The sequence below is a fragment of the Dioscorea cayenensis genome, chromosome 20 (assembly GCF_009730915.1).
Source record: "Dioscorea cayenensis subsp. rotundata cultivar TDr96_F1 chromosome 20, TDr96_F1_v2_PseudoChromosome.rev07_lg8_w22 25.fasta, whole genome shotgun sequence".
Lineage (NCBI taxonomy): Eukaryota > Viridiplantae > Streptophyta > Magnoliopsida > Dioscoreales > Dioscoreaceae > Dioscorea > Dioscorea cayenensis.
Window position 1 is genome coordinate 32940579 of NC_052490.1, and position 72089 is coordinate 33012667.

Here is a 72089-nt window from a genome sequence, read left to right on the forward strand (position 1 = left end):
TACTTTATTTCTTTGGATTATTTTTTAGGTTGTTAAACCAGACATTATTTCATTATCCTTCTAATGTTTGTTGTGACAGGTGACCATGGTTCCATATGAAGTTCTCAGGTTATACCCTCTTGGGGCTTTCTTACTAAGAAAAGCTTGCAAAACAATGGAAGTTGGTGGGATTACTTACCCTCCAGGCATGATATTCTTACTACCTATACTCTTAATCCAAAGTGACCATGAATTCTGGGGAGAAGATGCAAAAGAGTTGAAATACTACAAGAAAATATACCTATAGTGGCAGATAAATCCGCCGCTACAGGTCCTAAATCCACCGCTATAGCCCATAGCGGCTGATATTAAATTTGCCATTAAATCCTCCGTCGTAATAGCAGTTGCGGCGGAAGTGTACAGCGGATGTTAGAGCTGCTATATATGCTTTTAGCGGCGGAAAAAAAAATCCGCCGCTATATGATTTTCCCGCCGCTATAGGCATATTTCGTTTAAACCAAAGAGGTTTGCAGAAGGAATATGAAAAGCATCCAAAGCTGCAGGTGCTTTCTTACCATTTAGTGTTGGCCCCGTGTATGCATTGGGTAGAGCTTTGCACTGATTGAAACTAAGATAGGACTTAGCATGATACTCCAGCGCTTCTCATTTGAGCTTTCACCTTATTACATCCATGCACCGTACAATCTTCTTATTGTTCAACCACAACATGGTGCTCAACTCAAGCTGAATAAACTCTGATGTAAGTGATATTATCATGCATGTGTGCGGGTCTTGTATATTTCTTATTATGTGATGAAGTCGTTGGTGAATATATCAGTAGTTATTGTGTTTGCATGTCCCTGTTGGTTCCAGTAGGTCTGCTCCAATACCTAATGTTGCTCCTCACTGCTCAATTCCATCTTCTTCAGCTGGTTCAAATCATAATGAAGGTGATCCAAACCAAAATAATAGCACCAGCTTAGAGAATGTTCCCCCAGTCAATGAAGCAATAAATTTAAATGCAGGTTAATTTCAAATATTCAATTTTAGTCATAAGTTATTGTGTTTGCATTAATGTTCTAATGTTATGTTGAGATATAAATTATTGTAGTTGATAGGAATGGACAACAAAAGAAAAGAGGTCGGACTACTTTGAAGGAATTGTGGGCATTACCACCAGAAGAGAGGATTTTGGTGAATGCAAATCATTTGGGACAACCAATTGGGCCTGAAGCACAAATATTGGCTGGATTTCTTGGCATGCTTGCTCGAACTGGTCAACAAATTGGGCTCCATTATGAGAGTTGGCATAAAGTTCCAAAAACATTGAAGGATGAATTGTTCAAATTTATTGGGGTAAATCCATATAATTTAATTGTTCAAATAGTATAGCTATAAATATAGAAACATTATTAAGTTATATTAATAAACTAAATTGATTGTAATGTTTTCAAATAGTTACGATTTGCTCTTGAAATTTCGAGAGAGTATGTGCTAAAGTCCTTGGGGAAGAAATGGAGAGATTACAAGTATGATTTAAAAAAACGTCATTTCAAACGAGAAGATAGTTTGCAAGCAAACAAGGACAGACATCCTGATGCAACCATTCGATGGCAATGGGAACAATTAGTTGATTTTTGGTATTCAAGGAAAGGAGAGGTATGAATAGTTATTTTACATACTCTTATAAAATTATCATATCTGTATTATTTATAATTTAATATACGTGACATTATGTAGGATTCTGAAAAGCTTGGGGTTGCAAGTAGAAAGCAACAAAAATATACTCATACCTCTGGGTCAAAGTGTTTTGCAAGAAAGGAAAAGGAAATGGTAAGTAATTATATATTAAGCATTAAATTGTTAGTACGAGTTCTAAATGTTGTTTTTAGTTTTTTTTTCTTTGTGTTTCAATGATGTGTTAAAGTTAATCTCTTGATGTTTGTTTTATAAACAAATTTTTGTTTAATTACTTATAGGAGGTTAGCAGTGGAAGAAAAGTAGGATGGCTTGAATTTTTTAAAGCAACTCATAGCAAAAAGGATGGTTCTCACATGAATGTGGAAACTGAACAGATTATGGTAATAATTATGATTATAGTATTGCATACTTTGTAATTTGTTTTGAAATATATTACTTCTCTAAAAATGTTTATTTGAATATATGTAGGATAAGGCAAATGAGAAGTTAGCTGAATGTGAAACAATAGATGAGGATATGCAAATAGTTGAAACTGAAATTTTGACAGAAATTATTGGAAAAGAAAGATGTGGCCGAGTGAGAGGTGTTGGTTTAGGTCCAACACCAAAAAGTTATTATGGACGTAGAAGTAATAGAAATTCTACTAGCTCAAGTAATCAATCAAATGAATTCGTTGAGCGATTTCGTCAAATGGAACAAGAAATGCAACAAATGAAAGAGGAGCGTGATCAAGAACGTGCTCAACGGGACCAAGAACGTGCTCAATATAATGCTCTTCTTGGGTTTTTACAAAACCAGTTTCCTGGAGTTACTATCCCTGGAGTTAATGAAGCTGGCTCAACTTCTCAGTCACAGGTATTTAGAAAGTACCAATATTACTATGTTTGTATCTATTTTGTTATAATTTTATTTGCATTGTGAAAATCAATTTCTCATAACTTCTTTTTTCATTGCAGAATCAGTTTTCGGGAGATCAATAGTGGTGTTGATGATGCTTTGGAGCTCTTTTATTTAACCTATGCTTTGTTTTGTTATGGTTTAATTTGGTGCAAGACAAGAATATATCACAAACCTAAATATTTACTAATTTTGGTTATTATGTATTTTTTTTATTATCGTTGGAATGTCAACAAAGTTCGACTTTAAAGGTTTAAATTACTGAATATCAACAATTGTTTATGTTTGTGTACAGAAATAATGTGATTGTTCTAGTTTTCAAGGCTTATTCCAGGTGTTGTAGTTGTATTATTGTTTGAAAATGTAACAAAAATAAAATGGCAAAATTCAGGAAAAATGGCATAGTAAATTTTTTATTAGCGGCGTTTTTGACTTAAACGCCGGCATGTACACCCTAATTTATACATAACAATGGCCAAACATAGTGGCGTTTGTTAGGGAAAACGCCACTAATTTAGTGGCGTTTATTCATAAAAACGCCACCAAATTCCGGCATGTTTCATCAAAAGGCCACTAAGTTGGGTGGCGTTTTTGAAAATAAACGCCACACTAATACCGGCGTTTATTCACAAAAACGCCACCAATGTGGTGGCGTTTTTTGTGAATAAACGCCACCAAAATAGCGGCGTTCATTCACAAACACGCCACCAACTTAGTGGCGTTTTCAAAATAAACGCCACCATATTTGTGGCGTTTATTTTGAAAACGCCACTAAATTGATGCCGTATTCAAGAATTTGTAAACAAGCTTAGGGCGGCGTTTTGCTTATAAATCGCCATTAATTTGGCGTCGTTTTTATGTTTAAACGCAGCTAATTTACCGACGTTCACTTCAGCGGCATGTTCCTCGGCGTTTTCTAGATTCGCCGGGGGGTATTGTGGCGGCGTTTATAAACGCCGCAAAATCCATTAAAAAACGCCGCCAAAAGCCCCCTCTGGTGTAGTGATCTTGTGAATTATGTGATGAGTCGTTGGTGGATATATATATCAGTGTCTTGTGAATTGAATAAACACTGGAATAAAGCTGTTTATGTGTTTGGATGATTGTTAACTTTGCAGCTGTTGAGATTACTGATTAAACAAATACTCACAGGTTATTTTTCTAGAGGAAGTGAGCAAGAAGAGGAAGGAGTGATCAGTTTTTCTTCACTATTTTTTTCATTCATCCAAAAGGTTTTCATCATAACATGCAGGGTCCCGACTCCGAGTGTAATGAATGAATTCCAATCTTTCCACTGAATTAGCAATCAATGAACTAAACTATTCAATGGAATTCAGAATCCAATAAGAACTTTCACAGATTGCATTCATTCACTACTGAAATGAGAATCAATCAACAACTAAGCATTCAGATCTAATTGTAAATCCAAATCACTCCAAGGAATTCCTCAGATCAAGCAAGTTCTTCATCAACAAACAATTCCAGCAACATGGAAACAGAATTACTGTTCTTCAACTAGAATCTACCTGATCGATCAATCCTACTCAAACAACTGGAAAACAGAAAGATAGAATGGAAGGAAAACCTTCCTCCTGGTTTTGATCGCCGGAGAACTCGCCGGAGCTTCCCTGCTTCTCAGATCCAAGCCCAAAACCTTCTTCTCAATTCTCTGCCTTGTTCTGCAATCCTCTTGTCTTTTATATGATCACCAGCTCAGCATAACCAACTTCTAGTTACTTAGCCGTACCCTTAACTGCTCCTTGATTGGCCAGCGTGGCATCCATATTGGCCTTTCTCTCTCTCATACTACTATGCCCAATCGCAGCCTTCTTAACCACGTCAGCAGCTGAATCGGCTTTTAAATTCTTCGCTGACCCACCAGACGACCTCCCGTGCACGTGAACTGTGTTTAAATCTTCTCTCCTTTTACTTGGCGCCATTAACTTCTCTCCCGCCAATTCAATCAGAACACCTAGACCCATTAACTTTTCTCCATAACCTCGTACATGAAGGCAGATATTCTGGCACATTAAAAACATCGGTCAAAACATAATAAATGAAAGGTAAATCACAGGCTTAGCTTTAAAGTAACAAGATCTTAGTGGGAGGTTAGCTCTTTCATTGCTGTTGAATAGTCAGCAATGCCTTTTTGAATCCTTGACCTTCGTTGACCAACCTTTTCTCCAGAATTAGATTTTCAATCAACTTGCAACAATTAATGTAACATGCCAGAAGATGGGACTTTTTTTTAATATTGCGAAAAAAAAACGTAATTATGCATTTTAGAAATTATTTACCAAAAATGCGAACTTTGGAGAAACTCTGCATTATTTATTTATTTTTTATTAAAAAAGGTGAAACTCCCTTTTTCATTTTTATTTTATTTTTTGTAATAAATAAAATTTGAAACTTTAAAAAAAATGCCTAATGGCAACCAAGCATGGCTATCGTTAAGAATTTGTAAATTTTTTTAAAAAAATTTATATTAGAAAATAATAGTCCAGTTATATATTTTTTTTATATTTTATTTTTTTTAAAAAAATACAAATTTTAAAAATATTAGAAAATAGAATGGTCAATCCTACATTGGTGTAAATTTGACCGTCCTATTTTATACTAATTACTGACCAGTGCAAATTAGACCATCTAATCGATGCAGTTTGATCGCCTTAGTTCGTAATAATTACTGACAGGTGCATGTTGAACTAACTAATTTTGTAATAATTTTCAATCGGTGTAGGTTTGATCATCCTATTTTCTAATATTTTTGAGATTTTTATTTTTTTTAAATAAAACGTAAAAAAATTATAGCTGGACTATTATTTTCTAATATAAATATTTTTAAAAAATTACAAATTCTTAAGGCAGGCATGCTTGGCTGCGGTTAAGAATTTTTTTTTAAAAAAAAACGGGAGGGACCCATTTGAAAAATTTTTTATTAAAAAAATAAAAAACATGAAAATGGCGAAAAAAAGAAAGGGTTGAAAACCCGGGGGAGAGTTTCCCGTTTTCGCCCAACTTGCCTAATTTCATAAATATATATTTTTTTGTAATATTAAACGCAAGAAGGTGGAATATGGTGGAATATATTATTCTAGAAAGAAAAAAAAGCCTCCTTTCATACATGAGGCTACTAGCTCAGGTAGACTTTCACAGCTCTTGCTCTACGTAGCAATCTTGGCCGTGCTTAGAAAAAGATCCAAATCGTGTACTCCTGGGAGCTCGCTAAAAAACAAAAGTAATTCTACCGAGGTTCCTTTGGTCTAATGGTACTGGTCATTGAGAGAAGTGCTTTACGAGAATTTTCATTACTCCAAATGGTGGATGCAGTGGTGCCAAAAATAATTTTCTGCTATGGGATCATGCTTGCAATCCAATATATACTCATGTTTACCGAGTATACACGAGTTGGACAATCAATTCTTGTTGGTGAACACATGGCTTGCCTCAACTTCATAAGCGCTAAGGTTTCTAACTAAACCGGCGATTCAGATCAAAATCTTGCTCTATAGTAGGTTATTCCTCCTATCAGCCTGAGTAGGCCTGTGCTCCCAGGCTTACTCTTATTTGTTTGTTTAAACTGTCTCTTTTTTAATAAATTTATGATTTATCTATTTTTTAATTAAAAATTATTAATCATAGCTTATATAATTTTTTTTCCCATCCCCATACTTATTCTAAACCAAGCGCCACATTAAAGGCTTGGAATTAGAATAGGCTTCTTGATCAATTATTAGAAGTACAATATGAAAAAGTACAACTGAGGAGGTGATTGAAGAGTGCAAGTATTTCTTTTTTTAGGGGAAGCGACAACAACATGCACTTGCGTTCACATGGACAATAATTTTGTTGGCAATTAATGATGTATCCAAATGAGCAGGCATTAGCAAAGGCAAGAAAAGAAGCTCTTCAAGCCTTTGGGAAGAACACATCTGACATGGATGGGTATTGAGCCCCTTGAACATTGTAATCACTAAACTTCTTGCTTTGAATTACGTACGTTTGAAGTTGTTCAACCAGGCATTTCATGATTCTTGTGATGCATCGGTCTGCTCAGATGCACTATGTTTTATTTATTTATTTATTTATTTTTATAATGCATGGGTTTCCATAGAAGTCATAGGCTCTAAACTAATTCGGGACAAAGTATTAATGGGAGTTATATAAAAAAGTAAATCTCTTTGGTAAATTGGTAATGATTTTGTTGAGCATGAACATTAAGCAGCGAGGCTAAGGCAAGAGAAGCGGATCATTAAGTCTATATATGGAAAGACCACACCTCACAAGGAAGGATTGAGCTGTTGAAAGGGAAGGCAAGTTGTCAAGAGAAACTGAATCAAAGAACAAAGAAAGGAAGACGAAAGGAAATAGTTTGCTAAGCAACACTTCTCTTCATAATAATTTTCATGAAACAAAACCAACCTTACATAGAGTGGTGCTGCCCAAAACATAACAGCCAGCTAAGATAGAGACAAGATATGACATAAAGCTTAATAAAGCAAACACTCAAAGCAGTAAGATAACATAATATGCTGCATGGACGATCAAGCCATGCACACAACGACAACCAAACACAGTCAAGGTGAACATGCACCAACAGTCACAAACTGAACTTCTGAGTATCATCCAACACACCCCCATACTCAGAACTCCTTCACCCCCATCATCTCTCTTAACTGAACATGTTTTCGAACACACAAAGCTTTTGTGAGGATATCTGCCGTCTGAACCTCAGTGCGACAATGAGTCAATGTGATTGCACCTTCATTAATCAGACCACGGATGAAATGATAACGAGTGTCGATATGTTTAGTTCTTCCATGATGAGCTGGGTTTTTTGCTATTGCAATGGCAGATTTGTTGTCGCAGTAGATGACCGTAGGCTCATGCTGCTTCACCCCCATGTCTTCAAGTAACCTTCGCATCCAAATCGCTTGACACGCTGCCGAGGTTGCTGAAATGTATTCCGCTTCAGTACTAGATAGTGCCGTAATCTCCTGTTTCTTTGAGCTCCAAGCCACAGCAGCGGATCCAAGACTAAACACCCACCCTGAAGTACTTCTTCTATCATCTAACGAACCACCCCAATCGCTATCAGAGTAGCCCGTCAATTTAAACTAATCTGAATACTCATAAAGCAGTCCAAATTTTAATGTACCAGCAAGATGATGCATGATACGTTTGACTGCACCAAAGTGGTGCATTGTTGGGCTATGCATATACCTGGAGACAAGAGACACAACATGCATTAAATCTGGTCTAGTGTGGGATAGATATAGCAATCCCCCTACTAGCCTTCTGTACAACTCCCCACAAGCTGCACCTGAGCCATCATTAAGGCTAAGCTTTTCATTAGTGTTCATTGGATTTGATTCAACCTTGCAGTGTAACATTCCAGCTTTAGTCAAGAGATCCATGGCATATTTCTTTTGTGACACAAAGATGAAGCCATCACCTTGTTGCACTTCTAGTCCAAGAAAGTACCTGAGTAATCCTAGATCTGACATCTCGAATCTTTTCATCATGTTCTCTTTGAATTCCCAAAGCATCTCTTGTGATGAGCTTAAGTAGATGATATCATCTACATATATGCACAATAATAATACATCAATGCTTCCTTGAGTTTTTGTATATAAGGTCAGTTCGTTGGCACTGCGTATGAAGCCAATATTGGTGAAGTACTGATCCACCTTACTGTACCAAGCTCTGGGAGCTTGTCGCAATCCATATAAAGCTTTACGAAGTTTATATACCATTTTCTCTTGACCGTTGATGATGAAACCTTCCGGCTGTGATACATAGACATCTTCCTTGAGTTCTCCATTCAAGAAGGCAGATTTCACGTCCAGCTGGTAGATGGGCCATCGTCTTTGAGCTCCTAATGCAAGAAGAATGCGAACTGTCTCCATGCGCGCAACCGGAGAGAAGACTTCATCAAAGTCAATTCCTTCTCTTTGTAAGTATCCCTTTGCGACAATCCGAGCCTTCTTTCTAAGTAGTGAACCATCTGGATTGTATTTTGATTTATAAATCCATTTCAATCCAACCATTTTCTTCCCATCAGGCAAAGATGTGCGTTCCCAAGTGTGATTACGATGAATAGAGCTCATTTCTTCATCCATAGCAGCCTTCCAACCATCATCCTTTGCAGCTTCTTTGAATGATGCAGGGTCTGCAACAGTGAGTGCGAAGGAACATGTATTATAGATATCATTAAGAGTTCTATACCTCATCGGAGAGCTAGTGTCAGGGGTTGATGCTTGTTCATTGTTTTCTGGTGGTGATGTATGGTTGCTTGGTTGTGTGTGTGTTTCATCATGCTTAGATATTGACCCACCAATGTGAGAGTCAACGGTCACAAAGTCAGGTGTAGCTTTGTGTGCTTCAGACCACTCCCATGCCATGTCTTCAAAGAATGTAACATTCCTGCTGACTTTAACCTGCTTAGTCTCTGGGTCAAACAACTTGTATCCCTTCGTTTCTTCACAGTAACCTATGAACACATATCTTTGTGTTTTGAAATCCAACTTCGTTCGAAACTTTGGTTCTATTAAGACATGGGTGACACAACCAAACACCCGTAAGTGCTGCACAAGTGGTTTCTCACCTTTCAAAGCTTCATACGGTGTTTGAAGTTCAACTCGCATCTGGGTGATCGGTTGAGAATATACACCGCAGCTTGCAATTGCTTCGCCCACAAAGAAGTGGGTACATGCATCTCCTTGAGCATTGAATGTGCCATCTCCATGACTGTGCGGTTTTTTCGCTCCGCAACGCCGTTTTGCTGAGGGGAGTAGGGTGCCGATAGTTGTCTTTGTATTCCATTGAGATTACGAGTAATTCCGAAATCTTTAGAGATGAACTCGCCTCCTCTCGTCCGTCCCCGAGCGTCTTGAGAGGATGATTAAATTGCTTTTTCAGCTAACCTTTTTGAATGTCTTGAATCGCTCCAAAGCATCACCTTTGTTGGAGAGGAAATATACCCAACTATAACGAGAGAAATCGTCAAGAAGAAGAAAAAAACGTACTTGTTACCTCCTAGTGAAGGTGTATGCATTGGACCCATTAGATCTGCATGAATGAGCTCGAGAATGGTCTCCACACGACGTGCTTGTCCTTTGGGAAAAACAGGTTTTGTTTGTTTACCAGAAGAACATGCTTCACATGGCTTTTATTGAGGTAATATGTGGCATCCCTTCCACAAGGTGTTTATCCATTAACTCGCTGCATCCTACCAATGCTCGGATGTCCATATCGACGATGCCGAGCTTTGTTTCTTCATTAGGACCCAGACAGAGCATGAGCGGAACCAAAGTCTTTAGTCTCTAGTGGAAACAGGTCTTGAGTGTCATTTTCGCACAAGCAACTATCGTGTCTCGCATTCATGCTTTTTGATCTTACATTCTCCATCGAGAAAGACTACGAGAGTAAACGGATGCCATTAATTGGCCCACACCGAGGAGATTGTGGGCAAGATGAGGAACATATCTGTACATTGTGAAGCAAATTGTGCTTCCTGAATTTGAGTGAAGTGAAACAGAGCCAACACCAGAGAACGTCTAGTACCTTGCCATCCCCAAGTCTCACAGTTTGATGAGCCACATCCTCCAGTGCTATGGAATAGATCTTTGTTACCGTGACATGTGGTTAGAACAACCACTCGCCGATAAGCCAAGTTGTATCAGTTTCACCGGTGAAGTTCTTAGTCACCATGAACAGGCAACCTTCTTCTTCTTCTTCTTTGGTTTCCTCAACCACATTTACTTCTTTTGTCAACATTGTACCAACATCGTGCCTTTGTGTGTCCAAATTTTTTACACACGTAGCATTGTATACCTTGTCTTGACGAATGCTCGCCACTCCTTCCTCTCCCTCGTCCTCGACCACGGAAACGCGCTGGGAATGAGCCTCGTCCTCGACCTCTTCCTTCTCTATTTGCAGTTGTAGCTTGAAACGCGGTTGCTTCATCTTGCTCGGAGGAAAGAAGTATGATCGCCTCATGCCCTTTCAATGAACCTCCCAGCTCCTCCACCGTGAGAGTACTCAAGTCTTTTGCCTCAACTATGGAAGACACAACATGCTTGAAGTCAGGTGTGAGGCTTCTTAAGATTTTTCCAACAACCGCATGTCCAGGTACCTTTTCTCCAAGTGCTCGAATCTTGTAGACAATGTCAAGAACTCGACTAATGAATTCTTGTATCTTCTCACCATTTTTTTCATTTTTCATTGTCTCCAACTCTTGTCTCGTGAGAATAAAGTTTCACGAGATAATGTTTTTGGTATTCCCTTTGTGCTCGGGCTTTGCAATATATCCCATGCACACTTTGCAAAGAGGGAGCTTCACTATCCTAATGAGCATTCTTTCATCTAATCCTTGTTGGATCAAGTATAAGGCGCTAGCATCTTTCATCCTCAATTCTTCAACAACCTCTTCCTCTCCTTCTTCTGAGAAACCTTTCTCAACAATATCCCATAGTCCTTTAGACCTGAACATAGTTTTTCATTTTGAGACACCAAAGATTGAAGTTCTCACCCTTAAAGAGAGGGACATGGGTCTGAGATGAGGTACCGGACTCCGTCATGGCGTCAAGAACCAAGCTCCGATACCACTGTTGAAAGGGAAGGCAAGTCGTCAAGAGAAACCGAATCAAAGAACAAAGAAAGGAAGACGAAAGGAAATAGTTTGCTAAGCAACACTTCTCTTCATAATAATTTTTCATGAAACAAAAACCAGCCCTTTACATAGAGTGCTGCTGCCCCAAAAACATAACAGACCCAACTAAGATAGAGACAAGATATGACATAAAAGCTTAATAAAGCAAACACTCAAAGCAAGTAAGATAACATAATATGCTCGCATGGACGATCAAGCCATGCACACAACGACAACCAAACACAGTCAAGGTGAACATGCACCAACAGTCACAAACTGAACTTCTGAGTATCATCCAACATGAGCCACTTGAAGATTGCAACTACTTTCTTGCTTGCTTTGATCGAGTTACGTCTCCATTTGTTCAAATGATGACTATATTACATGTTGTTAATCGCATAATGTATGCTATGTATACTGCAGCACCTCTCGTTTGAGTTGTCGCCTTCTTAAGTACCATTCATCATCCAATTTTCGTACTCTTCAAACCAACCACAGCATGAGGCTCAAGTGATCATGTTAAAGAATACTCAGAATACATGCTGGTCTATTGGAGAATACTCAGAGTGCATGCTGGTCACGTAAAGGTGTGGGTATTAGAATGCTACGTACTTATGTTGCATGAGAATAGAAGCTGGTCAAGTCTTTGGTAAATTGGTAATGATTTTGTTGAGTATGAACATTAAGCAACTACTTTCTTGCTTGCTTTGAGTTACGTCTCAATTTGTTCAAGTGATGACGATATTACATGTTGTTAATTAATTGCATAACGTGTGCTATGTTTGCTACAGATGGTGACCATGATGAGAGCTAGAATGATACTGCAGCACGTCTTGTTTGAGCTGCCGCCTTCTTACGTACCATTCATCATTATCCAATTTTAGTACCCTTCAACCTGTTAAACCCGAGAACAACTGGATAGGAGATGAAGAAGAAGAAGAGTAACAGGGATGTGAAACTCTAAAAAATTCAAATCGATCAGTTCATTCAAAGTAAAAGAACTCATACTTAAAACTATTACAACACTAAAGACAAAAACATTAAAGGCATAAAAAAAAACATAGTACTATGAATTCAAAATAAACAAACAAACAAACAAACATATAGAGTAAAAGTAAGTTGACTACCCAACCATATGCATTGAGTGCCAGCAGCTAGAGACACATTAACAACACTTTCCAGTTTCTCTGATAACCTTAACCAATGCATGCGCGTTGTGTTCCACGCCTTTACTTTTCAGTTTCCTCAAACTATGCGCCATCCCAACTCCTTGCAAGCCTCGTTAAATCAATGTTTTCAACACAACCAACCACAGCATGAGGCTCAAGTGATCAGGCTGTTTAAAAATTATTACAAGCCAGAGAGTACTATTCATGTTAGAATTGATTGAAGTTGAGTGAATTTCAGAAATGATGAAGAATAAAAAATAAAATAAAATAAATAATAATAATAAATAAATAAAAATAAAGGAAGAATAAGAAGAATGGTGAGGAGTTCCTATTTTGTACTGTATTTTTCTATTTAATAAATTTGTGATTTATTCACATTTATTTCAAAAAAAAGAAAAAAAAAGTGGTATGGATACAGTAGTACTTCTCAAGCTTCTCAAGCGTGCATCTAAGTTATTAGCCACAAGGGAAGTGTGTGCCGCTGAATGATCATCCTAAATTAATTAGCAACATAGAACTTAATTTGAAATTAGCATGTCATATGTTATATAATCTTTGATATATTAATTTGTACATTGAAACTTAGGTAAAATATGTTTCACTTGGTATGGAACTTCTCCAAGAGTGAGTCTAAAGGATCCAGATCTGGTCAGAGAAGTTTTGTCAAAAAAATTTGGCTATTTTGAGAAACCAATATCAACCCCATTTACTAAATATGTATTCCAAGGACTTATTATTCACGAAGGTGAAAAGTGGGCCAAGCATCGAAGAATCATCAACCCAGCTTTCCATTTGGAGAAGTTAAAGGTAATCACTGTATGTTCACTTCTGTCCGCACAAAATGAGTTCATAATTTTCTAGAACTTCAAAATTATTGTCAGCAGCTGATGGAGCCAGCCTTCTCTAGATCTTGCGGTGAACTAATCAAAAGATGGGACAAGATGATACCTGATGAAGGCTACTTGGAATTAGATGTGTTCCCAGAGATTCAAAATGTCACACAAGATGTCATCTCCAGGACTGCATTTGGTAGCAGCTATGAAGAAGGAAGAAGAATATTTCAACTACTAACAGAGAAGCTCCACCTTGTTATGCCAGCTTTCCATAATGTGTATATCCCTGGTTATCAGTATGCCTTCTTCTATATATATATATATATATATATATTTTTTTTTTTTGAAGCCTTCTTCTATTTTTTTTTTTATTTCTTGATAAAAATGAATAAACCATAATTAATTAGAAAAAAAATAGTTCATGGTACAAAAGCAAGACAACAGGTGTAGGAATAAGACTGCAGGTAGAACTAAACTGTTAATTATTTGGTTAGGTTTCTACCCACACCAATGAACAAAAAAGTAAGCCAAATTGAGAAAGAGTTGGAAAGAATACTTAGAGGCATGATTGAGGAAAGAGAGAAGGCCTTGAGAACGGGGGCATTTAGCAAGGATGATCTTCTGGGTATACTATTGGAGTCCAATATGAAAGAGGGTGAAGAAGAGCATGGGAAGTCCAAAAACAGAGTGATGACTACTGAGGATGTGATTGAAGAGTGCAAGATGTTCTACACTGCAGGGCAAGAAACCACTTCGGTTCTGCTCACATGGACAATGATTTTGCTGGCCATGTATCCAAACTGGCAGACTTATAAGAGAAGAGGTTCTCCGAGTGTTTGGGAAGAACACACCGGACATGGATGGATTGAGCCGCTTGAACATTGTGAGTATTTTCTTTCTTTGGATTATTTTTTAAGTTGTTAAACCAGACACATTTCATTATCCTTCTAATGCTTGTTGTGACAGGTGACCATGGTTCTATATGAAGTTCTCAGGTTATACCCTCCTGGGGCTTTCTTATTAAAAAAAGCATGCAAAACAGTGGAAGTTGGTGGGATTACTTACCCTTCAGGCATGATATTCTTACTGCCTATAATATTAATTCACAGTGACCATGAATTCTGGGGAGAAGATGCAAAAGAGTTCAAACCAGAGAGGTTTGCAGAAGGGATATCAAAAGCATCCAAAGTTGCAGGTGCTTTCTTGCCATTTAGTGCTGGCCCTCGTGTATGTTGAAATTGATTGAAGATTAATTACAATTGCAGAGAGGAAGCAGATGAAAGCTGCAACACGATGTGTCCCTCGTGTCTTTTGTTAAGAAGCCGAGGGTAAGTTAGTCTTTTCCAATGTTTGAAAGTCGATTAAATCGCTTGAAGAATCGGTGGGAATGTAATGGATGGTCAGGATTTGAAGATCGAGTAAGTTCATAGTTTGAGGCAAGGAGAATTAATCTCAGCAACAAGATTAGCGAGAGATCGTGTGGCCCAGATCTCATCTATCATGGCAAGGTGCTTAAGTTCGAGGCATTCAAAGAGATGTGGATTGTGTTTGTTACGAAGGGGTCGAGATTTGATGATCAAGGGTTTTTGTATCAAGTTCGAGGCAAGGAATTGACTCAAGCGGTGCAGCTGAGGAACAATTGACGCGTGTGGTGTGATCGAGCGGGTTCGAGTTCAATTCAGTCACTGAACTTTCACAGTGATAGAATATATGGGCTCTTATGTAAGAATGTATGGTTTTTTATGTGAGTTATGATTGATGTTTGAATTTTCCTGCTTCCTTGAGTGTGTTTTGATTCAAAGTTTATATAAGAGAGTTGATGTACTTGATCTTTTGTTTCTATGTATGAAATCTGAGAAGCATCTGAGCTATATACAATCGGGTATCATCTTTTTTCTGACGTGGCTACTGTTTTATTTTTATTCTAGTTTTCTTGAACTTGCATGATTTTTCCTGATCAAGCGTTTGAGATTTTCAAGGTTCTATCTATAAGAAACTTGTTCAGATAGATCTGGTCTATCTATGTGTTGATTATCAGTGGTATCAGAGCTGTATGGTTGGAGATCTGGGTTTCAGTTGGTGATTGGTATTTTGGCTGTGTGTCTGGTGGTGGAGAAGTTGAGGTTGTTGTTTGCTGCTGTTCTTGCTAGCTGCTGGTGATTCTTATTGATTTGTTGAATTGTGTGGCTGTGTGAAGTGATTTGAGAAGGATTGATGAGTAAGGAGGAAGTAAAAACCACTCAGTCAATGGCTTCAAGCTCATCATCTGCACCAACACCTGATATATCTCACACACTTCTACCTATTTTCAGAGGAGATGGGTATGAGCATTGGAGCTATAGAATGAAGACCTTTTTTAGATCCCAAAGGCTTTGGAAGGTGATTGAGGAAGGCATTAGTGCAGACAAGTCAACTGAGAAAGAAAGTGAAGATGATGCTAAGGCTCTATTTCCATTATGACAAGTCGTAGATGAGACAATTTTTGCATAGAATTGTGAGATTTGATTCCGCAAAGGAGGCCCGGGATCATATCAAGAATGAGAATCAAGGGACATCAAGGATGGTGTCGGTTAGGGCAGAGAAACTTTGAGGCAAAGATTTGATCTTTTACAGATGAAAGAAGATGAAACAATTCAGCATTATTTTACAAGAGTATTGGCAGTGGTAAATCAGATTAGAGGCATGGGAAGTGAGTTGAAGGATTCTGAAGTGGTTTTGAAGGTGATGAGAAGCCTATCATCAAGATTTGTACATGTAGTGACTTCAATTGAAGAGGCAAGGGATATGTCAAAGGTGACTCTTGATGAATTAAGTGGCTCTCTTCAAGCTCATGAAGCCAGATTTAATCAGTTTACTGAAAGGCCAGAAAGACATAAAGCCTTTGTGATGCAGGGAGGTTCCAGGAGTGGTGGAGCTAATTGGAGAGGAAGAGGTAGAGTTGGAAGGTTTAGAGGTAGAGGCAGAGCTGGTGAGAGTTCCAGATTTGGGGATCAAAGAGCAAGTATGCAAGCACAACATAATTCAGGAGAATTCAGTAGAGGTGGTACAAGAGCTTTTGGCAGATTTGGAAGAGGTCAAAGGCAGTTTGGAAGGGGATTTAGTAGAGGAGGACTGCAACATATTCAATGCTTTAAATGTAAGAAATATGGGCATTATCAGTCTCATTGCTGGGCTGCACAGAATAGAAATACAAGTGAGGCAGGAAGCTCATCTAATGTAGTAAATGAAGGAGATTATGGGCATTTGTTCATGGTACATGATGGGCAAGGTGTGGAGAATTCCTCCATTTGGCTGTTGGATAGTGGAACATCTAGTCATATGACTGGAAGAAAAGAATTATTTCATAGTCTTGATGAAACACTACAGCACAAGGTCAGACTAGGTGATAATAAAGAATTGAATGTGTGTGGCAGAGGATCAGTTGCAATAAAAATGTTTGATGGGCATTTGAAATTGATTGATGGTGTGCAGTATGTACCTTTGTTGGCACATAATCTACTGAGTGTAGGACAGTTAATTGAAGGAGGTTATGATGTTAATTTCAGCAAAGAAGATGGCTGTGTCATCGAGAGATGGAAGGATCGCGTAATCTTGTTCAAAATCCGTAAGAATACTAACAATTTGTTTCTCGTGGAGTTTTTCAAGTCAAGAGCGGATCAATTTAGCCAAAAAAATGAAGAATTGGCAATGTTGTGGCATAAAAAGGTATGGGCATCCGAATTTTTCGGGGAATGAAGTCGCTTGCACGCAGAGGAGATGGTTCTGGGTTTACTCGAAGTTGAAAAAGAAAAAAATCATTGTGAAGAATGTATATTTGGAAAGCTAACTAGGTGTCCATTTCATCCTGCAAGTCTTGGAGAGCTAGAAGAAGACTTCATCTTGTACATGCTCGATGTGTGTGGTCCCTATGCGATGTAATCTAATGGTGGAGGTAAATATTTTCTGCTTTTTATTGATGATTTTTCAAGGATGAGCTGGGTGTATATTCTGAAATTCAAGTATGAAGTACTCAGTTGTTTTAAAAAATTTGTCACAATGGTGGAAAGACAGTCAGGGAATCAGTTAAGAATTCTCAGAACAGATAGAGGTGGAGAATTTATGTCAAAAGAGTTTCAAGATTTCTATGATCAGAGGGGTATAAAGCATGAATTAACTGCTCCTTATTCTCCTCAGCAGAATGGTGTAGCTGAGAGGAAGAATAGGACTTTGGTGGAGAAGGCAAGAAGTATGCTCAAGACTAGTAACTTACCCAAAAGTTTCTGGGCTGAGGCAATTTTAACAGCAGTGTATCTGTCCAATGTATCACCAACTTTTGCAGTTTGGGGAAGAACACCTTATGAAGCTTGGTTTGAATCAAAGCCCAAAGTTTCACATTTAAGAGTATTTGGCTGTGTAGCTATGGTACATGTGCCTATACAAAAATTACAGAAGCTGGATGATAGGGCAGTAAAAGGGATTTTTATTGGCTATTGCTTAAATGAGAAAGCCTACAGAATTTATCTGCCAGATTCAGGGAAGGTACTGATTAGCAGAGATGTGAGGTTTGTAGAGTCAGAATTCTGGCAGTGGACAGTATTGGATGATCAAATATCAAAGACAGTTGTTTTACAGGAAAGAAAATCAGAAGCATTTGCAGAAACTCAAGAAGCTAGGAATCAATCTGAATCAAGTACTGGAGTTGATAGAAACAGTGGGAATGGAAATTCTGCAGGTCAGAAGGATTCAGAATCAGATTCCAGTATTGATGAGTCTCCAACTCAGAAAGTTAGAGCATTGAAAGATTTGTATGAAAGTTGTTCATTTGCATTAAATGTAACTGATCCAAGCTGTTATGAAGAGGCTGAAAAATTAGAACACTGGAGACAAGCAATGACAGTAGAAATTGATGCAATTCAGAGAAATAATACTTGGAAGTTGTGTGAACTACCAGCAGGAAAGAAGGCAATTGGAGTCAAATGGATTTACAAGACCAAATTGAAGCCTAATGGTGAGATTGACAAGTATAAAGCCAGGCTAGTTGCTAAAGGCTATGCTCAAGAATTTGGGATTGACTATGAAGAGGTCTTTGCTCCTGTGGCAAGAATGGAGACAGTGAGGATGATTTTAGCACTTGGAGCACAAAGAGGCTGGCCAATTTTTCAGTTAGATGTTAAATCAGCTTTTTTGAATGGAACACTTGAAGAAGAAGTATATGTGACACAACCCAAGGGATTTGAAGTTCAGGGAAAAGAAGATCAAGTGTATAGATTATTTAAAGCTTTGTATGGTCTAAAACAAGCCCCAAGAGCCTGGTATGCAAGGTTAGATGGATGGTTTGAGTCAAAGAATTTCAGCAGAAGTGAGACAGAACATACCTTGTATAGGAAGATTAAAAATGAAGGAGAGATGCTGTTGATATGTGTGTATGTTGATGATCTAATTTGCTTAGGATCATCAATGGAGATGGTGGAAGAGTTCAAAGCAACAATGAAACAGGAGTTTGAGATGTCAGATTTGGGTTTAATTAAATATTTTCTGGGGCTAGAAATATGTCAAGGCAGTCAGGGTATACATGTTTCACAGAAGAGGTATGCAAAAGAGATGTTGAAGCAGTTCAATATGCAGGGATGTAAGGCAGTGAATGTGCCAATGAGTCAGTGTACAAAATTGCAACTCTCTCAAGAAGCAGAAGGCACAGATGCAACTAACTACAGAAGTTTAGTTGGAAAATTGCTATACTTGACTCATACTAGACCTGATTTGGTGTTTGCTGTAAATCAATTATCTAGATACATGCAAAATCCAACAAGAATTCATCTGGGGGCTGCTAAGCAAGTACTGAGGTATGTTGCTGGTTCTTTGAATTTTGGAATTCAGTATAATTGTGGAATTGAATGTGTGCTTGAAGGTTACTGTGATAGTGATTGGTGTGGTGATAAGGAGGACAGGAAAAACACATCAGGTTATGTTTTTAATCTAGGATCTGGTGCTGTGTGTTGGGCTTCAAAGAAGCAGGAGATTGTGGCCTTATCTACTACTGAAGCTGAATACATATCATTAAGTTCAGCTTGTTGTCAGAGTTTATGGATGGAGAAAATTTTGTATGATTGTGGGCTAATTTGTGAAGCTGCAACTCAGATTTGGTGTGACAACAAGTCTTGTATTGCTATTGCAAAGAATCCAGCTCTTCATGGAAGAACAAAGCACATGGATGTTAAATATCATCATGTTCGAGAACTTATAGCAAGGAAGAAAATTCAATTGAACTATTGCTCCACTGATATACAGGTTGCAGATATTTTTACCAAATGTCTAAGTGTCCAGAAGCACAAACAGTTCAGAGGTGAAATGGGTGTTTGTCATCTTCAATCAAGGGGTGATTTTTGTTGAAATTGATTGAAGATTAATTACAATTGCGAGAGAGGAAGCAGTGAAGCTCGCAACACGTAGTGTCCCCGGTGTCTTTGTTAAGCAGCCGAGGGTAAGTTAGTCTTTTTCCAATGTTTGAAAGTCGCTTAAATCAGCTTGAAGAATCGGTGGGAATGTAATGGATGGTCGGGATTTGAAGATCAAGTAAGTTCATAGTTTGAGGCGGGGAGAATTAATCTCAAAGAACAAGATTAGCGAGAGATCGTGTGGCCCCGGATCTCATCTATCATGGCAAGGTGCTTAAGTTCGAGGCATTCAAAGAGATGTGGATTGTGTTTGTTCTGAAGGGCTGAGATTTGATGATCAAGGGTTTTGTATCAAGTTCGAGGCAAGGAATTGACTCAAGCGGTGCAGCTGAGGAACAATTGACGCGTGTGGTGTGACTGAGCAGGTTCAGTTCAATTCAGTCACTGAACTTTCACAGTGATAGAATATATGGGCTCTTATGTAAGAATGTATGGTTTTTTATGTGAGTTATGATTGATGTTTGAATTTTCCTGCTTCCTTGAGTGTGTTTTGATTCAAAGTTTATATAAGAGAGTTGATGTACTTGATCTTTTGTTTCTATGTATGAAATCTGAGAAGCATCTGAGCTATATACAATCGGGTATCATCTTTTTTCTGACGTGGCTACTGTTTTATTTTTATTCTGGTTTTCTTGAACTTGCATGATTTTTCCTGATCAAGCGTTTGAGATTTTCAAGGTTCTATCTATAAGAAACTTGTTCAGATAGATCTGGTCTATCTATGTGTTGATTATCAGTGTATGCATTGGGCAGAGCTTTGCACTGATTGAAGCTAAGATAGGACTTAGCATGATACTCCAGCGCTTCTCATTTGAGCTTTCACCTTCTTACATCCATGCACCATACAATCTTCTTATTGTTCAACCACAGCATGGAACTCAACTCAAGCTGAAAAAACTCTGATGTAAGTAGTGATATTATCATGCATGTGTGCGGGTCTTGTATATTTCTTATTATGTGATGAAGTCGTTGGTGAATATATCAGTGTCTTGTGAATTGAATAAACAGTTGAATAAAGCTGTTTATGTGTTTGGATTATTGTTAACTTTGCAGCTGTTGAGATTACTGATAAAACAAATACTCACAGGTTATTTTTCAAGAGGAAGTGAGCAAGAAGAGGAAGGAGTGATCAGTTTTTCTTCACTGTTTTTTTTTTTCATTCATCCGAAAGGTTTTCATCATAACAGGCAGGACCTGACTCCGAGACCCATTAACTTTTTCCATAACCTCGTACAAAAAGGCAGATATTATGTTACATTAAAAACATCAAAACATAATAAATGAAAGGTAAATCACTGGCTTAGCTTTAAAGTAACAAGATCTTAGTGGGCGACTGGGCGGTTGGCTCTTTCATTGGCTGTTGAATAGTCAGCACTTCCTTTTTGCATCCTTGACCTTCGTTGACCAACCTTTCTCCAGTATTAGATTTTCAATCAACTAGCAGTCTAGCAACAATTGTAATATGCTAGAAGAAGGGATTTTTTTTAAATATTGCAAAAATAAAATGTACGAAGTTATACATTTTGTGGATTGTGAACCAAAATACATAAGTTGGGAGAAAACAGGAAAGTACTTTCCCGTTTTCAACCTTTTTTTTAAATAGAAAATGGGAGAAATTATCCTGTTTTTTATTTTTATTATTAAAAAAAATTGAAAATAGAAGAGCTTCTCCAGTTTTCATATTTTTTTAATTAAAAAAAAAAATTCTCAACGGTAGCCAAGCATGGCTGCCGTTTAGAATTTGTAATTTTTTTTAAAATTTATATTAGAAAATAATAGTCCAGTTATATATATATTTTTACGTTTTATTTTTTAAAAAAATATAAATCTTAAAAATATTAGAAAATATAATATCAATCCCCCACTGGTGCAGATTTGACAGTCTTACTTTGTATTAATTATTGACCAGCTGTCGGTTTGATCACTCTATTTCGGAATAATTACTGACAGGTGCAAGTTGAATTGACCAACTTTATAATAATTTCTGATAAGTATAGGTTTGATTGTTTTTTTTGCTAATATTTTCATGTTTTTTTATTTTTTTAAAAAAATAAAATATAAAATAATATAACTGGACTATTATTTTCTAATATAAATTTTTTAAAGAAATTATTAATTCTTAACAGCAGCCATGCTGGGATGTGGTTAAGATTTTATTTTTATCTTTTTAAAAAAAAGGGAGAGAATCTCTCGCTTTCAAATTTTTTATTAAAAAAAAAAAAAATGAAAACTGGAGAAGTTCTCTAGTGAGAATCTCTAGTTGAAAACGGAAAAGTTTACCGTTTTCACCCAACTTGTGTAATTTCATAAATATATATATATTGTAATATTTTAAAAAAGCACCAAAAGGTGGAATATATTATTATTGAAAGAAAAACGCCTTCTTCTTTCATACATGAAGCAGCTAGTTTGGGTAGACTCTCATATATATATATATATATATATATCTGTAATATTTTATAAAAGGGTACCAAAACACCAAGAAAAACAGGAATTTGGCACGGATTTTGACAAAAAAACTGTGACAAACTTATTTTGACAAGGATTTTGGCACGGAAATATAACCGTGCCTATAGCATACGTGACAAATAGTAGAACCGTGCCAAATTTTATTATGCTTTAACTAAACCGTCCCAATTTTGTCACGGTTTAGGCACAGTTTTTTGGTATTATTTTTGGCACAGTTTTGTTTTGTCACGGTTTTAGGCACGGTGTTTTGTCACTATTTTTGGCACAGTTTTATTTGTTACATTTTTTGGCACGGTGTTTTGTCATAGTTTTTGGCACGGTTGTGTTTTAGAACGGTTTTTGGCACGATTTAGTTGGTACAGTTTTTGACACGGTTTTATATTGTCACGGTATTTGTTACGGTTTATTTGGTACCATTTTTGGCACGGTTTTATTTTGTCACGGTTTTTGACATGATTTATTTGGGACCTTTGTTAGCACGGTTTTGTTTTGTTACGGTTTTTGGTACAAAAACAATTTTTGGCACATTTTTTATCATGATTTTTGGCACAGTTTTAAATATAATATATTGTTGGCATATTTTTTGTCACGCAAAATTGTTATTACAATTATAGCATGACAATAATAAGGTCCAATCTACATAAATCACTCCCCCAACAGTACTGGATAGCCACTGGATAGCCCAATGGTATGACACCAAAGTATAAGGGGGAGGTCATGGGTTCAAATCCCTCTCCCAACAGTACTGTTCAATGTACTGTTTATACACTGTTTACCAGGGATTTTTATACTATTCTCATACTGTACATACATTGTACATCCGGGTTCCAGTACTGTTCAGTACGGTTTATATTCATATAAAAAGGGCGCTTGTCGTCTATTATTCAAAGAAAAAATCTACATAAATCCTACCGAATGCCCAACCCTCTTTCCACGCACCCTACAAAGTTGGGATTTTTCTCTGCGTGCAAAGGCAAGAAAAGAAGCTATTCAAGCCTTTGGGAAGAACACATTTGACATGGATGGATATTAATTGAGCCACTTGAACATTGTAATCACTAAACTTATTGCTTTGACTTACGTAGGTTTAAAGTTGTTCAACAGGCATTTCATTATCTCGTTATGCATCGGTCTGCTCAAATGCACAATGTTTTTTTTTTATTTATTTTTTACCACGCATGGGTTTCATAGAAGTAATTGGTTCTAAACTAATTCGGGTCAAAGTATTTAAGGGAGTTCTATAAGAAAGTAAATCTCTTTGGTAAATTGGTAATGATTTTGTTGAGTATGAACATTAAGCAGCGAGGCTAAGGCAAGAGAAGTGGATCATTAAGTCTATATATGGAAAGACCACACCTCACAAGGTAGGATTGAGCCACTTGAAGAATGCAACTACTTTCTTGCTTGCTTTGAGTTACGTCTCAATTTGTTCAAGTGATGACGATATTACATGTTGTTAATTAATTGCATAACGTGTGCTATGTTTCCTACAGCTGGTGACCATGATGAGAGCTAGAATGATACTGCAGCACGTCTCGTTTGAGCTGCCGCCTTCTTACGTACCATTCATCATTATCCAATTTTAGTACCCTTCAACCTGTTAAAAACGAGAACAACTGGATAGGAGATGTTGAAGTTAAGCTTTATAAAAAGAATAAAAAAGGAGAAGAGGTAGAGCTATACTTATCATAAAGAAGAATGAAGAACTGAAGACATCCAGGAAAGAGAAGATTAATTCAGAAGATTAATTCAACATTAGAAATGAAGATTTGATTCATTATATTGTCACATGTTAAACATGTGATTATCCAAATATTACAAGGCTGCCATGCTTGCTGGACAAGTTAGTTACTGCTGAGCTGTATTCCTAATATACTAATAAAAACAAAGAGCTATATATAAGGCTCTTATTCTGTAAAACCATTCTTGATGATGAAAAATGAAAAGTCTCATCTCTTCTCTTCCAAAATTCCTCTGATCTTCTGGAGTTCTTCTCCTTTTCCTTCATTGGTTCATGGTTGCTTGTAGATTGCTTTCAGGTTTCATGGAGTTTCATGCTTGTTCAAAGGCTGTAGACCAATCCCCTTTGTTTTTCTGAAGATTGAAGCATTCTCTGTGAGTAAATCTTTGATTACTAGATCTATTTCATCATGGTATCAGAGAAAGAATTCATGCTTCTTTGACTCTAGATGCTTGTTCTGGTTTGGATCTTGTAATTTCAAAGGCTTTGCTTTTGCTTGTCTTCGTTTTATATTTGAGATTTTACTCTGTATGGCTGAATCTTCATTTGGAGCTGAAAGATCAACCATGAATCTCTCGGATGTCTTGCGTTTACATCCTTCTGATCATCCTGGAATGATGCTTGTCTCTAAGCCATTCAATGGTGAAGGATATGGTTCTTGGAAAAGGGCAATGGAATTGGCTTTAACATCAAGGAAGAAATTAGGTCTTGTAACATGTTCTTGCAAGAAACCAGAGATGGATTCTGAAGAGTATGAAAATTGGGAAGTTTGTAATAGCATTGTGATTACCTGGATCTTGAATGGTTTGTCACCAGAAATTTCTGACAGTGTGGTGTATATGAAGGTAGCTAGTGATATATGGCTCGAATTAGAAGAAAGATTCGGGCAATCGAATGGGCCTCAATTTTTTCAGATACAAAAAGAGTTGAGTCAAATCTCTCAAGGTTCTAGTTCTATTTCAGCCTATTATACTAGAATCAAGAAGCTCTGGGATGAAATTCAGTCTCTCAACAACATTCCTCCATGTTTATGTACATGTACATGTGGCCAGAAGAAAGAACAACAAAAACTGGAGGAAAAACAGAAATTGATGCAATTTTTAATGGGTTTGAATGATAGTTATCTACCTATAAGAAGCCACATTCTTCTAATGAAGCCTTCACCTTCAGTCAGGGAAGTGTATTCTTTGTTAATCCAAGAAGAAAGGCAGAGGGAAATTAGTTCTGGAATACAGCTTGGTGTAGATGCTCTCTCACTGCATGCAGGCTCATCAAACAATTCAGTGAAAAATGGAAATGGTGTTGCATCATTCAGGAACAGATCAGATTACAAGAGATTGGTTTGTGAATATTGTAAGAAAGTTGGTCATACTAAAGACAAGTGCTTCAAACTACATGGGTTCCCAAACACACGCAGAAATGGCAAAGAAACTGGGAAGAAATTTGCTGCTGTAATGCAAGGAGATAATGAGGGAAATACAATTGCATCTCAGGTTTCTCACATTCCTGAATTGACCACTGCACAATTGACCAAATTGATGGATTTCCTCAATTACAATTCAGCTCAGACACCAGGAAATGGAAATGCCAATTTGGTATCTGCTTCAGCATCTATGGCAGGTATTCATTCTGAACTCCTCTCAAATTCATTTAGCTCAAATGTTCAAAGTAGTAAGCAATCTTTTGTTCAAAAGACCTGGATCATAGACACAGGAGCCTTTGATCATATGTGCTATGATATATCAAGTTTTCATACCGTTTCTACTTTGCCTAAGCCTTACAAAATCACACTTCCTACTGGGTCTGAGATTTCAGTTTCACATATTGGAACTGTTATACTTGCAGACAATCTTATCATTGACCAAGTCCTTTTTGTTCCAAATTTTCTTTTCAATTTGCTTTCTGTCACCAAATTGATTCAACAACATAAATGCAGTTTAATTTTTTCTTCTAAATTCTGCATTTTACAGGGCCCTTCACTGAAGAGGCCACTGGTTCTTGGTAGAGCTTACAAAGGCTTATTCCTACTTCATACACCAAGTAAAGGAGATATAATAGCTGAGAGTTCTTCCATGTTGCCTCATTCTGATGTTCCTCAAAATTCCTTACAACATTTGTGTTCTTTACTTCCAAACACTTTCAATATTTCTTGTAATAAAACTCAATTTGAGTTGTGGCATTGCAGATTAGGACATTTACCTTTGCAAAAAATAAGACTTCTTTCACTCTTGAATTCTGCTGAAAATTCAGTCTCTGAGACAATCTGCAATATCTGTCCTCAAGCTAAACAACATAGACTACCTTTTCCACACAGCAGTATTCATACTTCTTCAATTTTTGAACTTATACATTTGGATACTTGGGGACCTTATCATACTGAAACACATGAAGGTTTTAGGTATTTTCTAACAATTGTAGATGATTTTAGTAGGGCTACGTGGACTTTTCTTTTAAAAAACAAGAAAGATGCTGCTTTCACCCTTAGAAGTTTTATTCAAATGGTAGAAACACAATTTCAAATCAGAATTAAACAGATAAGATCAGATAATGCTTTTGAGTTAGGACAATCAATAGAACTTAAGGCATTTTTTGCAGAAAAAGGACTCATACATCAGACATCATGTAACTACACACCACAACAAAATGATGTAGTAGAAAGAAAACACAAACACTTATTAGAGACTTCTAGAGCTCTTCTTTTCCAATCTAATTTGCCTATCAAATACTGGGGTGATTGTGTTCTCACAGCAACATATTTGATCAATAGGTTTCCTTCCAAAGTCTTGAAAAATAAGACTCCTTTTGAAGTATTGTTTGGAAAACCACCTGAATATACTCATCTTAGATCTTTTGGTTGCTTATGCTATGTGAGAAATATTGCTAAATCCAGAGACAAATTTCAGTCCAGAGCCACAGCTTGTGTTTTTCTTGGGTACCCTTTTGGAAAAAAGGGTTACAAAGCTTTACAACTTGACACTCAGGAAATAATTGTTTCTAGAGATGTAATATTTCATGAAACATTTTTTCCTTTCCATAGTTTTAATACCATTGATTCTTCTACCAATTCTTCAACATTTTTTCCAATTCATGACAATCCAAATTTCTATTCATCCTTGAATTCCTATAATGAAAACACAACTCCTTCTACAGTACTGAATTCCACACCTATCTTATCAGAAAATTCAGAAAATCCTGCTGACAATCTTCATTCACCCAATTGCAATCAACATTCTTCATCAAATAACCATTCTGTCAGAAAATCCACAAGAACTCGCCATACTCCTAGTTACTTGAGTGATTATTTTTTTGCGACTACGTTAATTCCAATACCTTGCAGAATTCATCTTCCTGCTCATTAAATTGCCTTCACACCATTACAAACTGCTGCTCTTTCCCAAAACACATTTGTTTTTCCTCTTTTATTGCTTCCAAATCAAAAAGATGCTTACCTTACTATCTAGTGCAATTGAGCCACAATCATATGAAGAGGCGTTAAAAAAATCCGACATGGCAAATGACCCATGGCTCAAGAAATTGATGCTCTCAATGCCAATAAAACTTGGGACTTGGTTCCTCTACCAAAGGGTAAAAGACCTATAAGATGCAAATGGATATACAAAATTAAATACAAGGCAGATGGAAGTGTGGAAAGGTATAAAGCCAGATTAGTGGTTAGAGGTTTCACTCAAAAGCATGGGATAGACTATACTGAAACTTTTTCACCAGTTGTCAAGATGACTACAGTAAGGAGTTTGATAGCTGTGGCAGTTAAAAGGAAGTGGGAACTTTTCCAATTGGATGTAAATAATGCATTCCTTCATGGTGATCTATATGAAGAGGTTTACATGAAAAGGCCTCCAGGTTTTGCATCAGAATCACAAAATTTAGTGTGCAAATTGAGGAAGTCTCTATATGGCCTAAAGCAAGCATCTAGGCAATGGCATTTCAAATTGACTGAAGCATTGAAGTCTAGAGGCTACAAAAATTCAAAAAATGACTATTCTTTGTACTTTAAGGAGTCAAATGGCCAAGTCATATTTCTTGCAATATATGTAGACGACATTTTAATGACTGGAGATGCCAAGGAAGAAATGCAGGATCTGAAGACATATCTTGACCAACAATTTAAAATTAAAGATCTTGGTCCTTTACACTATTTTCTGGGAATTGAAGCTGTGCATCAACAAGGAGATATCATACTAACCCGGAGAAAATTTTGCGTGCATTTACTTACGAATATGAATGTGATTCTCTTTCTCTGTTTCAAGTCCTTTTGGTACCGGTTTAAAATTGAGAATAGATATGGAAGATCCTTTACGATCCTTTTAGTGTATAGAAGATTAATTGGAAAAAGCCCGAACTATCTCATCAATACAAGACCGAGTTTGGCCTATTAAGTTCGAAAGCATTTGAGCCAATTTATGTCAAAAGCCATGCTTTCGACACATATGACGATGACAGATACATGTTCTCAGATATTTGAAGGCTAATCCAAATCAAGGCATTTTAATGAATGCTGATTCCTCATTTCAACTTCTGGCATTCTGTGATTCAGACTGGGCATCTTGCCCACAAACAAGACATTCAGTTAGTGGTTACTATATCACTTTGGGCAGTTCACCTTTATCTTGGAAGTCAAAGAAGCAACAAACTGTGGCTCTCTCTTCTGCATAAGCAGAGTATAGGTCCATGAGAAGAGTTTGTGCAGAACTTGCCTGGCTTACTAGGTTGCTTAATGAGCTTCACGTTCCTTCTGTAACTCCAATTGATCTCAAATGTGACAGTCAAGCTGCTATCCATATTGCCAAAAACCTAGTTTTTCATGAAAGAACTAAGCATATTGAGATTGACTGCCATTTTGTTCGAGAACAACTTCAGGCTGGGCTTATTTCATTACAACATGTTCCTACTCAATTGCAATTAGCTGATATTTTCACAAAACCACTGCCTGGGCCTCAGCATCACAGAATACTCTCCAAGTTGGGTGTGTGTTAATTTTATACACCCTCCAACTTGAGGGGGGGTGTTGAAGTTAAGCTTTATAAAAAGAATAAAAGAGGAGAAGAGGTAGAGCTATACTTATCATGAAGAAGAATGAAGAACTGAAGACATCCAGGAAAGAGAAGATTAATTCAGAAGATTAATTCAACATTAGAAATGAAGATTTGATTCATTATATTGTCACATGTTAAACATGTGATTATCCAAATATTACAAGGCTGCCATGCTTGCTGGACAAGTTAGTTACTGCTGAGCTGTATTCCTAATATACTAATAAAAACAAAGAGCTATATATAAGGCTCTTATTCTGTAAAACCATTCTTGATGATGAAAAATGAAAAGTCTCATCTCTTCTCTTCCAAAATTCCTCTGATCTTCTGGAGTTCTTCTCCTTTTCCTTCATTGGTTCATGGTTGCTTGTAGATTGCTTTCAAGTTTCATGGAGTTTCATGCTTGTTCAAAGGCTGTAGACCAATCCTCTTTGTTTTTCTGAAGATTGAAGCATTCTCTGTGAGTAAATCTTTGATTACTAGATCTATTTCATCAGGAGATGAAGAAGAAGAAGAGTAACAGGGATGTGAAACTCTAAAAATTCAAATCGATCAGTTCATTCAAAGTAAAAGAACTCATACTTAAAACTATTACAACACTAAAGACAAAAACATTGAAGGCATAAAAAAAACATAGTACTGTGAATTCAAAATAAACAAACAGACAAACATATAGAGTAAAAGTAAGTTGACTACCCAACCGTTGAGTGACAGCAGCTAGAGACACATTAACAGCACTTTCCAGTTTCTCTGATAACCTTAACCAATGCATGCGCGTTGTGTTCCATGCCTTTACTTTTCAGTTTCCTCAAACTATGCGCCATCCCAACTCCTTGCAAGCCTCGTTAAATCAATGTTTTCAACACAACCAACCACAGCATGAGGCTCAAGTGATCAGGCTGTTTAAAAATTATTACAAGCCAGAGAGTACTATTCAATCACTCTCTTAAAACCTGGACGAATCTGGAAGTGACGTAATTGATGAAGTCAAAGTGATAATCCTGTGTGCGTATGTGAATAAGCCCTCAGTAAATATCGCACCCCGTCCCTGATCACAATTCACAAGCATATATTTGGACCATATCATGTCCCAGTGAAGCCAAGCCACTCCTTTTGTTGTTCGATCGAGCTGAGTGATGATGATGATGATATGGGTTGTGGTGCTGCCGGTGCTGCTAGTGTGGGTGTGGAAGACTTGGGAAAAGCTTTGGTTGACGCCGAGAAGGCTTGAGCGTGAGCTCCGGCGGCAGGGCCTGAGCGGAACCCACTACAGGATCTTTTATGGCGATTCCAAAGACTTTGTCCGGTTATCAAACGACGCTAGATCACGGCCTTTGCCCCTTCACTGCCATGACATCGGCCCTCGAGTCCTCCCTCTCTATCACAACATCATCAAGGATCATGGTATTATTTACTATATATCCTCACTAATTCATCACTGTACTCCCTCTCTCCTTAATTATTAGCATGTTATTATGTAATCTTCCATATATTAATTTGTACACTTGTGAAACTTAGGTAAAATATCTTTCACTTGGTTTGGAGGTTCTCCGAGAGTGAGTCTAATGGATCCAGAGTTGGTCAGAGAAGTTCTGTCAAAAAAATTTGGCCATTTTGAGAAACCAAAATCAACCCCATTTACAAAATATATATTCCAAGGACTTGTTATTCATGAAGGTGAAAAATGGGCCAAGCATAGAAGAATCCTAAACCCGGCTTTCCATCTGGAGAAGTTAAAGGTAATTAACCACTGGATGTTCACTTCTGTACGTACAAAATGAGTTCATAATTTTCTAGAACTTTAAAATTTTTGTCTGCAGCTGATGGTGCCAGCATTCTCTTCATCTTGCGTTGAACTAATTAGAAGATGGAACAAGATGATCCCTGATGAAGGCTACATGGAATTAGATGTGTCTCCAGAGGTTCAAAATTTCACACAAGAAGTCATTTCCAAAACTGCATTTGGCAGCAGCTATGAAGAAGGAAGAAGAATATTTCAATTACTAACAGAAAAACTTCAGCTTATTTTGCCAGCTTTTCATAGTGTGTATATACCCGGTTACCGGTATATATGCCTTTTTTCAATTAATCTTCCTCATCTTTATATCACTCTCAGATTAGTATTTTTATTTTCATCGTGCGCATAGAACTTAACTGTTGTTCGATCAGGTTTCTACCCACACCATTGAACCAAAAAGCAAGCCAACTTGACGAAGATATTGCAAGAATACTTAGAGGCATGATTGAGAAAAGAGAGAAGGCCATAAGAATGGGAGAAGGCAGCAACGATGACCTTCTTGGTTTGCTCCTGGAGTCCAATATGAAGGAGAATGAAGAATATGGGAGCAAGTTCTTCATAAACAAAGAGATGAGTATTGAGGATGTGATTGAAGAATGTAAGCTGTTCTACTTGGCAGGGCAAGAGACCACTTCAGTTCTGCTCACATGGACAATGATTTTATTGAGCATGTATCCAAACTGGCAGGATAAGGCAAGGGAAGAGGTTCTTCAAGTGTTTGGGAAGAACACACCTGACATGGATGGATTGAGCCGCTTGAAGATTGTAAATCCTTGATTTCTTTATGGACATTTTTTTTTTAAAAAAGTTGGCATTTCATGATAATGTTTGCCATGACAGGTGACCATGATTCTGTATGAAGTTCTCAGGTTATACACTCCAGTGGCTAACTTGTTAAGAAAATTATGCAAAACAATGGAAATTGGTGGGATTACTTACCCTGCGGGAGTGATATTCTTCTTGCCTATACTCTTCATTCACCATGACACTGAATTCTGGGGAGAAGATGCAAAAGAGTTCAAGCCAGAGAGGTTTGCAGAAGGGATATCAAAAGCATCCAAAGTTGCAGGTGCGTTCTTTCCATTTAGCGTTGGTCCTCGTGTATGCCTTGGCCAGAACTTTGCATTGATTGAAGCTAAGATAGGACTCAGCATGATACTGCAACACTTCTGCTTTGAGCTCTCATCTTCTTACATTCATGCACCACACAATGTTTTTACTGTTCAACCACAGCATGGAGCTCAACTCAAGCTGCATAAACTCTGATTTAAATTAATGGCCTTACTGGTTTATTTGTGTTTCGTCTAGCTTTAATGGGCCTTCTTTCTGTTTCATGTACACACTTCCTCCTTGTTTTTAATAAATTATAGTTTATCTATTTTTATAAAAAAAATTAATGACCTTATTATGTGATCGAGTCTTATTATAATAATAATAATTATTATTATTATTATTATTATTATTATTATGTAATCAAGTCATTCGTATGTACGTATACATATGTACATACGAATGACTTAAATATGTAATATGCCTCAAAAGCCAGCTTAAAGTGTTCAACCACAGCATGGAGTTCAACTCAAGCTGTAGAAACTCTCATTTAAATTAATGAACTGGAATAAAGGTGTTCATCTATTTGATGATAACATAACTTTATCAAAGTAACAAAAATAAAATAAAAATAACATAATAATTTTTTTGAAAGACGTGGGTAAATCACTTTAAATTACTAAAATAGAGAGATAAAAAAATGACCAAGACAATAAGAGATCACACATGTAAGAACAATCACTTTTGCCATTAAAGGCAGAAAAAATAACTATTTTTTCTTCTTATTGAGATGACTGTTTGGTATATATTTAATAGAAAAACAAAACATAAGAGATAAATAAAAACAAAGAAAAAAACACATAAAATTAGGAGGGCCAAGTAGAAAAAAATATCACCCAAATGCTAGAAACATTTCACAAATTCCACTAAAAAATGAAAAAGAGTGATGAAGATAAATATGAAGAAAAATGGCACATAAGAGATGTCAACCGTTCCTACTTTCTTTTGTTTGATTAACCATTGCTGGATTGAGTTTGATGATTCTTTGGGTTGGTGCGAAGTATCCCAAAAAAAAAAATTGATGCTTCTTATGAACTCCTTAATTTTTACTCTTTTGGAATTTGGATCCAAAAAAAAAATAAAATATTTAGAATTTGAGTTTTTTCTTTCTAAAAAACCCTCTTTGATCAAGAATAAATTAATCCACTCGTTCGTTGCTGAATGAATTAGTCCGTTCAACATCCACAATGACTTTTGTTATCATATACTCTTTTTACTTAAGTCACTAATTACAATTAAAATAATTATTAATAAATTAGAATAATATTTCTTTTTTCATTAACCCGGCCACGGAAGAAGAACAAAGTATGATATTTTATGGGTACGACACAAAAGTCCAAGGGGAAAAGCAAAGGTTTGAATTATTCCTAGCAATATTTTTTATGTATCATTCATGCACTATTCACTTGGGTCTAATAATGATCAGCAGTACTATTTAGGGGCTCCAGTATGGGTCTCTTGTGAGAGAAACAATAGTTTCACTCCTCCAGGATTGCAAAATAAATTACATAATTGGTCACTAAACTATCCACGAGTTTCTATATTTTGGTTATTGAACTTTTGAATTTATTTCAATCTGGTCATCGTCACCAACGTTGTTAACGGCGATTTGGCGTGGCTTTGCCATGTCATTAGGGGCTAACTACGTCAGCACAACCCTTTTCCTCTCCAAGTTAAAAGGCTTTTTTTTACCCTTTCTTCTTTCTTTCCCTTTCACCTTTCTTTCTCTTTTTGTTCTTAAATACCTTGACCTTGATATTCCTCCTTTCATGGCGTCAGTTGGTAATTAAAGTAGGAGATCGTCGGAATGGTGGCCGTTTGGATGAGTAGGTTGAGATATTTGATTCTTTTCTTTTTGTTCTTCCTCTCTCATTTCCCCTTTATATTCCTTTATTTACACCCTAAATAAGCTAGGAAAAAGAAAGAAAATTTAAATTGTCTCAATCTTCAAGAATCAAATATTTTTCATTATCATATACAAAGACTTTTAATTTAGAATACAATAGCAAAATCTTATATACAATTGAAAATCATTTACACCAAATGGTCACAAAACAAATCAAATGTTTAGAAAACAAAACAAATCACTTTAAGACTGCTTCAATATTGGTTTTCCCATTATCAACAACATCATCAACAACTTGAGAAAAATTAAGCATCAACATCTTCACCATTTTTACCATCTTCACAATCTTCAACATTGATAGATACAAACCTTTGAAAAATTTATCTTCACTATCTTCACCATCCTCAACATTGATAAATACAAATGTATTAGAAATTCAGCTTCAACATCTCCACCATCTGCATTCATCATCTTCAACATCTTCACCATTCTCACCATCTTCGCCATGATTCTGAGATGAGACATTGGGTTTCCATTGCTTGGCAAGAAGGGAGAAAGGGAAAAAGAAAAAGAGATGAACAATTCTTTAGCCTTGTGGTATATTGGGGGCTATGTTGATGTGGTTAGCATTTAATGACATTGTAGAACCACGTCAAATCGCCGTTAATGGCGTTGGCGATGGTGACCAGATTGAAAGGAATTCATATGTTCAATGATCAAAATAGATTTTTTTTTTAGTTTAGTGACCAAAATAGAAACTCGTGGATAAATTCAACACTCAATTATGCTTTCCATGGAGCTAGCTTTAGCGTGTAACCTCCATCCTTGGTCGAGACCTTCATTGTACCCAATTTACATACCTCTTTCACCTCTTCTCTGCTCACCATTGGCACCAGCAAGATGTAATTATTTACCAGCATGATGAGGCCGACAATCTTAATATTAATGATAGTAGAGATGACCTCTATCACACTAATTTCATTGACAAAGCCGAAGACGATAGACATCACTGTTACTTTCGCTAGCTCCTACCTAATATATGAGATATCTAGAGAAAACGAGAGCGACAATGATGCTCGACTAGCAATGTGCTGATGATGCATGGCCGACGCCAGCTCCGGTTCTTTTAACTCCACTTGTCCAATGAGAGTTCATCCTTTTAGAATGGACATGGAGTCTTTTTTGTTGAGCACTATATAGATAGATAAACTCAAGAGGAACAACTTTGTTATTGAAAGCAAACATCAAAAACATCTATATTGGTCAGGAAAAATCAAACTCTAAGATGAACATTCATGAAAACCAGAGAAAAAAACATAAAAACATTTCTAACAAAACACTATATATAACTGTTAAAGTTCAGTGACTGTTCTGAGCTGAACCAGCTGAGTCACAATGAAACGTGTCTAGCCCAAGTTAACTCCACCACTTGATCTGATTTGCCTCAAACTAACGCACTTTCCGTGATAGATCTAATCTGGATCATTTGATCAATTCTTAACCCTGAAGCTAGATATACCCCTCTGCCTCGAACTTACACCACTTCTTGATCTTCAAATCACAGTCGTTCACTACAAACACAATCCATGGCTTCTTCCACTGCCTAGAACTTAAACCTCCATCCTTGATTGATTAAATCTGGACCACACGATCTCAGAACCAACCCTGATGCTGGACTCTTGCTGCCTCAAACTTATGCAATATCACTGATCAAACAAATCCTCACCATCTGTTTCCTTCCCTCCGATCTTTCAACTGTTTTAACTAATATTCAAATGGATGAAATGACTCAGCTACCTTTCTGCTTTAAACTAATTCCACTAGAACACTGAATTACAGCAACCTTGCTTCTCTGCTTCATCATTTCTGAAATTCACTCAACTTCAATCAATTCTAACAGAATCCCCCCTTGATTGAAGTTGACAGACTTCCATCTCACCTCTGAATTGACTGTGTTTTTGAACATTCAAGCACTTTGTGAAGATATTAGCAACCTGCATGTTTGTAGAACAATAATTCAATTGAACCTTCTTCTTTGCCACCAACTCTCGAATGTGATGAAATCTAACATCCACATGTTTTATCAGGCCATGTAGTGCAGGGTTTTTTGCAATTGCTATACAGGATTTATTGTCACACCAGATTTGAGTTACTTTATCATAATTCGCCTCACAATCACCCAAGATTTTCTCCATCCATATGCAATGACAGCATGCTGCACTCAAATAGATGTATTCTGCTTCTGTAGAGGATAAGGCAACTATATCTTACTTCTTAGATGACCAGCACACTGCTCCAGAACCCAAATTAAAAACAAAACCTGATGTGCTCTTTCTATCTTGAGTGTCACCACACCAATCACTATCACAATAGCCTTCAATTACACACTCTACATTGCTGTTGTATTGAATTCCAAAATCATAGGTGCCAGCAACATATCTCAGTACATGTTTTGCAGCCCCAAAATGAACTTTAGTAGGATGAGCCATGTATCTAGAAAGTAGATTGACAGCATAAACCAAATCAGGCCTGGTATGTGTTAAATACAAGAGCTTACCTACTAAGCTTCTGTAGATAGTTGCATTTGTACTCTCTGTATCTTCAATCAACTGCAATTTTGTACTTTGACTCATTGGAATACCCACAGCTTTACAATTTTGCATACCAAACTGTTTCAATAGCTCTTTGGCATATATCTTTTGTGATACATGTACACCATGCTCATTTTGATTTATTTCTAACCCCAAGAAATACTTCATCAAGCCAAGGTCTGTCATATCAAATTCTCTGCTCATAGTTTCTTTGAATTGCTTGACAACTCCAACTGATGATCCCAAACAAATTAGATCATCCACATATACACATACCAGGAGAATTTCTGATTGATTCTGTACCTTTTTATACAATGTATGCTCTGTCAAACTTCTATGAAATCCTTGAGAAATGAACCATGTATCAAGCCTTTCATACCATGCCCTTGGAGCTTCCTTCAACCCATATAAAGCCTTAAACAATCTGTATACTTGATTCTCTTTGCCTGGCACTACAAAGCCTTTTGGTTGAGCAATATAGATTTCTTCTTCAATCTTCCCATTCAGAAAAGCAGACTTCACATCTAATTGAAAAATTGGCCACTTCCTCTGAGCACCAAGAGCTAGGACCATCCTAACTGTATCCATTCTTGCAACTGGAGCAAACACTTCTTCATAATCTACTCCATATTCTTGAGAATACCCTTTAGCTACAAGTCTAGCTTTGTATCTGTCTATTTCTCCACTTGGCCTCAATTTTGTCTTGTAAACCCATTTAACTCCAATCTCCTTTTTACCTGTGGGTAAATCACAAAGTTTCCAAGTTTCATTTTTTTTGAATTGCATCAATTTCTTCATTCATAGCCTGTCTCCAATGTTCTAATTTTTCAGCCTCCTCATAAGTATTAGGATCTGAAACATTGAGTGCATATGAACAACTTTCATATAATTCTTTCAAAGTTCTCACCTTTGGTGTTGGAGAATCATCAACACTAGAATCACTTGCTTGTTCAGTATGAGTTAGTGAAGAATCACTGTCACTACTACTGGGTCATTCTTTTGATCCCGAACCATTCCGATCACTTGTTCTTGAATTCCCTGCAATGATCATTCTCATCTCCTGTAGAGTTATTATACCATATGTGTCTCCCTTCATTTCAAACCACTACCAAAAATTCGGGTTTCGATGAAACTTAACATCTCTACTCACCGAATTTTTCCCGATGATCGGGCACAAAAAAATTTTTATATGCCTTGGCATCAATACAATACCCAAGAAAAACTCCTTTCACGACTCTATTATATAATTTTACGCAAGTTTTGAATAGGAACATGGACAAAAGCTATACATCCAAAAATTCTCAAGTGTGACACATTTGGTTTCACACCAAACCAAGCTTCATGTGGAGTCTTTCCTTCAACTTCATAGGTTGGTGAAATATTAGACACATATGCATCACTAGCAATTACCTCAGCCCAAAATTTTTTTGGCATATCAGCAGCCTTTAACATGCTTCTTGCTTTCTCCACCAGAGTTCTATTCTTCCTTTCTGCTACCCCATTTTGTTGGGGAGTGTAGGGGGTTGTTAATTCATGCTTAATACCCTTTTGTATATAAAAATCCTGAAATTCTCTTGACATGAATTCACCTCCTCTATCTGTTCTAAGTATCTGTAAATTCTGTCATGACTACCTCTCAACAAAAAACATAAACTTCTGGAAACAACTGAAGACCTCATGCTTAAATTTCAACACATAAATCCAGCACATTCTTGAAAAGTCATCAACAAAGAGCAGAAAATATGTACCTCCTTCAATTGACTCAGATTGCATTGGCCCACACACATCAGCATGAACTAACTGAAGTTTGTGTCTTGCTCTCCAGGATTTTCCAGAATTGAATGGAAATCTTGCCAATTTTCCATAGACACACTCTTCACAATAATTCACTTTCTTGACTTCAGGCAAACATGTTACCAAATTTTGTTGTGCTAACACTTGTAACCCTTGGAAATTCAAGTGCCCATATCTCCTGTGCCATAACATTCCCAAATCTTCATCCTTCTTTCGTCACATTCATCCGAATTTCATTAGAAAATTCAATTGGATAGAGATTGTTACCACTTTTCTGAATGTGAAACAAATTTTTTCCAGAATCAGCTGCTTGGATTACACACCCAGTCTTGCCAAACACCACATCAAAACCTCCTTCAACTAGCTGACCAACACTTAATAAATTGTGAGCCAAAGAAGGAACAAAGCTGAACTCCATGTATTAATTTAGTTTCTCCTCCACACACTTGAATTGCAACAGATCCTTTGCCAAGAACTTCAACTTCTTTGTCATCTCCCAATCTCACTTTTATGTCTCAATGTCTCATCAAGATTGTGAAATAGTTTTTCTCCTACCTGTCATATGACAAGAAGTCCCACTATCAAGTAACCAAATAGAAGAGTTATGCAATTCCTCTCCATTGTGCACCATAAACAAGCTTCCATAATCAATAGAGCTCATATTAACAAATGAACTTGAACCTTCATCTGAATTTCTGCTTTGTGTAGACCAACAATGAGATTGGTAATGGCAATACTTCTTACACTTAAAGCATTGAATGTTCTGAAAACCTCCTCTTGCACCTCTATGACCATACTGTCTTTGGCCTCTACTAACTCTTCCAAAAAATCTTGGACCACCTCTACCACCTTCATTTGTATATTGTTGTCCTTGTTGTTGTATGGCCTGCCTTTGATCACCACCTCTAGGATTAATTTCAGCTCTTCCTCTACCCCTAAAATTCCTGCCTCTTCCTCTCATTCTTCCACCTCTGAAATTCCCTTGCATAACAAAAGATTCATGTCTCTCAGAAAATTGATTAAATCTTGCCTCATGAGCCTGTAAAGAACCACTCAATTCATCCAGAGATAATGTGGGCATGTCCCTTGCCTCTTCTATGGAAGTTACAACATGAACAAATCTGGAAGATAGACTCCTCAACACCTTCAAAACTATCTCAACATCCTTCAATTCAGTTCCCATACCTCTGATTTGATTCACCACTGCTAGAACCCTTGTAATATAGTGTTGTATAGTTTCATCTTCTCTCATTTGAAGCAAATCAAATCTCTGCCTTAAAGCATGCTGTCTTACTGACACCATACGAGAAGTCCCTTGATTTTCATTCTTCAAATGATCCCAGGCTTCCTTTGCTGAATCAAATCTAACAATCCTATGAAGAATTGTCTCATCCACAGCTTGTTGCAACAGAAATAAAGCCTTGGCATCATCTTCCAAGTCCTTCTCTTATGGCTTCTCTTTGCTAAAAACTTCTTCTATAATTTTCCACAACCTCTAGGATCTAAAGAAAATCTTCATCCTATAGCTCCAATGTTCATACCCATCTCCTTTGAAAATTGGCAACAAAGAGTGAGAAATTTCTGGTGTTGGTGCAGATGCTGGTGTAGATGTTGATGATGAACTAGAAGCCATTACAATTTTTCTAGACTCCACCTTCACACAATTACCACTCTTCACACCTTCAAAAAACTCTCACAATTCTTACCAGAATAAAAACACCACAAACCCTCAAGAATCACTAAAAAAAAAAACTTCTTAACACCAACCTCACTACTAAAACACCACCTCTCAACTCACCTGCAAACTAATACCAACAACTCTCACCTCATCGCTCTGATACCACTATTGAGTGAATTTCAGAAATGATGAAGCAGAGAAGCAAGATTGCTGTAATTCAATGTTCTGGTGGAATTAGTTTAAAGCAGAAGGGTAGCTCAGTCATTTCATCTTAGAGTTTGATTTTTCCTGACCAATAAAGATGTTTTTTATCTTTGATTTCAATAACAGATTTGTTCCTCTTGAGTTTATCTATCTATATAGTGCTCAACAGAACACCAACAACTCTCACCACATTATCTATTTGATACCATTCTGTTAGAATTGATTGAAGTTGAGTGAATGTCGAAATGATGAAGCGGAGAAACAAGGTTCGTCGTAATTCGAGTGTTACGGTGGAATTAGTTTAAAGCAGAAGGATAGCTGAGTCATTTCATCCATTTGAATATTTGTTTGATCAGTGATATTGCATAAGTTTGAGGCAGCAAGAGTCCAGCATCAGGGTTGGTTCTGAGATCGTGTGGTCCAGATTTAATCAATCAAGGATGGAGGTTTAAGTTCTAGGCAGTGGAAGAAGCCATGGATTGTGTTTGTAGTGAACGGCTGTGATTTGAAGATCAAGAAGTGGTGTAAGTTCGAGGCAGAGGGGTATATCTAGCTTCAGGGTTAAGAATTGATCAAATGATCCAGATTAGATCTATCACGGAAAGTGCGTTAGTTTGAGGCAAATCAGATCAAGCGGTGGAGTTAACTTGGGCTAGACACGTTGCATTGTGACTCAGCTGGTTCGGCTCAGAACAGTCACTGAACATTAACAGTTATATATAGTGTTTTGTTAGAAATGTTTTTATGTTTTTTTCTCTGGTTTTCATGAATGTTCATCTTAGAGTTTGATTTTTCCTGACCAATATAGATGATTTTGATCTTTGCTTTCAATAACAAAGTTGTTCCTCTTGAGTTTATCTATCTATATAGTGCTCAATAGAACACCAACAACTCTCACCACATTAGTTATCTGATACCATTCTGTTAGAATTGATTGAAGTTGAGTGAGTTTCAGAAATGATGAAGCAGAGAAGCAAGGTTACTGTAATTCAGTGTTCTGGTGGAATTAGTTTAAAGCAGAAGGGTAGCTGAGTCATTTCATCCAATATATGAGATATCTAGAGAAAATGAGAGCGACAATGATGCTCGACTAGCAATGTGCTGATGATGCATGACCGACGCTAGCTCGGTTCTTTTAACTCCACTTGTCCCATGAGAGTTCATCTTTTTAGAACAGACATGGAGTCTTTTTTTTATGTGGGCTCCGCCGTAAGTCGGCCGGACATCATGCCGCCACATGACTGACACACGCACACCGCAGGCAAACCACTTGGTGCTGACATTCCATCATCTTATGAGTCGGTCTAAAACACCACCAACAAGCAATTTCCTTGGGAGAATGGGGACGTTTTGATTCCAACAGCATAGAAGAAGCATTCTGCCATCCAGTTGAGGCTCCATTAGGGCTCTTGTTGTCCAACAACTTCGTAGACCGACATTCACCCGAAGAAGACGAACCCACCGCTTGAACATATGACATGTCCTAACGTTTGTAATTGCTTTCTCGAGCTACCTCAACCGATGATTGGGGCTTTTTCAATGTACGTCCTCCTATCCTTCCATCTCTACCGCCGCCTCCGTGACAGCCACCGCCGCCTACACTGGTCCCTTTCCAAAGATCACTGAGAAGACTCATTCGTCCCCCTCCAATGATCCTAATCCGGTGATAGGGTTGTGGGTATAGAATTTTGTATGTAGTAGCTTTGGTGGTTTTGAATGTAATTATATAAAGTTTTGAGTTAATGTTACTGGGTCCTCGGAGCATAAAGAGAGCATGAGTTAACAAAAATCAAACGATGCCAAACTTGGGTGGCTTTATCAAGGAGGCATTTTGCATATAACGCAGTGACTAGTAAGACCACACTTCTGTGTTTAGCATGCTGGCATTTTACCGGCTGCATTTTTGTTTTATTGATTCTTTCCTAGTAATAAATTTTCACTTTTCATCCTTTCATCAAGATGAAGAGAACATGTCATTATCTCACTATTACAATAACTAAACAATAAATATTTGACTCACATATAGAAGATTAAGACTTACATTCCCATCCAGTGTTGGTTAAAAGTTAAATAGATTTTTTTTTTAATTGGATTAATCACATAGATTAAAAAAAGGAAATAGTACAAAAATTAAATAGAATGTATGTGGTGGTTTATTAATATTATAAATAAATAAAATAAAATAAAACAAGTCATTATCTCCTCTAAAATAAGTGAGTGGCAGTTCTTTTCAAGATAAAAAAAATTGTTAACTCATTTCCTTTCAGAGTGAAAGGAGTAAGTGTACATATCCATTTTTAGTGATACTGCAACTAAAGATTTAGTGGTAGATTACATATGTTAAAAAATTATGGAACTGGGTAAAATAGGGTCAAAAAAAAGTATTTGAGAATAATACTAATAATAATAATAATGAGAGACAAATTTTTATGTAAAAACCCTCAAAATAAATTAGAGTAAAAATTACTATCAAGATAGAAGAATTTTATTATAGTAAAAATAAGAATTACAAGTTTTTTATTAACAAGGCGAACAACAACTTCTTCTTTCCTCTAATACAAAACAATATAAATTCTCTAATTTTTGTCACTATTTTTCTCACTTTTCTCTCTCACCCCTCACTCACTTTTCTAAATGGTGCAATGAAGGCTTTTAACTTTCATGAATATTTATGAGCAGTAGAAAAAAAGATAATTAAATAATAATTAGCAATTAATCGTTAATTAGGTGGTCGTAATACTCACCAACTTTACCATGCTAGCGATTCCTTTTTGACATTCATCCAGCCGCTCAGGAAATGCATGGAGATTTGTGAGCAGTCATATTTGACTAACAACATATTCATCACTAAAGCTGTAGAAATAGACTCTATAGAGGTTGAATTAATTGTGGTTATATAGTCATTTTCTTGTGGTGTCTTCTTCCAACAATGGTAGATAGTTATGGTCTACTCGTATTTATCAAAAAACCCACCATTAAAATATAGATGAGTAATAACTTATTTCTTTCAAAGAGGTTCAAGATTGTAGTTTTTTTTTGACACAAGACAATAAACATCACGGTCCTTCTACTGGGAGAAATCAAGAATAGACGCCAGAGCATCGCTCCACAATACCTTCACCCAAGCACAAAGCATCGCGTGGAGCAAGGCTCAAACACAAGACCTCCATGAAGTTCTTGGGGACCCAATACCACTAGGCCATTAGGCCGGTGGTCAAAATTGTAGTTGGGACACATTTATATAAATAAAAAAATAAAAAAATAAAAAGTCTAAGAGTGATGTAATCAATGACATCAACCTAATTATCTAGTAGCAATTAATACTTCATGACTTATTACGCCTGGACTTTTCCACCACAGGAAAAAAAAAATTCATTGTTCGTCATTCAAAAGGCTTCAAATCATAAATATTAAATAGGAATTTGTATATTTATCATCAGAAGCTTTGCGGTTAAAATCTTCAGTCCCACTGATTACAAATTCCAAAGGGGTTTCAACGTTTCTTTTTGATTGATGACCATAATAATGATGCTGATGTTGTTGTTATGGGCTGTGGTTGTGCCGTTGGTGTCTTTTTTTGGGCGTGGAGGACGTTGGATTGGGTTTGGTTGACTCCGAGAAGGATTGAGCGTGAGCTCCGGCGGCAGGGCCTCGGCGGCAACCACTACCGGATCCTTTACGGTGATGCCAAGGACAACGTCCGGCTCTCCAAGGACGTTAGATCCCGGCCTTTGCCCCTTTACTGCCATGATATCGGCCCACGTGTCCTCCCTCTCTTCCATAAAGCTATCAAGGATCATGGTACTCATTTACTGCTTACTAATTCAATATATTCTATGTATTTATTATGAATTAGATTATTTTTGGAGTACTAACTGCCTTTTCGTTTATTGATATAGAATATTCTATAAGCATAATATTTATTTTTGTAGTATGTAAATAGACTCAAACATCATATCACATAGAATTAGGATATAGATATCATGAGATATTAATTTTATATTTATAAATGTCTCTGACATGAATTGTTCACTTTATATATATAAATTTATATTTTATATATATATATATATATATATAAATAGAGAAACATGGTGAATATATTTTCCAAATAAAAGATTATATATATTTTATTAATTTTTAAAAAAAATCGTGGGGTATATTTGGGTATATAATATTTAAAATTACATAAACATATTTGGAATGTTTAATTTTCAACTGTGCTTGTTAGTGTTTTTAAGGTTTTTCCAAATTATTAAACATTAAAATATATTTTTCACATGTATAGATGGAATGTTATTGTTAGTTTAAACTCAAATTTTCTATTTTTAATATATTTAAGTATAATAATTAAAAAAATAACATAAGTATCAATGAACCCCCTCTACAAGCCACAAATTCCAACCTTCTGAGAGAAATTTGAAATGTAATTCTTTTATTAGAATGGTGGTTGGTGTTTGTTTATTCTCTCTCACTGAAGGTCAACCGTTCAATTGATGTGTAATTGCTTTTAATCTAGAAAAGCACCGACACTAGTTGCGTTTTTCTTTAAAAAAAATAGTGAGTTAAGTATCTTATTTCGCCTTCTCATGAATCATTAAGTATTTTTTATAAGTTTACTTTCAAAATTTGTTTAAAAACAAAAACCTTAGTTTTTGAGAGGGCATGAAAAATATAATTAAAATAAAGAAAAAAATTAATAAATTTTTGGTGGGTTTTTAAATAAAAAATATATATTTTTTGAATAAAGTGGATAAACAACCAATTTATTAAAAAAGAAGAGAGCAAAGGAGTATAACAGGAAAGGCCGTGAACAAAAAAAAAGGCTAAAAGTAAAAAACATACTGAAATCCTCACCAGAGATGAGGAAAACAGTGAGCAAAAGCAAGACAGGAAGAAAGAGAAAAAAAACAAGCTGGGACGGCGAAGGTAACCGTCTGGAGACACAGGCCTGCCCAGCTACAAGGATAGGAGGACTACTCCTGATCAGCAGTGTGCACCGAATCGCCGATGAAATCAGTGGGTTTAGTGCCCAGGAAGTTGAGGGAGCGCTTGATCCTTTGAGTGGCCTCAGTGGTATCCTGATAAAGGTTCTCTGAATTTGTTGAAAGCCAAGAGAGCAACATATTAGCAAACTTGTATAAAATTGAAATAATAGGTAGATAAGTAGGGTTCAAAATGCGATTGTTTCGTTCAAGCCAAATATTCCAGATTATGGCTCTAGAACAGAGGTCCCCCAGGTTCTGACGAGAGGAAGTTAATGAGGGGATCCAATTGGTCCAAATATTAGATACTGAGGATGGGGAAGACTTAATATCAAGGTTTTGTCTGAAGAAGGACCAAATACGCTCCGCGTATTTGCAATCAAGAAAAAGATGTTCCACTGTTTGCGAGTTATTATGACAAAGAATGCATGTGTCAGTAGCATTATGATTGCAGCCTTTTTTGAATAGATTATCAAGAATAAGAATTTTGTTTTCTTTGACCAACCAGCAGAATAAAGTGATTTTTGCTTGGGGATTTGGATTTCCAGAAATGAGGATAAAGTTGACTTCGAAGCCCTCCGTCAATTAAAAAATTGTAGAATGATTTGATAAAGAAAATACAATTTTTTTTCAAGAGGCCAGGAATAAGAATCCTGTTGGTAATTTATGCATGATCGGAAAGGAGTAAGAACGGTGTTAATCCCATCCCAGAAGAAGGATTTATTTCTTGGTGGATGTTGAAATAGGTATCCAAGTGATCCATTAAAAGAGTAGTTTGCGTTTAAGATCTTAGACCAACAAGAATTCGATGTAGTAGTGATCTTCCACCACTATTTTCCAAGTAAGGCTTTGTTGAACTCCTGAAGATCAAGAATTCCCCATCCACCCATGATACGGGGGCGGCAAATCCTTTTCCAAGCAACTAATCTGATACTCTTAGATCCAAGATCTGGCCCTTTCCATAAAAAATCTCTTCTAATCTTGTCGATCTCATGAATAACCCAAATTGGTAGTTTGAATACTGACATCCAGTAAACAGGTAGGGTAGAGAGAACGGAGTTAATAAGGGTTAGACGACCCCCCAGGGAAAGGTATAAAGCTTTCCAGGGAGTGAGTCTAGATCGGACAGAATCTATAAGTTTTGTCCAATCTTGTCGTCTAGGCCGTCTTCCAGAAAGGGGAACTCCCAAGTATGTAATAGGAAGACAATCCCTATTGCAATTTAGAATTCTTGCAGAAGAAGAGTGAGGCTGATATCCAAAATTTGTGAAGTATAGACAGCTCTTCGAGAAGTTTATTGAAAGTCCAGAACAACCTTCAAAGAGATAAAGAATTAATTTGATTATTTGAAGATCATCATGCCCTCCAGCTGAGAAAATTATTAGATCATCCGCGTATTGTAAATGACAGATGCTATTAACATGGTCAATTTGAACTCCGGCCAGAACTTTGGAATTAATAGCGTGATTGAAAATAGCGCTGAGAGCGTCAGCCGCTAAAGCAAAAAGAAGAGGTGAGAGGGGATCACCTTGTCTTAAACCTCTTTTACAGCGTATATACCCTTGGGTAGTACCATTGATGAGAATTTGTGTTTTTGCAGTACTGAGAATGGTATATATCCAATTAATCCAGCGATTGCCAAAGCCTCTAGCCACTAGAATCTCAAGAAGGAAATTCCAGTCTAGTGAATCAAAGGCTTTCGCAAAATCAACTTTAAAAGCAAATCCGAGTCTTTTCTTTTTTTGAAGATTAAAAATCACTTCCTGAGCAGCAATAATGTTATCTACGATGCATCTGTCTTTAATAAAACCAGATTGAGAATTATCGATTAGAAAATTAATCACTTTACTCAACCTAGAGACGAGAATCTTGGAAATGATTTTGCAAGTAGGATCTTTTGTTTTGGCGATAAGCGCGATGTGAACCCAATTAAGGCGTTCAAAATTAATAGAACCATTGTAGAAGTCACCACAAAGCTTAATAAGGTCTTCCTGGATGAAATTGCAGTGCTTTTGAAAAAAGAATATCGGGAAACCATCAAGTCCAGGAGCCTTATCCGCATTTAATTCAAACACAGCTTGCTTAATTTCTTCAGTGGTGAAAGGTTGTTTGAGGGAAGAGAGGTCAACTCTATCCTTGTACTCAAATAAATATTGCCAATTGAGTAGGAATCTATGGGTAATTGGAGTACCGAGCACGGCTTTAAAGTGTTCAGTGAAGACTTTACCAATTTCATGATTTCCTTCAATCCAAAGTCCATTCATCGCGAATCGCGGGAATGAAGTTTTTGTTCCTTACGCCATTAGCTAGCAGATGAAAGAATTTAGTGTTTGAATCACCCTCTTTGAGCCAAGTAATCCGAGAACGTTGTTTCCAGTAGATTTCTTCTTGTTTTTAGAATAGTATAAAAGCTCGAGCGGATAAGAGATAAAGCGATTAAGTTCTTGCTCAGTGAGGGGTCTACTTTCATGTAATGAATCGAGAGAATTTAATTCAGAAAGCAGATTTTTTTTATCCAGGGTAATGCATGAAGATTTCTGATAGTGTGCAATTCCTTCCAAAAATTCTATACTGAAGTGGGCTAGCATTAGGACCATAAACACTAGTGCAAGCCCAGTTGAATTATTAGAATGATTTGTGAATTCAATTGTAATTGAGAAGGTACCCTTGTGAATGAGGATACCATTAACTTGAGAGTGATCCCAAGCTATAATGATACCACTGCGAGTACCTTGAGTGGGAGAAAATCAAAGGTGTTCGAGCGCGAACCACCAATTGATCTCCAAATTGAGCGATGAATATTTTTGAAGTTTCGTTTCTTGTAAGCAAATAATGTCGGTAGCGAGAATTAAAAAAATGATATCTTTAACAAGGTGGCGTTTAGAGGGTCCGCTGAGACCACGAACATTCGAGCATAAAATTAATAATTTTTTATAAATTTAAAATTATTTTATTTATTAATTTTAACTGATTTTTTTAATCAAACATGAATATGTTAAAATCGACATATAAATTAAAAAAAAGGAAAAAAAGGAGGAAGTAGTATGATGTTAATAAAGATGTAAGCTTTGTGAATGTAGGTAAAACATCTTTTACATGGCTTGGTCCTTTTCCGAGAGTAACTTTGATGAATCCGGAGTCGGTCAAAGAAGTTTTTGTCAAACAAATTTGGTCATTTTTATGAGACCAAGAACAACTCCGCTTGCTAAATTTCTAGTGCAAGGACTTCTAAGTCATGAAGGTGAAAAGTGGGCCAAACATCGAAGGATAATAAACCCTGCTTTTCATTTGGAGAAGTTGAAGGTGACCACTCTGACCACTCTTCACTTCTAAAAGCTGTACAAAAATGAGCACATAACGTTACGTAACTATAAATTTATTGTTTTGCGATTAATGTATCCTGCATTCTCTGCATCTTGTGGTGAACTAATTAGAAGATGGGACAAGATGATCCCTGATGAAAGCTGCTTGGAATTAGATGTGTTTCCAGAGATTCAAAATGTCACACTAGATGTCATATCCAGGACTGCATTTGGTAGCAGCTACGAAGAAGGAAGAAGAATATTTGAACTTCTTACAGAGCAAACAAGGCTTGTTATTCCAGCTGCACAGAATGTTTATATCCCTGGTTATCGGTATGCCTTCTTTTAATTAGTCTTCGTATATATGACTTATTATCTTTTTGTTTTTCTTGGTCCGGATGTAACTTTACTCTAATTTGATCAGGTTTCTACCCACACCAATGAACCAAAAAAGAAGCCAAGTTGACAAAGAGATGAAAAGGATACTTAGAGACATGATTGAGAAAAAGAGAGGCCATGAGAAAGGGGGAAAGCAGAGAAGAAGAATGATCTTCGGGTATATTATTGGAGTCCAATATGAAAGAGGCTGAAGAAGTGCAAGGGAAGAAGTCGAAAAACGGAGGGATGACTCATCGAGGATGTGATTGAAGAGTGCAAACTTTTTCTACCTAGCGAGACAAGAAACAAGCTGCAGCTTTTGCTCACATGGACAATGATTTTTGTTGGGCATGTATCCAAAGCTGGCGAGGCAAGGCAAGAGAAGAGGTCCTTCACGTGTTTGGGAAGAACACACCTGACATGGATGGATTGAGCCGCTTGAAGATTGTAACTACTTAAAATATTTTTTTTCTTTGAATTAATTTTTTAAGTAGTTCAACCAAACATTCCATAATCCGTCTCATTTTTGTCATGACAATTGACAGGTGACCATGATTCTATATGAAGTTCTCAGGTTATACCCCCCAGTGCCTCTCCTTTCAAGAAGATCATATAAACCAATGGAACTTGGTGGGATTAGTTACTCTCCAGAAGTGATACTCTCACTGCCTATACTCTTAATTCACAGTGACCCTGATTTCTGGGGAGAAGATGCAAAAGAGTTTAAACCAGAGAGGTTTGCAGAGGGGATATCAAAAGCTTCAAAAGTTGCAGGTGCTTTCTTTCCATTTAGTGCTGGTCCTCGTGTATGCATTGGCCAGAACTTTGCATTGATTGAATCAAAGATATTTGTTAGTGCAACCGCACTAGTTATTGGCATGATTTGACACCTAGACCAAGTGACGTGGCAACCAAGGTGACAAAGCATAATTGATGATGTGGCAAGCATGGTGACATGGCAAGGAGACTTGGAGTGCAAGGCAAACATCTTGAAGATCTTGATGGAGCTATTTTTAGTAAGTCTCTAAAATGGAGCCAAATATCTTGAAGATCATGGTGAAGCTATCTTAAAGATCTTGGTGGAGTTATTTTTGGCAATGCCTTACAACTTGAAGACAAGATCATATCAAGACCATATTTAGGTGATTTGATTGAAGATTAAATATGGTGGAGCTTAATTAAGGAAAGATCTATTCATGGTGTGAATGAAGATTAATTGAAGATATGACTTGAAGTCTATTAACGGCAAGATTTGAGGACCAAACTTGGGTGAATTGAAGATCAAGTTTGGAGAATCTTTGAAGACCAAATTTAGGAGAATTTGGCAAGTTTCATGGAAGACGCACAAGGACGTGCGCCCCTTGCGAGGGGACTGCGTGATGAGGAATTGAGGAGGTAGGCTAGTTGCCGGCAGTCAGGATCGGGAGATTTGGCTGCATCGACTCGGACTAAGCATGACCGGGAGGTTGATGGGTCTTGAGGTCGTCCGCAACGTAACCAGAACTCAGTTAAGTCAGCAGTCAGGGCCATGTTGCAACTTATGTTACAACAGGAGTTGCAACAGCTAATTTTGGCAGGTTTTTAAATTAGTAGCCGCGGAGATTCTAAAAGAGGTATGTGCTATATTTGGGACGTTGAGGCGTCTATATAAGCTACCTTGCTCGTAGATTATAGGTGTGACTCTTGGGGAACTCTTGGAGGAGAGTGTGTGAGCACCAGACAATCTAGAGAGGGTAGTGTTCATTATTGTTGAGTGAGTGAGTGACAAGTGTTTTGTACTCATGTATTTTCACCTCTTTTAGTGGATTGATTTTCTCCGGGCTTGGCCCCCCAGATGTAGGCGAGAGGAAGCCGAACTGGGTTACCAAACTTGTGTGTCTCCTTCTTGTTTGGTTTGTGTGAGTTTTTCTTTGAGTGTTGTGAGTGTTCACTAAACCACAAACCACATCGCCGGAACTAACAATATTCCTTAGCATGATACTGCAACACTTCTCGTTTGAGCTCTCACCTTCTTACATCCATGCACCCTACACGGTTCTTACTGTTCAACCACAGCATGGAGCTCAACTCAAGCTGCATAAGCTCTGATATATATGATCTTATTGTGAGATTAAATAATATACTATAAATCCGGTTACTTTGGCTCTATGTTGTGCTCTATTGTTTATTGTCCCTATGCCGTCCCACCGCAAAAAAACTAATTCTCTGGGAATTAAGTTTGATATATATTTTTTTTTTAATCTAGATGTAATTAATAGTCTGTATGCTCTAGATGTGGTATCTTTGGAAGAACCTCTCAAACAGAGAGGCTATTTATTGAGAAAATAAAAAAGAAAACAAAAGTTTACACTGAAACAAATGGGCAACATTCAGAAACAAAGAAAACCAAACTAAAGAACTTAGAATTTAAACCCACTATCAAAGAAAGATTTCATGATCCAATGGGGTAAATCTTTACCAGATAAGAACAGATTAAGATATTGACGATGAGATCCAAACGACGCAAGGTTTGCAGCAGGGATACCCCATGACGATGGGATGATTTGAATACGAGGGCATCTACTCATGTCTAGTAGAAACTTCAAGTTGCTGATTTGATCTAGATGTGGTATCTTGATGATGTAATGCCACTGGTTTCCCTGGACGATAAGAGATTAGGTTGAGAACTGGGTCACCTTCGCATTAAATGTATGATATATACGAACTCTTTAATTTCTTCCCAAAGCGAGAGTTTAAAAAATCAACTTATTCTCCTAAAATTGGTTAAAGTGAGTTATTTGTCTATTTTAAAAAAAAATAAAATAAAATATACATGTATACTTGTTCACCCAGGATACTGGGGTTCATCATTGCCGCAACCCTTTCTATATATATTTTATCAATGGATTGTTTTATTATATGTATGATTATTTTTAGATGTTTTTAAATACTCTAAATTTATTTATTTATTTTTTAGAATTTTTTTTTAGATTTTTTTATTTTTTAAATAAAAAAATTAAAATTAAATGGGTTGTGGGCTGTGCTAAGTCCACCTTTCAGTATGGTGGGCTTTGCCGGGTTGAGCACGCACAATGCACGGCCTGCCTCAGGCCCACCACGGCATGTTTAATACTTCTACCTACAAAGAAGACTATCTATTCATCCTCAATTAAGGACGAGTCTCTCTGTTTGTATGGTGTACTTTTGAAATTTTGTTGCACCTTGTCCAAAAATATTAAAACCATAAAATATATGTCTAGAGCTATGAGATAAAACTTCTAGGTTCACTATTTGTTTGGATTAGAAAATCTCATAAAAATTAATGCACAAACAACCTCTCTCTCTCTCTCTCTCTCTCTCTCTCTCTCTCTCTATATATATATATATATATATATAAGCATTTATAAATTAAGAATACTCAACTTATAAAAAAAGTTTGTTTTGTGTTTTTTTAATGATGGGGACAATAAAATACAAAGATTATTCACAAGAGTAATATATTCTCTCCGGTCATATTTACATGTTTCATTCCAGAAGTTTTTTTTTAATATGTCCACTTCGAAAATCTATGAAAACTTAAATGCTTCTTCTGTTTCATATTAACTAACTCATTATTTTTTTTTAAGTTATTATTTATATTTTTTAAAAAATTTTGAAATTTTTTTTGAAAATTATATTTTTAAAATATGAATTAAAAGTTAAATAGGGTGCAAGTTGGCCCAATCTATGCGATGGTGCACCATGCTGGCCTCTCATGGTTAGAACTTGGAAGCGGGGTGATGCTGACTTGGGCACGCATTGTGCGGAGCCCATTTCGGGCCTATGTTCTAGTTTGCAACTTTTTTTATTTATTTATTTATTTATTTTTTTGAAAAGGTGGATAATAGTTTGCAACTCTACATACAACTACAAGCAGGATTATCCTTCCATCTCAACAAAGACAAGTCTAAGAGTGATGTAATCAATCATGTCAAACCAATTATCTACTCGTCTTAAATTCAAGAGTTTCTAAATTTGTATTTTGTACTTATGAAATTTTGTTGCACCTCAACCAAAATTTTAAAACCATTAAAAACCTATTTTGGTCCGTACAAACCAATCAATAATGTCTTTTTTTTAATGAGTTAAAATTTATGGGTATTTGTATTTATTTGGATTAGCAACAACCAATTCGGTTTTTTTTAATGGATAAATTATTATTCATTGCAATAGCTATTGGACTTTTTCAATGAATAGATGTGGCTATCCATTTTTTTAAAAAATAATAATAATAATAATAATAATAATAATAATAATAATTTTTCTCATCATTTTTATTAAATAAAATATTTATTCGAGTAATTTTTTTACTGAAAAATCTTATAAAAATCAATGTATGAACTTTTCAAATATAAAAACACTCATGAATTATGAATTAAGAATTCTTAACTTATTCTAAAACATTATTAAAAAAAAAATTCTCTCTAAGATTTTATAGCTTGTGGACTTTGTAAAAAAAAAATATTAAAAAAAAATCTCTACTAAATTTATAAAACCTTTTGTTTTTTCATGAAACCAATCCAAACGGGCCTAAAAGAATTTGTGCAGTTGTACAAAACCTTTTGTGGTTGAAATGCTGACTTTCAGCTTGCCTAACAATGTTATGCATTATTTTTTAAAAATAAATAAATAAATAAATCATATGTATTAAAAACAAAAGAGAAATTAGTAAAAAAATTAGAACTATATCAGAAACCATTTTGTAGTTATCTCACCATAAAGTACGCAAAGAGAGCGGGGTTTAACACCTTACTCTTATAGTACTATTTATACAAACATTGAAGTCTAATATTGTTTATCAATACTATTTATTGGTACTGATATGGGCCTTTTGTGTAAAAAATAGTATTCTTTAGTACTGTTTGTTGGTCCATAATTCCATGATAAGAAGGATTTATCTTCAAAGAATAGTTAAGCATTAATCCAAACTATAGTTCTTTATATTGATTTTTATATAAAACCGATACATGATAGGAGCGAGGACAACAAGAAAGTCCATTAGACAACAACACCATTAATGCTCACTATTAATAAAATACCATTAGTTCGAAGTGGGGTGGGGTTTCACCTAGAGGGGCACGGGCCGTTTTTGCCCTGCCCGGCCCACCCAAACCCGTGATTCGGTGACCGACCCGGGCTGGCCAGCAACCCATAACCGGCTCAGACTCAGCATGGCCGAGCACGGTTCGGGTCGTGTCTAACCCCAAGAACCCGGCGGGTTGAGTCTTTTTTTTATTTAAAAAAAAAATTAAATTCAAAGCAGAAAAGATTTGAACCATGACCTTCTCATCCTTCAAACACCTTATCCACCAACTCAAACTTTTCCTTTGTTTAATTAGAGAAAGGAAAAATATATAAACATACTTTAAAAAGAATAAAAAATTAATTTTTCACTTTCTGTTTAATTATATATATCCTTTTAGATTCCATTATTTTTGCATTTTGTGTCAAATTTTTTACTTTAATTATTAGTAGCAACCATTATAAAAAAAGGTATTACTCACCCTTTTTTGTGTTACTCAACATTATAATCCATTGTTTTTATATGTATTACTTATCTCCGTTATTAATATTATTTAAAATAAATATAAAAAAACATAATGTCATTGATGTGTAATAGTATAACCTTATTGTGAATTTAAAACTATAATCTTTCATACATATTTTTGTATATTTTTGGGTGAAAATTCTAAAATTTTATGTATTTCTAGATATATTATTAACTTAAAATTATAATATTCACCAAAATCCTGATGAATAAATAACTAATAAAATTTTGTTAATAATATATTTTAATGTAAGAAAACTAAATTATGTTAAAAAATATTTATCATAACATAATGTTAAATAACGGTAAAAAATAAACATTATTATTTTAATTTCTCAATTATATATTTAATTGTTTTTTATAGAAAATTAAATTTCGTATATAATAAGTTTTTTTCAATTTCCACCTTCTCATGTTCCCTTTTAATCAAATCTATGATTCTTGAAAATATTTAAATTTAATCCTATACTAACAAGTATCATCTTTTAAAACATTATCAAAATATTCAATAATAAGCATTTAAAAAAATAAATTAATACTAAAAGTTTTAAATTTTTGTGATTTATTTGAAATTATCCTAAATAGTTTTTGAGATTTTAAAGTTTAGATTTGATTTAAACAAATAAAAAACAACAATTGTGGTCACCATGATTTGAACTGAACTCAAGACTTCATCAACCATTAAAGCCAATCATATACTACTCTAATCAATTTACCAATAAATTTTGTTTTGACAAAAATGCTATACTAAAAGCTAGAATCAATAAACAAGTTTTTTACTATTGTAATTTAGTCACACATTGACTAATTTCAAACAAATTGCATAACAACTGTCTATAAAATCAGTCACATATCAACCTTGTTTGTTATTATTTGTTTTGGATATTTTGTTTTATATTTAAAATTATATTGATAAATTTATAAATTTATTTAAAATATTAAGATTTTATAAAAAAAACCTGGCGGGCCGGCCCGTGAATCGGCAGGTTCTGGCCCGGCCCGCCAGTTTGGCACTGTACCCGGTCCGGGTCGGGGTCACCGACGGGTTGGCCGGGCCGGCCCGGACCGGCGGGTCGGCACTGTTGACCGGGCCGGTTACGGATCGGCCAAAGACCGACCCGGACCCAACGGGTTAGGCCCGGCGGGCTTGGTTAACCGGCCCGTACCATGTCTAGTTTCACCCTTATATAACCCAATTAATCAAGCCAAACCAAACCAAACCTCTTGTTGTTCTTCCTCTTTTGAATGGTTGACCATGATGATCATGATGCTATGTGCTGTGGTGCTGCTGGTGTTGCTAATGTGGGCGTGGAGGACCTTGGATTGGGTTTGGTTTACGCCGAAAAGGATTGAGCGTGAGCTCCGGCGGAAGGGCCTGCGAGGCACCCACTACCGGATCTTTTACGGAGATTCCAAGGATTTTTCCCGGTTCATGGGGGATGCTAGATCCCGGCCTTTGCCCCTTCACTGCCATGATATTGCACCTCGCGTCATCCCTTTCATCCATAATATCATCAAAGATCATGGTCTTATTTTACTATTCAATAATTCACTGCACTCTCTCTTTCTTTCTGTTTTCTTCTTTTTGGGCTAGAATTATCTGTTTGATAACAACTGTCCCCATTCAAGAAAGTGAGAGACATGCATAACTGTGGAATGTCACCCAAGCTCAACAAGTATATATGGTTTCATTTTTATATAGTTTTTTTACGATTCAAATATCGGTCCTCTCCAAAATAAATTGGTTCTAGTCAATCTTCATCTCTAATCATTTAAATATCTTTTTAACTTTGACGGATATTTTGATTTGTAGTAAAAAATTTCCGGTGATTGTTTTGTTTCATGTTTTATATATATAATACATCAACTACAGACGTTTGTAAAACATTTACAGTTGACAACAGTGCAAGTATAAAAGAGAGATAGAGAGAGAAACGGATAGTTAGGGTTTTGGTTATTTTTAGCTGCACTGTGAGTCTAGTAGAAATAAAGTTAGACAATTCATATTGATTTAATTACTGTTATGATCACGATCTCCGATCAAAACATTGTGCTAATGGCAACTATCGTTAGATTGTAATGACCAACTTGTGTAGATTGTAAACTTGAGGACACAGTAATTAAATCAAAACCGCTGAATCTTGATCATAATAGTATCTCAATCAATCTGAACCGTCAAAGTTGATTTCTGCTAGAGTTACAAAACAAAGCTAAAAAAACCAACACCTATAAACTACTGTATATCCCAATTTTCACTGTGTCCTAAGCACAGTAATACAAATGAAAACATTGGTTTGTCACTATAAGAGCCTGATAAAAACTGTTGGATTCCATCCAACAGTTGAGAACAAAGTTTTGTAGATTTTGAATCTACACACGTGCGTAGATGACATGCACCCTCTCACTCACTCTCTCTCTCTCTCTCTCTCTCTCTCTCTCTTTCTCTCTCTATATATATTGTTATTTCATTTCCTTCCTAAGTCCGGCTTGTAGCTTTTTTTTATTTTATTTTATTTTATTCTATTCTCCTCTTAGTTCCTCCTTTTATTTATTTATTTTATTGATTTTATAATAAAATTATTTATTTTTTATATTAAATTTTTTTCACTAAACTAAATATTGAAAATGTTTAGAAAAGTTAAACTCTCAATCTTCTGCATTTTAATTAAATATATTGCCATTCATCCATTGTGGTGATGATCTATTATTTTGAAGTTGTAAGTTTATATATTATGAAAAAAATATATGCACAATATTTCAAACTCAAATTTTTTAATTTATTTTATAAAAAATTTTCTAATTTTTTGTATAAGATGACTAGAATGATTTTAACCCTTCCCAACTTAATATATTAAAGTAGGGCAACTTAAAGACATGAGAAAATAAAATGTGATAAAGGAAGAATTCATTCGCATTGGCCTAGTCAATATTTTATTTCCCTCTTTAATTAAAGGTCAAGCATTCAGTCTTTTGAGTTTCTCTCTAGAAAAGCACTTGATGCCACTCATTTCACTAGAATAGATGTCTAACCTTTTAGAAAATCTGATCTAGTTAATTATTGAGCATGTTATTATGTAGTCTTCGTGATTTATTTGTGCACTTTAATATGCAGGTAAAACATCGTTCACTTGGCTTGGACCTATTCCAAGAGTTAGTTTAATGGAGCCAAAATTGATTACAGAAATATTGTCAAAGAAATTTGACGAATTTACCAAACCAAAATCAACAACTCCACTTGTGAAATTTGTATTCCAAGGACTTGTAGGTCATGACGGTGAAAAATGGGCCAAACATCGAAAAATCATCAATCCTGCTTTTGCCTTGGAAAAGTTGAAGGTAGCCATTGTTCATATAGATATATATATATATATATACACACACACATTTTTTAACCATTGTTCAATTCCAAGCGTGTAAAAATGAGTTCAATAATTTTTTTCTCTTTTTAATATATTTTTGAGTGATTTATTTATTATTTTATTTAAAAATCTCATAACTACAAAATCATGGTTCGCAGATCATGTTCCCAGCGTTCTCCATTTCTTGTGCTGAACTAATTAGAAAATGGAACATGATGATCCCTGATGAAGGCTACTTGGAATTAGATGTGTTTCCGGACATTCAAAATCTCACAAAAGATGTCATCTCCAGGGCTGCATTTGGTAGCAGCTATGAAGAAGGAAGAAGAATATTTCAACTACTAATGGAGAAACTCCAGCTTATTATACCAACTTCTCAAAGTGCATATATCCCCGGTTTCCGGTATGACTTCTTTTAATTAATCTTCCCTATTTTTATATCATTCCCTCATTATTTATTTATTTTCGTTTTTTTCTATCTGCGGGTAGAACTTAACTGTAGTTTGAACTTTGATCAGGTTTATACCCACACCATTTAACAAAAAAGTAAGCCAAGTTGAGAAAGAAATGGAAAGAATACTTAAAGGCATAATTGAGAAAAGAGAGAAGGCCATGAGAATGGGGGAAAGAAGTAAGAATGATCTTCTGGGTATATTATTGGAGTCTAATATGAAAGAGGGTGAAGAATCGCAGGGGAAGTCCAAAAACAGCAGGATGACTATTGAGGATGTGGTTGAAGAGTGCAAGCTTTTCTACTTCGCAGGACAAGAGACTACTTCAGTTCTGCTCACATGGACAATGATTTTGTTGGGCATGTATCCAAACTGGCAGGCTAAGGCAAGAGAAGAGGTTCTTCAAGTGTTCGGGAAGAACACACCTGACATGGATGGATTGAGCCGCTTGAAAATTGTAACTACTGAATATTTTTCTCTGGATTATTTTTTTAAGTTTTTCAATAAGACATTTCATGATCTGTCTCATTTTTGTCACAACAGGTGACCATGATTCTATATGAAGTTCTCAGGTTATACCCTCCTGGGTCTTGGTTGTTAAGAGAAGTACGCAAACCAACGGAAGTTGGTGGGATTACTTATCCTCCAGGTGTGACACTCTTATTGCCTATACTCTTAATTCACCATGACACTGAATTCTGGGGAGAAGATGCAAAAGAGTTCAAGCCAGAGAGGTTTGCAGAAGGGATATCAAAAGCATCCAAAAGTTGCAGGTGCTTTCTTTCCATTTGGTGGTGGTCCCTCGTATATGCATTGGCCAGAACTTTGCATTGATTGAAGCTAAGATAGGACTCAGCATGATACTGCAGCACTTCTCCTTTGAGCTCTCACCTTCTTACATCTCATGCACCATGCCTGGTTTTTAGTGTTCAACCGCAGCATGGAGCTCAACTCAGGCTGGGTAAACTCTAATTTATATGACCTTGTTGTGAACGCGAATCGTTGGAACACTAGCAAATAATAGTAACCAATATATATATATATATATATATATATATATATATATATTTATATATAATACCGTGTCTTGTGATTTGAATAAACTGGAATAAAGTTGTTCTATGGATCACAAAATTACTTGTAAGAAGCCAGAAGATGGAATTATGAAATATGAACTTTTCTTTCACATATGATGAGCACACATACATACCATTTAAGTGTGTTTTTTTTTCTTCAATATATCTGCTTAAGAATTTCCCATCCTCCCTATTCTCGAGGTCTGCATAGTCATCCCCAGTTTACCAATAGACAATTGGGCTTGTCAAATATGGATACCCCACCATAGAATGTTCCTTCTTATATGGTCAATGGATTTTCTACCCATACAAGAAGTTTAAAAATGGGCATCCAATATGTTTGTATGAAGCTCAGTACTAAGTTGATTAAGGTCATGAGTCTGCCTCCTATTGAAAGAAATTTGGTTTTCAAGAAGGATAGTCTTCATCTGACTCCAAAAATGAGTGTCCTCTAATCCTGACTCCCGGATCGCCTACCAAAAATAGAAACGTCTAAGTAGGCTAGTTAGAGGATACCCGAAATGGAGTTTAGAGTGCTTGATCAAAAATGATGGATCTGATGTCCAACCCCACTTAGTCGGGCGCAAACAAGTCTTCTGAAAGTTGATGGACATGTTTGAAATACCCTTAAACAGGAATGGGATGAGCAATTGTGTTCTTGGAGGGTGAAAGAGGAGCTAGATATATAGTGCTAGATGTGCTATGATGCGTAACCCAAATATGGCACTAGAGTATATTCCCCTAGATGGTATTGGACTTACCACGATGGCTGGTTTCCTAATCATGGTTTATCCTTGTTTAATCAGGGTCTAGCTAGAGTGCTAGATGTGCTAAATGTGCTATGGGCGTCATAATCCTGGTTTATCCTTCAGGGTCTACAGTTACCCAGATAGCTGGTGGAAGCTGCATAATGCTTTGGCCTTGCTTTTTGAGGCCTTCGATCCTTTTGAGTAGTCTGGTTTTCTTGTTTTTATTAGCTGTTTGTTCAATTCAATTTGTATTAAAAGAAAAAAAAAAAAATCTTCTATTCTCTTAGCAGTTAAAATGATGAGGTCGTTAGCATACTGGGCATGACATTGTTTTCCATATTGTCATATCAGGACTTCGAAGAGTTCATCAGAAGTGAGCGCATGTGCGAACATATGACAAAATGTGTCAGCAACTAACACAATGAGCAAAGGGAAAAGAGATTTAATCCTACTTTTCCACTTGGGGCCAAAGCCATTGATCAATTTTTGTTGCTTTGGAGGTGCCCAAAAGAGATTTAATCCAACTTATCCACTTGGGGCCAAAGCCTCGAGTAGTCAAAAAGTTTTGCGAAGCCAATTTTAATAATGTTTCCCGAGTTTCTGAAGATTAAATATTAATTCTTCCGCAGCAACCACATGATCCATGATATATTTGTCCCAAATGAAGACGGACAATAAGACATCTATTAGCTGGCCCATAATATTTTTTAGTTTGTTCACTGAGATCTTCGCTATAATCTAAAGGGAGGAGTTAATTACACTTATTGGGTAGAAGTTTGCGGTAGAAACTGGGGCTTCAATTTTGATAATAAGTATAATGTTTGCTAAGTTGATCCTCTATAGATTACCCAATTAATTATATATAAAATGCATAAAATGTACTATAAATCACTAAATATTTGAAAATAATTTTTATAAAATACAAAAATAAATAGTCTTTTTTATAATTTATAAATACTAAATATTCTAAAGTAAAACTCAGCAAACAAGTCATAATAGTTTAATATAATTTAAAATATAAATTCAAATAAAGCAACAACACAGTTAGTGGTGTCACACGGCCGTGCCCGGCACGAGTTGGGCCGTGCTTGGCCCAAGCACTATGCTACAGTACCATGCTCGGGCCAGGCATGACCCATACCCCGGACCGTGCTGGGCTAGGGGTTTGCGGCCCGCGGGCCGGCACGGCCGGCGGCCCGCTTCGGGCCAACATGGCCCGACACGCCAAATGTAAGTTTTTTTCTTTTTAAAAATTTTTTTTGGTATATTTTTTGTTTTTTTAGTCAATAAGGCTTTTAGTTCTATGTTTTTGAATTTTAGTATATTTTTTTATATATTTTTAGCAATTTTAGGGCATTTTTTTTTCATATTTTTGGGGTTTAAAATAAAAAATATAAATATAATATAACTGGGCTGGGCCATGTGCTGGGCCGACCTTGGTGGTTGACGGGCCGTGCCGGCCCGAGCACGCATAGTGCATGGGCCATGTGGGCCCGGGCGGGCCCGTTTGACACCTTTAAACACAGTTAATAAAAAGTAACACATACACAAATATTCAAGCAAAAGGGTAAAAAAAAACATTAAAAAAAACTCTGATAGACCAGCCCATTGGTGCCATGTCAACCAATTTACCGGGTATCGACCAGGTCAGCCAAGTTAAATCCAAGTTTTAAGTCTCCCGGATTTTTATAAAAATTAATTCGGTGACCTAGCCAGGTTCAATCGAACTTAGGGGGCGTTTGGTTGTCAGGAATGGATTTAGGGAGGAATGGGATATGAGTGACATGAGGGGGAGTGGAGTAGGAGTGAGAATAAAGAATGTGTTTGGTTGGTAAGGTTTGGAGAGTGTAATTTATTGGGAATGAGAAAAGTAAAGAAAGTAAATATGATAAAATAACACTTATGTCCTTTATGCAAAACAAATACTATTGTACATATAATAATAATGAGTTATTTTTAATTATATCTTTTAAAAATATTTAAAAAATATAAATAGTTAATTATCAAAAATAAATATTTAACTTTAGAATACTATAATTTCATTCTAATTTTTTAGATTTAAGTAATAATATCATTAATTAGCTATTAACTAATAATATTAATTACAAATTAAATTAAAAATAATTCCAATAAAAGAAGTTAACTATAATAATTATTTCTTTTGCATAAGAACAACAATGTAATAAAAAAATCAAAACAATTAAAAACACCTTGTAAAACATGATATATATATATATAAGGGCATATTAGTCATTTTCATATTGAAGTTGCCCAATCCCCCTACAATCCCCCCAATTATGTGGTGAGTGAGACTCACTCACATGGGTGAGTCTCACTCCCTCCATAATCCTCCCTCACTCCCATTGATGCATACCCAAACAAGGGGTTGCATCCAATCCTCCCTCACTCCCACTCCAATCTTGACATCCAAACACCCCCTTAGTTTTACCCACAACTTAGTTTTACCCGCTGAGCCAATTTAAATTTAAAAACACGGGCTATAAAATGAAACTAAATGACAACCACTAAATAACTTAGTGGAAGTCAACATGAATGATGGGTGAATACTGCAAGGCTTAATCATTTAAGCAGCAGCACTATATATAGTACTGTGCAAACATATTATAGATATACTGTAAGAATACTATATCAATACTAGTCACCCATTGTTCACAGAGTCCTCTATAGAAGGTGTTGTATCTCTATCCCTCCGGAATTGCAAGACAGGGGGATTTATCATTGTGTGGTTGTAATCATTAATATATCACTTTTGGGTGCATGTGGCAGGCCCTAATTGCCTAGTGTATTAGCCTGTCTCACATAATAAATTTTTAGAGGGTTGTTAAACCACCGTAATTGATGCACCACTGTATATATATATCTGTTCTTTTGACACCCCATTATGTGAGTGTCACTTGTCACCCTTTGAAAAATCTTTCATTCTTGCCAGAATTAATGTTACACTCGAATTTTTATTTGTATTTTTTTCTACAACTCTATCTGAATAAACAAAGCTATGGGTTTGGTTTATCTATTTTATTTTTAAAAATAAAAAATAAAAAACTCATATAAACATGTAAAACTATAAATTGTTTGCCTGCATCCAGTGATTCCATTCAGACTGTCAAGCACTCTCTCGACTTTCTGAGCGTCAGATCTGCGGACCTCGCCAGCAACTTGATTCAGCCACTTCTTCAGGATTGATCCTTCTTAGTCTGACTGAGTTGACCTTTGTTACCTCTTGGTGTACTTTGTCTTCCCGCTAAAGTTCGGGGTTCCCTGCTCGGTTCTTGTTGCTTCCGTTTGTCACACCGCTGGTGTAACGTCCTTTTGTCTCTGATTTCTTTCTGTTGTTGTCTATTATTTTCTTGTGTGTTTTCTTCTACTTGTTTGTTATTTTGATTTTCTAATAAATTTGTGGTTTATCCACTTTTATCAAAATAATAATAATAATAAATTGTTTGTCTAATTTCAGAATCGTAATTTCACTGCTAAATTCTTAAAAGTTTATGAGAACTTGCTTTTCATTTAGTTTTCCTCATTTTTTAAAAGATGAATATATATATATATATATATCATAAAAATAGAGAAAAAGTAAAAATAAAAAATTCAAGGGTACACGTACCGTACACATGCGAGCCAGGTACAATAACTCCATTAGACATGAAAAACTCATTATTATTATTATAATTTCTACGATGAGATGAGACTGTCACCAGGACCACCGCTAGTGATTATTTTTAAATCTGAAAATTTTTATTTTATAATAGTATTGTCCATTTTTTCACTAATATCGACATTATTTTTCACCCAGCATGACACCACGCCTGGCCTCTAACCCTTTAACTAATAAAATAAAAATTTCTTTTTCTATTAATTTGTCTTTAAAAGATACCTATTTAAAAAAATGAAAAGAGCTACAGGAAGCTGTCATATATATATATATATATATATATATATATATATATATATATATATATATATATATATATATATATATATATATATCTAGCTATGTGTTTATATAGTTTGGGCTGACTGTGCTAGCTTTAACACTCACAACAGAAAAGCTCACATCAAACCAAACAAGAAGGAGACACACTGAGTTTGGTAACCCTGATTCGGCTTCCTCTCGCCTACGTCTGGGGGGCCAAGCCCGGAGAAAAACAATCCACTAAAAGAGGTGAAAATACATGAGTACAAAACACTTGTCACTCACTCACTCAACAATAATGAACACTACCCTCTCTAGATTGTCTGGTGCTCACACACTTTCTCCTCCGAGAGTTCCCCAAGAGTCACACCTACAATCTCTGAGCAAGGTAGCTTATATAGACGCCTCAACGTCCCAAATATAGACACATACCTCTTTTAGAATCTCATGACTACTAATTTAAAAACACCTTAGAAAATTAGGCATTAGCGACTCTGTTGTAACATAAGTTGCAACATGGTACGGCTAGCGACTTGATGAGTTACAGTTACGTTGCGGACGACCTCAAGACCCATCAACCTCCCGGTCATGCTTAGTCCGAGTCGATCGACAAATCTCCCGATCCCATTGCGGCCTGACTAGCCTACCTCCTCGGCTCCTCATCACATGAGTCCCTCGCAAGGCGCACGATCCCTTGTCGTCTTCCATGAAAACTTGCCAAACTTCTCCTAAATTTGGTCTTCAAAGATTCTCCAAACTTAATCTTCAATTCACCCAAGTTTGGTCCTCAAATCTTGCAGTTAATAGACTTGATGATTCTCATCAAGGATTCTTCAAATCATATCTCCTTCATTCCACACCATGAATAGATCTTTCTTTAATTAAGCTCCACCATATTTAATCTTCAATCACCTAAATATGGTCTTGATATGATCTTGTCTTGAGTTGTAAGGCATTGCCAAAAATAACTCCACCAAGATCTTTAAGATAGCTTCACCATGATCTTCGAGATATTTGGCTCCATGTTAGAGACTTACTAAAAATAGCTCCATCAAGATCTTCAAGATGTTTGCCTTGCACTCCAAGTCTCCTTGCCATGTCACCATGCTTGCCACATCATCGATTATGCTTTGTCACCTTGGTTGCCACGTCACTTGGTCTAGGGTGTCAAATCATGCCAATAACTAGTGTGGTTGCGACTAACAATCTCCCCTTTGGCATAATTTGACTGGCCTCTGCCCCAGGGCTGACTCCTGTCCAACTCCTGTTCAGACTCATCTGGGACACGGACTTTACATCATCTAGTTGCTTACAAAAATATATGATTACACGCAACTAGTGATGTACAAATTAAGCACAAAAAATACACCCAGTCGGTTTGGAACTCGTGCATTAGGCAATTTCTCCCCACTTTGTATACGAATAGATGCCCAAAAGTCTTCATCTGGTTGTTGCAAGTCTTGTTACAACTTCTTCTACAACTCCTCTATCTTCGAAATCCTGATTCATACAGCTCCCCTGTCGTCGAACTCCTTCTTCTGCTGCGAAAGCGACATTAATAAAAGCTCAGCGAGATGCGGGTCGTTTCGCGATCCCCAATAGGTATTAAATTTGGCGAGGCCGATTTCACCCCTCAACTTTTGAATCTTGTAGCATCAAGGGGTTTTGGTAAAGATGTCCGCCGATTGCTTTTTCACAGTTGCAACATAATCAATAACATCTGTCTTGTTTTCTACCAAATCTCGGATAAAGTAGTGTCGAAGATCAATATGTTTGATGCGAGGAATGTTGAGCTGGATTCTTGGATATATCAATTGCACTTTTGTTGTCACAAAATATAGTCGATAACCCTTGTTGTAAGCCATAGTCTTCAAGCATTTGCTCATCCACAACAATTGAGTACAACAACTTCCTGCTTTGCAGATGTATTCAGACCTGCGAGTGGAGAGTGAAATGGAACTTTGCTTCTTACTATACCATGTAACAAGTTGTTACCAAGATGAAACATCCTCCTGAGTGCTTTTTCTATCATCAATGTTTCCCCTGCCCAATCTGCATCACTATACCCTGCAAGATGTGAGTTGAGTGCTTTTGAATACCAAATTCCATATTCTACAGTACCATGAACATATCTGATGATACGTTTAACAGCTGTCAAATGAGACTCCTTTGGTGTTGCTTGATATCTTGCACAAACTCCAACACTGAAAGATATGTCCAGCCTGCTGGTGCAGATAGAGTAAGCTTCCAATCATGCTTCTATAGAGACTTGGGTCTACATCTTTTCCATGCTCATCTTTTGTCAACTTCTGATTCACATTCATGGGTGTTCTCATATGTCTAGCCTTTTCCAAGCCAAATCTTTTCACCAAATTCTGTGCATACTTGGTTTGAGATAAAAATTCCTTCTTTGCATTGTTTGATTTGAAACCCAAAAGTAGTTGATTCACCTACTGCATGCTCATCTCAAACTCTTCTTGCATTAGATGAACAAACTCATCCACTTGCCTTTGTGAGAGTTAGAACCAAATATGATATCATCAACATAAATTTGTGCCACCATAAGATCGATTTAGACTTCTTTATGAATAAAGTCTTGTCGCTCCCCCTCTTTGATAGCCCCTTTCTGCAAGTAAGAATTTTGTGAGCCTTTCGTACCAAGCCCGAGGAGCTTGCTTCAAGCCATAAAAGTGCCTTCTTCAATTTGAATACATGAGTCGCAATGTTGAGGATCTTCAAAGCCTTTTAGTTTGCTCCACAAATACTTCTTCACTTAGAAAACCATTGAAAAAGCACTCTTGACATCCATTTGATGCTAGCTTGAACCCCATACAACATGCTACGCTAGCAATAATCGATGGATTCAGCGTAGCTGTTGATGCAAAATGTTTCATCAAAGTCGACTCCTTCAACTTGAGTATATCCTTGAGCCACTAGTCTTGCTTTTATTTACTGGTGATGTTGCCTTTATCATCAGTCTTGTTCTTGAAAAATCCACTTAGTTCGATAACATTCACATCTTTTGGCCTTGGGACCAATGTCACACACTTCGTCGAACTAATACCCGATTCAACTCTTCTTGCATTGCAGGCCGTCCGAGTATTCATCAGACTAAAAGCTTCTTTGATATTCTTTGGTTCAATGAGAGATGTAACATGTGTGGCCAGCCCGTTCTCGATAATCTATCCTTTGAGTGCGTCTGGTTCTTCTTCCTATCAGTCGCATTACCAATCCACGTCCTCAATAGGATGAGTTCTTCTTTATTCTTGAGGATGGTTCGAGGCTGCTTTGTCTTCATTATCTTCTTCATACGTCATCGATTCGGAATGACTTCATCTCATTGTAACCGATTGCGACATCGAGTTATAACTATGTTGTCTGTCACGAAACTCTGAGCCGATGTCTGTGTTGCTTGCAGTTGAGTGTTGTAACCTGTGTTGCAACATTTTCGACTGTAACTCTTCCATACGCTAATTCGCTATTACGGGTGATATGCTTGTTTGGCTCACTTGATGTGCCTTGAGTCTCCATATCAGGGAAATCATCAACAGTAACATTAATGGTCTCCATCATCTTTTTGGTTCTTGAATTGAACACTCGAGTATGCTCTACTAGTTGTAGAATATCCCATGAATAATCCTTCATCACTTTTCTTGTCAAACTTTCCCAGCTGATCTCTATCATTCATAATGTAACATTTGTTTCCAAAGATGTGAAAGTATTTGAGATTTGGCCTTTTACCTTTCCAAATTTCATATGGTGTCATGTTGGTTGAAGGCCGAATGTACACTCTATTGATGATGTAGCATGCCGTATTGATTGCTTCGCCCAAAATCTTGTAGAGACTTCTTTGAATTCAACATAACTCTAGCCATTTCTTGGAAGTGCGATTCTTCCTTTCAACCACTCCGTTTTTGTTGAGGAGTTTTTGGTGCTGAAAAATTCACTGACGAATCCCATGTTTCTTGCTAAATTCTACAAATTGAGCATTTTCAAACTCCCTTCCATGGTCACTCCGAATTCTGACAATCTTTCCTATTTGACACTCTTTCTCATTTTGGAGTTGCAAGCATAACTTCTTGAAGGCTTCATAAGTTTCTGATTTTTCTTTCAAGAAGTCCACCCAAGTGTACCTAGAATAGTCATCAACACACACAAATCATATCTTTTTCACGACAAGCTTTACTGTTTGTGTGGGTCCAATAAGATCCATGTGCAAAAGTTCCAGGCCTCTTGTTGTACCAATGTCTTGCACGACTTTGTGAGAAAGCACGACTTTGTTTTTCCCAGTTTACAAGGTCGCGATACACCATCTTTTCCTTTTTGTAGCTTAGGGCACTCCCTTAGCGAGCTTTTATTTCCGTAATCTTCATCGAGTTCCCAGTAATTCCAGATGTCCAAGCTTACGATGCCAAATTTCGAGTGATATTGCGAAGATGTGTTATAACAGACTTCAGTTTCTCTAGCAAATAGCAATTATCCGAAGATCTTGAACCGATTAGGAACACAATGACCCGAGCTTCATCATAGACAACACACCCTGTCATGTGAGTGAATTTTACCAGCGATTCGATCGCATAGTTGACTTATACTTAGAAGATTTGCTGACCCTATACATGCAGAATATTTTTCAATTTTGGATACCCTAGGAATCATCAATGTTCCTTTTTCCAACTACTTGACCTTCGACCATCTCCAAAAGTCACATACCCGAGTTGGACATTCTTTTTGTAATTCATCAAAAACCTTTGTTGCACATCGTATGTCGTGAACAACCAGCTATCGAAAATACCAGTTGTCTTCCGAGGATCTTTTTGATGAAGAGTACCCCACTAAATAACCTTTTTTGACCCATACATTCTTGCTTTCTTTCTTCTTTTCTCTAGTATAGGAGTCTGCCTCTATATTTTTGTTTTCTTTTTATGTCTTTCTTCATCTTCCAACATCTTGGACGGATGTGCCCTTTGACACCACTAATAGTGACATATCGGAATCCACTTCTTTGCTTTTCCAAGTACTCTATGATTCCTCATATCTTCCTTCGAGTTTGATGACACTTTGGTCTTATATGTCCTCTTCTTCCACAATGAAAGCATGTAGGAACTTGTCTTCTATATTGTCTCTTCTCCATGTTATACTTCACTTGGTTGTATTCATGAGCATTAGATAGAACACAATCGCCTTCAACTTTGCATATCTTGTCTCGATGTCTCTTCTATATGTTGTGAACTTGTTTGAAAAGGTAACTCATCAATCTTAGCTTTTTCCTTTCTTCATATAGTTTATGGTCTTTTTCGACGATTGTTCAACTTTTTCTTGACATTCTTTTTAACTCTTTTCAAGACTCTTGTTTTTGTATGAGCATCTTGTCAAGTTTTTTCAAGACTGAAGTTGGTACCCATGAAGAAGATTGTTTTTCGATCACTTCTCTGCAAAACGAGCTTCTTCAGGTGTTGCAAGCGATGTTATAACGAGGACTTGCATAGCTCGAAATTTCGAAATCTCTCGTCGGTTGGTATAGAAGTGTGAGTATTGACTGCATCTTCCGCTTTGTCTTCTTCCTGAATTTTTCAAAAGTATCTGCCCGCAGTTCTTGGCCAAAAGGGCAATTTCTCCTTCTTCTTCTATGTCTTCGATCATGTTGCATCTCTTTTGGGCTTGTTGCTTCAATTTTTTAGAGCTATATCTTCTTCTCTTCTACCGGATTCGATTCATCTCATATGTTTGAGAGATCCCATCAACTCATCAAGTCTCATAGTTGTGATATCTTTTGCTTCTTCTATTGCAGCAATTTTTAGCATCAAATCTTCTTGGGAGATCTAAGTGTCTTCCGGGACTAGCTTCTTATCCGAATACTCCTTGCCGAGTGGTAGGCCCTGATTTGCTATGTCCATCAATTTTGCATTGAACATGGCTATTGTCTCTTCTTCTCTCATCCTGAGATTCTCGAACATAGTTGTTAGCATTTGGAGTTTAGATTCTCTTACCAAGTTGGTCCCTCCATGAATGGTTTGAAGAATCTCCCAAGCTTTCTTGGCACTCTCGCATGTTGCAATATACTTGAACTGGTTCTCATCAACACCTCCAAAAATTGCATTTAGAGCTTTTCCATTAGCATTAGCTTTGCGCATGTCTTCGACACTCCAACAGCTTTTCTTCTTCATGATCACGTTCTCGTCTTCATCAACTAGAGTAGGAAGAGACCATCCTTCTTCTACAGAAATCCATGCACCTCATCAATAGACTTGATAAAGCGCCCTTCATGCGAGCCTTCCAATATGGATAGTTGGATCCATTAAGCAGCGGTGGTGGTGTGACGGAAGCTCCTTCTTTTCCGGCTATCAATGGAACTTGTTAGGACCTCGCCGACTTTGAAACCAAAGGAAAAACGGCGACCAAAGCTCTGATACCACTTTTTAGTTCGCGCGATGTGGTTTGTGGTTTAGTGAACACTCGCGACACTCGAAGAAAACTCACACAAACCAAACAAGAAGGAGACACACAAGTTTGGTAGCCGGTCGGCTTTCCTCTCGCCTACGTGCGGGGGCCAAGCCCCGGAGAAAAACAATCCACTAAAAGAGGTGAAAATACATGAGTACAAAACACTTGCTCACTCACTCAACTGATAATGAACACTACCTCTCTAGATTGTCGGTGCTCACACACTCTCCTCCAAGAGTTCCCCAAGAGTCACACCCTACAATCTACGAGCAGAGTAGCTATATAGGACGCTCAGCGTCCCAAATATAGCACATACCTCTTTTAGAATCTCAGCGGCTACTAATTTAAAAACACCTTAAAAATTAGTCATGCTAGACTCCTGTTGTAACATAAGTTGCAACATGGCCCATGTGCCGACTTGATCGAGTTTCAAGTTACGTTCGCAGACTGACCTCAGAGACCCATCAACCTCCCGGTCAGTGCTTAGTCCGAGTCGATGCAGCCAAATCTCCCGATCCCGACTGCCAGCAACTAGCCTACCTCCTCGACTCCTCATCACGCGAGTCCCCCGCAAAAGGGGCGCCGCGTCCTTGTCGCTCTTCCATGAAACTTGCCAAACTTCTCCTAAATTTGGTCTTCAAAGATTCTCCAAACTTAATCTTCAATTCACCCAAGTTTGGTCCTCAAATCTCTTAGTTAATAGACTTGATGATTCTCATCAAGGATTCTTCAAATCATATCTCTCCGCATTCACACCATGAATAGATCTTTTCTTTAATTAAAGCTCCACCATATTTAATCTTCAATCACCTAAATATGGTACTTGATATGATCTTGTCTTCAAGTTGTAAGGCATTGCCAAAAATAACTCCACCAAGATCTTTAAGATAGCTTCACCATGATCTTCAAGATATTTTGGCTCCATGTTGGAGACTTACTAAAAATAGCTCCATCGAGATCTTCGAGATGTTTGCCTTGCACTCCAAGTCTCCCTGCCATGTCACCATGCTTGTCGCATCATCAATTATGCTTTGTCACCTTGGTTTGCCACGTCCACGTGTCTAGGGTGTCAAATCACTGCCAATAACTAGATGCGGTTGCACTAACATATATATATATATATATATATATATATATATATATTGTGAGTTTATTAAAAATAAATATTTATATACAATTCCGAGAATAAAAAAACCCTTTAGCACCACTACACTCAACAACTTTTGAACTTGAGTAACAATTATCCCGTAAATTATATTTTTTTTGTAATGGGGCAAATGCTGCTAAACTAAAAATATTTTAGTTATTTTATAATATATTTTTTTATTTAAAATAAAACTTATGTGTTACGAGCAGGTTCAACATGTGGGTTTCTAATGTTCATATATTTGGAAAAAGTAGACATAGTGAGGCACAGGCACACATTGATATAATAACAGTAAAATGAATAGCAATGCAGTAAAGAACTCAGTAGTTGAAGTGTTAATTTGTTGGATTCAGTCTAGTTGGCCGAATTACTATTACAACTATTGACAGTTTTAATCAAAATATTATGTACCTAATTTTTATTTTTTTGTGCAACTGTTTTTATTTTATATTTTTTTGAACCGTTTATAGTAATATGCATGCCACTTTCTACTATTTATAATACTAATTAGTGCAAGTTGAACACATGAGCTTCTGCCTTTATAATCAGAGTGGATGAACCACTGAATAAAAGTGGCTTTTAACTATTCTGCTCCTTCTATTTTTCATATATTTATATATGACTCCCCAAAGCCATAGCTCTGCCTGGTCTTGATCCAGTATTGATGATGATGATAATATGGGGTTTGGTGATAGTGTTGGTAGTGTGGGTTTGGAGGACGTTGAATTGGGTTTGGTGGACGCCGAAGAGGC

At 36.5% G+C, this 72089-nt stretch overlaps 3 protein-coding genes and 2 pseudogenes across 3 annotated transcripts; all 5 read left to right on the forward strand.

Annotated features, from left to right (window-relative positions):
* Positions 1-11137: 11137 nt before the first annotated feature.
* Positions 11138-20569, forward strand: LOC120251478 (11-oxo-beta-amyrin 30-oxidase-like). The gene is given in 7 exon segments (XM_039259994.1): positions 11138-11201; positions 12986-13206; positions 13284-13528; positions 13727-14041; positions 14043-14115; positions 14199-14459; positions 20375-20569. Coding segments are annotated over 7 exon segments (1374 nt in total).
* A 3837-nt stretch (positions 20570-24406) lies between these two features.
* Positions 24407-26118, forward strand: LOC120251479. The gene is made up of 3 exons (XM_039259995.1): positions 24407-25741; positions 25847-25966; positions 26062-26118. The coding sequence occupies exons 1-3, from the start codon at positions 24407-24409 to the stop codon at positions 26116-26118; spliced, it is 1512 nt and encodes a 503-aa protein (XP_039115929.1).
* Positions 26119-30003: 3885 nt separating this feature from the next.
* Positions 30004-32133, forward strand: LOC120251069 (cytochrome P450 72A15-like). The gene is made up of 5 exons (XM_039259612.1): positions 30004-30331; positions 30446-30666; positions 30748-30992; positions 31097-31490; positions 31566-32133. Exons 1-5 carry the CDS (start codon positions 30064-30066, stop codon positions 31989-31991), a joined length of 1554 nt encoding a protein of 517 aa, XP_039115546.1. The 5' UTR covers positions 30004-30063; the 3' UTR covers positions 31992-32133.
* Positions 32134-43493: 11360 nt separating this feature from the next.
* On the forward strand, positions 43494-50812 carry LOC120251480 (annotated as a pseudogene).
* A 4594-nt stretch (positions 50813-55406) lies between these two features.
* Positions 55407-59094, forward strand: LOC120251209 (annotated as a pseudogene).
* The last annotated feature ends 12995 nt before the right edge of the window (positions 59095-72089 follow it).

Excerpts from the sequence above, each read along its gene's own strand:
- LOC120251479 (XM_039259995.1), top strand. The coding sequence starts at position 24,407 with ATGGCTGAATCTTCATTTGGAGCTGAAAGATCAACCATGAATCTCTCG. Across the intron at positions 25,742-25,846 it reads ACAATCTTATCATTGACCAA|GGCCCTTCACTGAAGAGGCC; the intron begins GTCCTTTTTGTT and ends TGCATTTTACAG. Across the intron at positions 25,967-26,061 it reads CCATGTTGCCTCATTCTGAT|ATTAGGACATTTACCTTTGC; the intron begins GTTCCTCAAAAT and ends GTGGCATTGCAG.
- LOC120251069 (XM_039259612.1), top strand. The coding sequence starts at position 30,064 with ATGATGATGATGATATGGGTTGTGGTGCTGCCGGTGCTGCTAGTGTGG. Across the intron at positions 30,332-30,445 it reads CAACATCATCAAGGATCATG|GTAAAATATCTTTCACTTGG; the intron begins GTATTATTTACT and ends TGTGAAACTTAG. Across the intron at positions 31,491-31,565 it reads GATTGAGCCGCTTGAAGATT|GTGACCATGATTCTGTATGA; the intron begins GTAAATCCTTGA and ends TTGCCATGACAG.